The sequence below is a fragment of the Dendrobates tinctorius genome, unplaced genomic scaffold, assembly GCF_039654945.1.
Source record: "Dendrobates tinctorius isolate UK_male_01 unplaced genomic scaffold, ASM3965494v1 ptg000120l, whole genome shotgun sequence".
Lineage (NCBI taxonomy): Eukaryota > Metazoa > Chordata > Amphibia > Anura > Dendrobatidae > Dendrobates > Dendrobates tinctorius.
Window position 1 is genome coordinate 21,533,002 of NW_027361788.1, and position 70,929 is coordinate 21,603,930.

At 47.7% G+C, this 70,929-nt stretch overlaps 4 protein-coding genes across 4 annotated transcripts; all 4 read left to right on the plus strand.

Moving 5' to 3' along the window:
* The first annotated feature begins 9,148 nt into the window (after positions 1–9,148).
* Positions 9,149–16,380, plus strand: HSD17B10 (hydroxysteroid 17-beta dehydrogenase 10). The gene is made up of 6 exons (XM_073590890.1): positions 9,149–9,296; positions 12,179–12,343; positions 13,156–13,320; positions 13,614–13,742; positions 15,488–15,596; positions 15,913–16,380. Exons 1-6 carry the CDS (start codon positions 9,273–9,275, stop codon positions 16,101–16,103), a joined length of 783 nt encoding a protein of 260 aa, XP_073446991.1. The 5' UTR covers positions 9,149–9,272; the 3' UTR covers positions 16,104–16,380.
* A 4,003-nt stretch (positions 16,381–20,383) lies between these two features.
* On the plus strand, positions 20,384–51,208 carry LOC141101660 (ficolin-2-like). Its single transcript, XM_073590892.1, has 8 exons — positions 20,384–20,690; positions 20,989–21,102; positions 21,433–21,486; positions 21,829–21,867; positions 24,236–24,374; positions 24,681–24,799; positions 26,217–26,351; positions 50,684–51,208. Exons 1-8 carry the CDS (start codon positions 20,621–20,623, stop codon positions 50,929–50,931), a joined length of 918 nt encoding a protein of 305 aa, XP_073446993.1. The 5' UTR covers positions 20,384–20,620; the 3' UTR covers positions 50,932–51,208.
* Positions 34,655–47,235, plus strand: LOC141101659 (uncharacterized). The gene is made up of 2 exons (XM_073590891.1): positions 34,655–44,230; positions 46,430–47,235. Exons 1-2 carry the CDS (start codon positions 43,117–43,119, stop codon positions 46,642–46,644), a joined length of 1,329 nt encoding a protein of 442 aa, XP_073446992.1. The 5' UTR covers positions 34,655–43,116; the 3' UTR covers positions 46,645–47,235.
* A 1,715-nt stretch (positions 51,209–52,923) lies between the features above and the next one.
* Positions 52,924–59,690, plus strand: LOC141046769 (ficolin-1-like). Its single transcript, XM_073541405.1, has 8 exons — positions 52,924–52,993; positions 54,931–55,044; positions 55,857–55,910; positions 56,784–56,822; positions 57,401–57,528; positions 57,958–58,087; positions 58,689–58,823; positions 59,109–59,690. The coding sequence occupies exons 1-8, from the start codon at positions 52,924–52,926 to the stop codon at positions 59,354–59,356; spliced, it is 918 nt and encodes a 305-aa protein (XP_073397506.1). The 3' UTR covers positions 59,357–59,690.
* The last annotated feature ends 11,239 nt before the right edge of the window (positions 59,691–70,929 follow it).

The following is a 70,929-nucleotide window of genomic DNA, read 5'->3' on the forward strand; positions in this document are numbered from 1 at the left end:
CCAAAGGGACGACTGGGGCAATAGACTAGAAGGAGGCACTGACGTATCCGTACAGGAGGACACCAGAGAACACAGAGACTTAAGCTGAGCACAGGACCGGAGAGCCAGGGGCGTCCGGGACGGGAGGCTGCAAAAGAGAGGAAGCACAAAGATACACTAGGCAGGAGGGTAGGCAACAACAAGGAAGGTAACAGGGTTGGACGAGAGGCGGCAGGACAGAGACGGAGGGAGAAGCACGGAGGCACGAACAGGCAGAGACAGCGCAGGCAGAGAGCCCCAGAGACACAGCGCAGCGCTGACAGAGGCAAGGGTGAAGGGGCCTGGAAACACAGAGCACGCCGCACGAGACAGCTCTAACGCATTTGATAGACAGGCGTCTTACCTGTCCAGACACCGGACATATGTAGAGGTGGGCACCGCCATGTTGGAGGCGGGGCCAGCGCGTCACGCTACCCAGGAGGCTGCGCGCCGGGAGTCACGCAGTGTGCAGGTGCCCGACGAGAAGGGAACCGGAGGCCGGGCGCGGGGATGCGCCAAGAAGCAGGAGCGCGCCGAGGGGCGCGCGCAGCGCGGTAAGTGGGGGCTGGGGCTGGAGCCGTTACAGCCAGTGACTGACCGCAGTCTCCAACATCATGTCCGCTCTCTATCTGAAACTCAACCTCTCCAAAAATGAACTTCTTTTGCTCCCGCCGTCTACTAACCTCCCTAAATATGACATTTCCCTCTCCGTGGGCAGGGCCGGCCCGAACGTATAGGCGAACTAGGCGGCCGCCTAGGGCGCCGACCCAAAGGGGGCGCCAGAGAAAAAATAGAAAAAATTATAAAAAATCTTTTCAAAAGGCAAAAAGTTTTAGGGATGGAAAGAAAAGTGTACATATTTAAGGGCAAATATGACACAAGAGAGGTTGGTTGGGTTGGCAACAATTTCGATAGAATCTGAAGTTGCTAAACAAATTAATCTCGGTGACTTAGTGTCATCCTTTTAAAAAAAAAAGGCAAGGAAACAAAAATTTTAATTACCTATGGTCGTTTTTGTTTTGTGTTATTGATTACTTTGTATATATTTGTCCTATACAACTTCTCAGAAGATTAAAGAGTTAGGAGAGAGTTAATTAATCATTGTTGTTGTGGTTTATTTTGCTCCTAAATTTATATCCCAAGTTTTCATCTACTGCCAAGAATAGTAGGGGCGCAACAAAATAGTTTTGCCTAGGGCGCTGTAATCTCTCGGGCCGGCCCTGTGCGTGGGTGGTACCACAATAACACCCCGGCAGCAGGCGCGCTGTCTGGGTGTTATGTTTGACACCAATCTCTCCTTCACATCCCATATACAATCTCTTGCCCGCTCTTGCCGCTTACACCTAAAGAACATTCTAGAATCTGCCCTTTTCTCACCATGGAAACAACAAAAACCCTCACTGTAGCATTGATCCACTCCCGCCTGGACTACTGCAATGCTGTATTAATTGGCCTCCCCATTACTCGACTATCCCCTCTCCAGTCCATACTTAATGCAACAGCCAGGGTCATCCATCTGGCTAATCGGTACTCGGACACGTTCACTCTTCACCAGTCCTTACATTAGCTGCCCATTCATCATAGGATCAAATTCAAAGTAGTTGTTCTCACCAGTAGCTTAGCTACCGGGGGGACGGGGGGGGCGGAGGCCCCAGGCCCGCGCTCTGAGGGGGCCCACCGGAGCTACACTACACTACACCACTATTCTGCGGAAGAGCAGGGAGAATCGATATCCTTACTCCTTACTCTGCTGCCCGGCCACTATGGGCCCCTGAGAAGGCGGTGGGGGGCCCCAGTGCAATCAGTGGGCCCCCCACCTCTCAGCCAGCAATGTCGTCCTGGGGTATTCTGTGCGCACAGGACCTGTGATGAGGTCACAGGAGGGGCGTAGTCAGGGGTCACATCAGGGCCGGACTGGGACTAAAATTCAGCCCTTGCATTTGAAGTTACACAGGCCCTAGTCACATGGTGACTATATAATATCTTTGTACACTTGTAGTTTACAAGAAGTGAAAGGAGATTAACACAACTATATAACATGTAGCCACAGCTGTGCCCAGTATTTCAGCTCAGTCCTATTTATTGCTTTTAGGTACAGTACTCCTCCCAAAGCTCTGTCCCCTTTTGTATGCACGGTGACAGAATTCCTGGCAGAACTGCTCTCTATTGGGCAACCAGACCCCCTGGTCATAGCCGCCCCTATCATACCTCCCAACTTTTGAAGAAGGGAAAAATGGACAAAGACTGTGGCGCGCTGCGCGCGCCGCTGCAAATTTTGGCCATGCCCAGCCACACCCATTTCACAACTAGTCACACCCATGTCCACACCAAATCACACCCATTTAGCACTGCTGATCACACTGACTGGTACTGAGGGCACAGTGGCTGGCATTATGGGCACACTGACTGGCACTAAGGAAGAGAGAAAACAGAGAGAGAGAAAAAAGAAAACAGCGAGAAAGAAAGGGGAAAGAAAGAACAGTGAGAGACAAAGAAAGAACAGTGAGAGACAGAGAAAGAACAGAGAGAGAAAGAAAGAGGGGAAAGAAAGAACAGAGAGAGACAGAGAAAGAACAGAGAGAGAGAGAAAGAAAGAAGTAAAGAAAAGAAAGAAAGAACAGAGAAAGAGGGAAGAAAGAACAGAGAGAGAAAAAAGAAAGATTAGAGAGAGAAAGAAAGAACAGAGAGAGAAAGAAAATGAGGGAAAGACAGAACAGAGAATGAAAGAACAGAGAAAGAAAGAAAAAGAGAGAAAGAAATAAAGAAAGATTCTACAAAGATACTATAGCAGCCCGGCTCCCATTGTAGTGCCCACCTGAGCCTCCCGGTGCAGGACCTATCATGATCCGCTCACATGGCCGGCATCCCCGATTCCAAGGCGATCCTGCTGTCTGCGCTGTCGGAGGAGGACACGGTGATGGATCTGAAGCATTCCTGGTTCCGTCACAATCTCCTCAAGAAATTATCTCATTTCCGGTCAGCTTCCAGCACATCACTTCAGGTGGAACGTCATGTGTGTGTTTTAAAATGCTCCTCGGGGCTCCGCCGTGTACTCCTGTGTCCGTGGGAATAGCCCGCTTTCTATGCTTTGTACACACTTGGCTCCGCTCCGTACATCCCGTACACATATGGCTCCACTCCATACGCACACGGCTCCTCTCCGTACACCTCGTACACGCATGGCTCCTCTCCGTACACCTCGTACACGCGCGGCACCTCTCCGTACACGCAGCTCCGCTCCATACACCTCGTACACACACGGCTCCGCTCCGTACACCTCGTACACACGGCTCCGCTCCGTACACCTCATACACACACAGCTCTGCTACATCCACACTGTAAATCCTGACCCCACACATACTTACCTCAACCAGCACCATGACAACAGCAAAGCAGAGTCTTGCAGACGGTAGAGGCAAGGCTGAGCGCACAGGACCTGTGATGAGGTCACAGGAGGGGCGGAGTCAGGGGTGACATGATCGGGGGTCTGGACAAAGGCTCCTGATCATGTGACCCCCTGACTCCTCCCCTCCTGTGACCTCATCACAGGTCCTGAGAACAGAGCGAGCAGGCAAGCGAGTGCGATGCTGTGAGTGGCTGCGGGGGGGAGGGGGTCTCATGCTAAGGCGAGGATGGGGTGCGTGGGGGGGGGGGGGGCGTGGTGGCTTATCTCCCTGCAGTGCGGGAGGAACTTGAAACTATCACCGCCGTGCTGCAGAGGGCCGGCGGCAGGAGCAACAGTGGCCGCAGCAGCTGGCAAGCGGCCAGATGATCGGGCGCTGCCGCCCGCGGCCCACGTGACAGCGGCCCAGCGGGAAAATGCCCGGTTGGTTATATTGCCAATCCGGGCCTGGGTCACATGATCAGGGGCTTCAGTGGCTGCAGGACTCTGCTGTGCTGGTTCTCATGGTGCTGGCTGGATGAGGTGAAGTTTCTGTATGGGGTCAGGAGGGGTTTACAGGGTGGATGTAGCAGAGCTGTGTGTGTATGAGGTGTACAGAGTGGAGCCGTGTGTGTAGAAGGTGTACGGAGCAGAGATATGCATGTATGAGGTGTACGGAGGAGCAGAGCCATGTGTGTAGAAGGTGTACGGAGCAGAGATATGCATGTATGATGTGTACGGTGGAGCGGAGCATGTGTGTACAAGGTGCACGGAGCAGAGCCGTGTGTGTACAAGGTTCACGGAGCAGAGACGCATGTGTACAAGGTGCACAAAGCGGATCTGTTATGAGCTCATTTTCTGCTCCACCAGTTGAGAGTTCTCCTTCCGTTCTCCCTCTGGTGGTGACAGGAGGTAGTGAGGTTGGTTTAATTGGTAGTGATCTGCCACCTGGTGAGGAAGATAACGATTGGATCTCTAGAGTATCAGACTGGATATAAGACAGCCGACGCTTTATCCTGGTGCTGGTGATTCAGTCTGCTTCTCAGGTCTTGGACTCAGCTCTGTTCCAGTCTTCTCAAGTTAAGTTTGTTTTTGCTAATGTTCACACTTGCTCTTGTTGGTCAATTCAGTTTTTTGTGTGGTCAGCCAGCCCGGCTGGGCTGTGCTGAATTTCCACTCTTATTTATCTGTGTTTGCTAAATTGCCTTTTTTTGTCCCTTATTAGATTGGCCTCTTTTTGCTCTGTCTCAGAATATTTCAGAGTGCTCGTATAGTGGGAGAAGTCTAGTGACTTCAGGGTTAATTTTGCTATCAGTTGTGTTGGACATTTTGGTAGGGTTTTTGGCAGATTGCAGACAGTGTCTTTCCTTTCCTGTCCTTTCTAGTTAGTTTGGCCCCATCGTTTGCTCAGCCTATTTTCCTGCCTTTGTTTGTGTTTTCATCGTGTTTCACCGTCAATACATGTGGGGGGCTGTCTTTCCTTTGTGGTCTGCTCTGGGGCAGTTAGTTTTCCTCTTTTCCTGCTTTAGGCTTATTTAGCTCTCCGGTTGTGACGAGGCGTTTAGGACCACCGTAGGAACGCTCCACGACTGCTGCTAGTTGTGTGTTAGGATCAGGGGTCTACAGTCTGCATAGTTACCAACCTCTTTGGTTTTCTGAGACTTAGCTTGGGTTGTTTTTTATTTCCTCCTCGGCGACCCTTTTCATAACACGGATCCATGTGTGTATGGGGTGTACGGAGTGGAGCCGTGTGTGTACGGGGTGTATGGAGCGGAGCCGTATGTGTACAAGGCGCACGGAGCAGAGCGTGTGTGTACAAGGTGCACGGAGCAGAGCCGTGTGTGTACAAGGTGCAGAGAGCAGAGCCCCATGTGTACAAGGTGCAAGGAGCAGAGCTGCGTGTGTACAAGGTGCACAGAGCATAGCCCCGTGTGTACAAGGTGCACAGAGCAGAGTGCGTGTGTACAAGTTGCACGAAGCCGAGCCATGTGTGTATGGGGTGTACGGAGCAGAGCTGTGTGTGTACGGGGTGTACGGAGCAGAGCTGTGTGTGTACGGGGTGTACGTAGCAGAGCCGTGTGTGTACAAGGTGCACAGAGCAGAGCCGTGTGTGTACAAGGTGCACAGAGCAGAGCCGTGTGTGTACAAGGTGCACACGGAGCAGAGCCGTGCTTGTGTACAAGGTGCACAGAGCAGAGCCGTGCTTGTGTACAAGGTGCATGGAGCATAGCCGTGCGTGTGTACAAGGTGCACGGAGCAGAGCCGCATGTGTACAAGGTGCACGGAGCAGAGCTGCGTGTGTATAAGGTGCACGAAGCGGAGCCATGTGTGTACGGGGTGTACGGAGCAGAGCCGTGTATGTACAAGGTGCATGGAGCAGAGCTGTGTATGTACAAGGTGCACGGAGCAGAGCAGTGTGTGTACAAGGTGCATGGAGCAGAGCCGTGTGTGTACAAGGTGCACAGAGCAGAGTGCGTGTGTACAAGTTGCACGAAGCCGAGCCATGTGTGTATGGGGTGTACGGAGCAGAGCTGTGTGTGTACGGGGTGTACGGAGCAGAGCTGTGTGTGTACGGGGTGTACGTAGCAGAGCCGTGTGTGTACAAGGTGCACAGAGCAGAGCCGTGTGTGTACAAGGTGCACAGAGCAGAGCCGTGTGTGTACAAGGTGCACACGGAGCAGAGCCGTGCTTGTGTACAAGGTGCACAGAGCAGAGCCGTGCTTGTGTACAAGGTGCATGGAGCAGAGCCGTGCGTGTGTACAAGGTGCACGGAGCAGAGCCGCATGTGTACAAGGTGCACGGAGCAGAGCTGCGTGTGTATAAGGTGCACGAAGCGGAGCCATGTGTGTACGGGGTGTACGGAGCAGAGCCGTGTATGTACAAGGTGCATGGAGCAGAGCTGTGTATGTACAAGGTGCACGGAGCAGAGCAGTGTGTGTACAAGGTGCATGGAGCAGAGCCGTGTGTGTACAAGGTGCACAGAGCAGAGCAGCGTGTGTACAAGGTGCACGAAGCGGAGCCATGTGTGTATGGGGTGTACGGAGCGGAGCCGTGTGTGTACGGGGTGTACGGAGCGGAGCCATGTGTGTACAAGGTGCATGGAGCAGAGGTGTGTGTATAAGGTGCACGGAGCAGAGCCGTGTGTGTACAAGGTGCACAGAGCAGAGCCCCGTGTGTACAAGGTGCAAGGAGCAGAGCTGCATGTGTACAAGGTGCACAGAGCATAGCCCCGTGTGTACAAGGTGCACAGAGCAGAGTGCGTGTGTACAGGGTGCACGAAGCGGAGCCATGTGTGTATGGGGTGTACGGAGCAGAGCTGTGTGTGTACGGGGTGTATGTAGCAGAGCGTCTGTGTACAAGGTGCACGGAGCAGAGCCGTATGTGTACAAGGTGCACGGAGCAGAGCCGTGTGTGTACAAGGTGCACGGAGCAGAGCCGTGCTTGTGTACAAGGTGCACGGAGCAGAGCCGTGCTTGTGTACAAGGTGCACGGAGCAGAGCCGTGCTTGTGTACAAGGTGCACGGAGCAGAGCCGTGCTTGTGTACAAGGTGCACGGAGCATAGCCGTGCGTGTGTACAAGGTGCACGGAGCAGAGCCGCATGTGTACAAGATGCACGGAGCAGAGCCCCGTGTGTACAAGGTGCACGGAGCAGAGCTGCGTGTGTATAAGGTGCACGAAGCAGAGCCGTGTATGTACAAGGTGCACGGAGCAGAGCCGTGTATGTACAAGGTGCACGGAGCAGAGCCGTGTATGTACAAGGTGCACGGAGCAGAGCAGTGTGTACAAGGTGCATGGAGCAGAGCTGTGTGTGTACAAGGTGCACAGAGCAGAGCAGCGTGTGTACAGGGTGTACGGAGCGGAGCCATGTGTGTACAAGGTGCACGGAGCAGAGGTGTGTGTACAAGGTGCACGGAGCAGAGCCATGTGTGTACAAGTGCACGGAGCAGAGCTGTGTGTGTACAAGGTGCACAGAGCAGAGCCATGTGTGTACAGAGATGCACAAATAATACTGCCACATGGTGTATAGATAATATTATTTATTATTATAGCACTATTTTTTTCCATGGTGCTTTAAATGTGAAAAGGGGTATACATAATAAAAACAAGTACAGTAATCTTAAACAATACAAGTCACGACTCGTACAGGATGAGAAAGGACCCTGCCCGCGAGGGCTCACAATCTACAACGGGATGGGTGAGGATACAATAGGTGAGGGTAGAGCTGGTCATGCAGCGGTTTGGTGGATCAGTGGTTACTGCAGGTTGTAGGCTTGTCGGAAGAGGTAGGTCTTCAGGTTCTTTTTGAAGGTTTCCATGGTAGGCAAGAACTTGATATGTTGTGGTAGAGAGTTCCAGAGTAGGGGGGATGCGCGGGAGAAGTCTTGTATGCGATTGTGGGAAGAGGAGCTAAGAGGGTAGTACAGAAGGAGATCTTGTGAGGATCGGAGGTTTCGTGCAGGTAAGTACCGGGAGATGAGGTCACAGATGTATGGAGGACTCAGGTTGTGGATGGCTTTGTATGTCATGGTTAGGGTTTTGAACTGGAGTCTTTGGGTAATGGGGAGCCAGTGCAGGGATTGACAGAGGGGAGAGGCCGGGGAATAGCGGGGGGACAGGTGGATTAGTCGGGCAGCAGAGTTTAGAATAGATTGAAGGGGTGCAAGAGTGTTAGAGGGGAGGCAACAGAGCAGGAGGTTGCAGTAGTCAAGGCGGGAGATGATGAGGGCATGGACTAGGGTTTTTGCAGATTCTTGGTTGAGGAATGTACGGATCCGTGAAATATTTTTGAGTTGAAGTCGGCAGGAAGTGGAAAGGGCTTGGATATGTGGTTTGAAGGAGAGCTCAGCGTCAAGGATTACCCCGAGGCAGCGAGCTTGTGGGACTGGAGAGAGTGGGCAGCCATTTACTGTAATGGATTGGTCCGTTGGGGGGGTCATGTGAGATGGGGAAAGATGATTAATTCTGTTTTGTCCATATTAAGTTTTAGAAATCTAGCGGAGAAGAAGGCTGAAATAGCAGACAGACATTTTGGGATTCTGGTTAGTAGGGAGGTGATATCTGGTCCAGAGATGTAGATCTGTGTGTCATCAGCATAGAGGTGATACTGAAAGCCATGAGATTCTATGAGCTGTCCCAGGCCAAAGGTGTAAATGGAGAGGAGCAGGGGCCCTAGAATTGAATCTTGAGGGACACCGACAGCTAGGGGGTGAGGTGAGGAGGTGCTGAACTTACCAGGCTGAAGGTTTAGATGGAGATATGGTGCCAATATAATACTGTCACTTAGTGTATAGGTATTAGTGGGTACATGCCACGCCCAAATAACACCAACACATGGGTTATATCACCGCCATATAGTGTCCAGATTATACCGCCACTTATTGCATCGGTATTGGTGTTATACACTGCCAAAATAATAATGCACTGGTTGTATAGGTACCATACCATGCCCAGAGAATACCACCGCGTTATTAGCGCCACACAGTGGCCAAGTGATATCATGGAGATGAATCCAAACTGCTGCACAGTAAAGTGTGGCAGTGTTGGCAGCTCAGACGCATATCCCGTTCCCTTTTGCTCTGTAGCCTGAGCTGCACTGCGCATGCACCGTGTAGTCAGAGCTCTTCTCCATTACATCCGCTTTGCCTTTAAGACCGTACAAGTTTAATAACTCGCCTAAAAGGTAATGTTATGCCTTTAACGGTTCGCTGCAGGAGAGCTTCCCTGCTATTGGCTGACTTCCTACTACACCGCCGATATCACTGGATGAGAAGTTCACGCCCTCTGTGTAACTCGCCATTCTGATTGGTGAAGTTTTACAGTCTGCTGATAGGTGATTGGCTGAGTGCTGACTGCTCAGGGTTTCGGGGCATCATGGCGAATTTGAGGAGCTTGAAGGTGGGTCAGTGGCAGGTGGAAGGTGACGGGTGAGATAGCGTGCACAGGCACGACTACAACTCCCAGCATGCACCGAGCCACAGGCTGCAGACCGATGCTGTGCAGCACGTGTGGCCGGGTCATAGGTGCACAGGCTGAGCTGCAGCAGGCAGAGGCCATAGCTACCGTGTAGGTAATAGGTGGTGATGGAGCCAGGAGCCTCCAGACCTAGTGCTCTGCCCTCCATAGGTCACCTGCCCCCAATCTGGCAGCATTGCCCTCTGAGTGCCCCCTTTAATAACATATTAATAGTCCCTTAGATAATGCTGAACCCTCCAAAAGTCATAGTGCCCCCTGCAGACAGTAAAGGTAATAGCTAATCTGAGGGACTGTCCTCTCCTCCCCCTGTAGGGGTGTCATTGTGCTGCCTGCATCGGACGGGGACATCTTGGCTCCCGTTCTGCCACAGGATACCCCGGTATTGGCGTTATACTGACACGTGTCGCTCACCCGAGGATCCAGGGCATCCGGCTAATGGGTTCACTAACATATTTTTATTACCTTTTGTATCCTAAAAATTGTAATTCCTGGGCAATCTTCCCTGTGCCCACGTAACACCACTGCCCCCCAATGTGCTGAGATTACGTCCCATCAGTAAAGCCAGACAGGGACCACAGAGGATCACATCGCGTCCTCCAAAGCAGGTGGTCTTACTGCCCATAATAGGTGGGGTGTGTGGACTTGAGTTGGCCTTAGTGAAAAACCCCTTTAATGCTACATCACACTATTAGAGGTAACATCTAAGGGGTTAGATAACTAACCCAATTGAGGGTCTGTGTCAACCGTGTAAGGAGGCTGTGTACCCCACCTGTCAGGTCACATTGCTGCCCCTTGGGGTTGGGGGATCACTGGGTACTAGACGCTGCCTCCCTCCGTAGGGCGCCCTCTGCAGAGAGGATGTAGTGGCCTCTACTACTGTGTAGGCATCGGTATCTCCATAGCTGGGGGGAGGAAGCTGGGGGGGGAGGCTAGTGAAGGAAGCTATGGGGGGAGGCTAGTGAAGGAAGCTATGGGGGGAGGCTAGTGAAGGAAGCTGGGGGGGAGGCTAGTGAAGGAAGCTATGGGGGGAGGCTAGTGAAGGAAGCTATGGGGGGAGGCTAGTGAAGGAAGCTATGGGGGGAGGCTAGTGAAGGAAGCTATGGGGGGAGGCTAGTGAAGGAAGCTATGGGGGGGAGGCTAGTGAAGGAAGCTATGGGGGGGAGGCTAGTGAAGGAAGCTATGGGGGGGAGGCTAGTGAAGGAAGCTATGGGGGGAGGCTAGTGAAGGAAGCTATGGGGGGAAGCCAGTGAAGGAAGCTATGGGGGGAAGCCAGTGAAGGAAGCTATGGGGGGAGGCTAGTGAAGGAAGCTATGGGGGGAGGCTAGTGAAGGAAGCTATGGGGGGAAGCCAGTGAAGGAAGCTATGGGGGGGAGGCTAGTGAAGGAAGCTATGGGGGGGAGGCTAGTGAAGGAAGCTATGGGGGGGAGGCTAGTGAAGGAAGCTATGGGAGGGAGGCTAGTGAAGGAAGCTATGGGGGGGAGGCTAGTGAAGGAAGCTATGGGGGGGAGGCTAGTGAAGGAAGCTATGGGGGGGGAGGCTAGTGAAGGAAGCTATGGGGGGGGAGGCTAGTGAAGGAAGCTATGGGGGGGGAGGCTAGTGAAGGAAGCTATGGGGGGGAGGCTAGTGAAGGAAGCTATGGGGGGGAGGCTAGTGAAGGGAGCTATGGGGGGAGGGCAGTGAAGGAAGCTATGGTGGCTCAGTGGTTAGCACTGCAGCCTTGCAGCACTGGGGTCTTGGGTTCGAATCCCATCAAGGACAACATCTGCAAGGAGTTTGTATGTTCTCCCCGTGTTTGCGTGGGTTTCCTCCGGGCACTCCGGTTTCCTACCACATTCTAAACACATACTAATAGGGAATTTAGATTGTGAGCCCCATCGGGGACAGTGATGATGATGTGTGCAAACTGTAAAGCGCTGCGGAATATGTTAGCGCTATATAAAAATAAAGATTTATTTATTTATGGGGGGGGAGGCTAGTGAAGGAAGCTATGGGGGGAGGCTAGTGAAGGAAGCTATGGGGGGAGGCTAGTGAAGGAAGCTATGGTGGGGGAGGCTCGTGAAGGAAGCTATGGGGGGAGGCTCGTGAAGGAAGCTATGGGGGGAGGCTAGTGAAGGAAGCTGTGGGGGAGGCTAGTGAAGGAAGCTGTGGGAGGCTAGTGAAGGAAGCTGTGGGGGGGAGGCTATTGAAGGAAGCTGGGGGGAGGCTATTGAAGGAAGCTGGGGGGAGGCTATTGAAGGAAGCTGGGGGGGAGGCTATTGAAGGAAGCTGGGGGGGAGGCTATTGAAGGAAGCTGGGGGGGAGGCTATTGAAGGAAGCTGGGGGGGAGGCTATTGAAGGAAGCTGGGGGGGAGGCTAGTGAAGGAGGCTGGGGGGGGTTAGTGAAGGAAGCTGGGGGGGAGGCTAGTGAAGGAAGCTGGGGGGGAGGCTAGTGAAGGAAGCTGGGGGGGAGGCTAGTGAAGGAAGCTGGGGGGGAGGCTAGTGAAGGAGGCTGGGGGGGGTTAGTGAAGGAAGCTGGGGGGGTATTGAAGGAGCACCATACAGATCCTTCACAATTGTCAAACATGACTGACTTTGCCAACTGTCAAGGCTAACATTTACTGAAAACATGACCTGTAACATTGTTTTAGATGCCATAATGCTCTTGGGGACATTTATGGCATTGGTGGGATATTACTTTTCATCACTCAGACCCCTATCTATCTTGATAACAGGACTCTGATTCCTGCGCTTTCTATTCATTTCTATGAAAACACCAAAAATTAAGTGAACAACCCCTTTAAGTACTTATTTTTCCTCCCATACAGGGTCTGGTTGGCGTTGTCACCGGTGGAGCCTCGGGTCTTGGCCGGGCCACGGTGGAACGGTTAATCCGACAAGGAGCCAGTGCCGTCATTCTAGATTTACCCACCTCTGATGGGAAAAACGTTGCCCAGTCTCTTGGAGAGAAGTGTGACTTTGCTCCTACAGATGTAAGTGGGTCTGGATAACAATGATCCCCCTGCACTCCGCACCGTCCAGCTCAGATCCACACCGTCACTGCTATAGGTCTGTGCTGGAGGTCTCTGCAGGTGATAAATGGGGTCTGGATCCTTCATTCTAGGAACAGGTGGGGATCTGGTCCTGGAACCACGACCTTGGGCAATATCAAAGGGAGGTGGCTCCTATCCCATCCTCCAAGTCACGCTTACCAGGACCCCTCCAATCTACAGGTCATCAGGTGTCGCCTGGCATAGAGTTATGTCCTATACAGGTTTCTGGGCAGGTGACGCTGCTGTGAGCAGGATGACGAGTGACAGGCAACAGGACCCCCTATACTTTTATAGCTGTGGCAATATTGAATATTATTTTTATTTTATTTTTGAATTTATTTATTTTTGGCGTGGAAAAGGGGGTGAATTGAACATTTGTTTACTGGTTACTATTTTTTTTTTTGTCCCCCTGGGGTCTTGAAGCTGTGATGGTTTTATTACTGCAGTATATTGTCCTAGTACCGATCTCCTAAAAACACGGCCTAGGCTACTAATATGGCAGCAATGGGGGTGTCTTATGCAGGCGAAAATAACCCATCAGTTATCTAGTTCGCCCCTGAAGCCTTCTATCCGAATACTGTGGCTAATTTTTGGACCCTCCTTGCTAATACTCCTCCTCACTCTTCCCCCAGCTCACAGCTCTGCTGATAACGATCAGGGGGGCAAGTGTTGCTCTTCTTCCCTAGAAGTGGCTGAGAACAGTAAATTACATCCTGCACTCTCCTGACTGTTTCCTTCATGGTTGAACGTAGGTGACCTCCGAGGCGGACGTGAACAACGCCCTGGAATTGGCGCGCTCAAAGTTTGGCGGAGTCAATGTCGTGGTGAACTGTGCCGGGATCGCCGTCGCTATGAAAACCTACAACAAAAGTAAACAGAAGCCGCACAACCTGGAGGAGTTCCAGAAAGTCATCAATGTAAGCCAAGAATAATAGCCTGAAAAACTACAACTCCCAGCCTGCCCTGGTCTGTGTGCATTAAGTGGATCCCTCTTTGATTTCTATCTGTAATGCTATCTCTCCCCTGTGGGGGTGCTGCAGGATCTATAAACACTTGATGTTAAGTTTTCCCACAGATTACACCTGATCCATTGAAGTCACAGCAGTGGAATCTCCACTGATCAGCTTTTTTTTGGAGGGGACCCACTAATAAAAAACAAAAACAAAACAGCTTTATTTATAAAATGATAGTCTGCATTTCTCTGTCTCAGGTGAACATCGCCGGCACGTTCAATGTTATTCGTCTGGCGACAGGAGAAATGATGAAGAACGAGCCAGACAAGGATGGGCACAGAGGAGTCATAGTGAACACAGCCAGCATTGCCGCGTTTGATGGGCAGGTCAGGACCCTAATCAGAAAATGTTAGCGCCTCCATGCATTAGGCTTTCATACACAATATAAAGTTTTGGGGGTTTGGGGGGGTCTGTATACTTTTGCAACCAATCTTTATAACGCCAATGCATCTAACATAACTGAAGCAACTTTGCTATCAGTCCTGATGTTTAAAGGGAATCTGTCACCTACTTTTGGCGGGCTATTTAAATGAGGTTGGTCCGGTCCGATGGGCGGTGTTTCCGATCTTTGCCGCCTCCCCATCCTTGGCCACCGTCCGCAGTTTTTCCATGAATAGGAGTAGGTGTCCGCCATCTTTCACGCGTGCGCTAAGGATTCTTGGATCGCGCACGCGCAGTATGGTTTACCCAACTGCGGGCAAAGCCGAAAAGCCTTACTGTGCATGTGCCGGTTAACTAAGCCCCGGAAGTATTTTGCTGTGCTCCGGGGCCTAGTTAACCGGCGCATGCGAAGTAAGGCTTTTCAGCTTTGCCCGCAGTTGGGCAAAGCATACTGCGCGTGCACGAGCCAAGAATGCTTAGCGCACGCGCGAAAGATAGCGGACACCTACTCCTATTCATGAAAAAACTGCGGACGGCAGCCAAGGATGGGGAGGCGGCAAAGATCGGAAACATCGGACCGGACAGACCTCATTTAAATAGCCCGCCAAAAGTAGGTGACGGATTCCCTTTAAAGTCAACCTTTTTACATACAACCAGTAGAAGCGCACGGTCTTGTTGCCCCGGTATCTTACAAGTTCAAATAGCTTTAGGTGCACCTGCCAGTCTAATATGTACAGAATATGTGCTGATTCTTATGATCGGTAACTTGCTGTCCACTCATTTTCAGTAAGTGGTTTATCTTATTAGTGCTCCTCATTCTGTCAGCACTATAGGTGCTGGAACTTCCATTCCCTCAGTTCCCTGCACACTATACTCCTACTATTCTCCAATGACTTACCTGCCTTGAATTGAATGCCCACCTCTCTTCTTCCTGTATGCAGTCTGATAGGAGTGCAGAGACAAAGCCCTGCCCCCACTTCCCATCATCCATTTTAGTGCTTTCTGCTGCCACCTAGTGATATTTCAGGTGTAAAGGCCCTTTTACATTTAGCGATGCACCAGCGATCCGACCAGTGATCCGACCCGGTCAGGATCGCTGGTGCATCTCTAAATGATCGCTAGTGAGCTTTCACACAGGCAGATCTCACAGCGATGCAGCAGCGACGCAGCGCACGATACTCACCTTTCACACACAGCGATCCTGACATCCTCCCGCCCGCGTCCACGCGTCGCTCGTCGTCACAGCAGGAAGCCCAGCAGGAAGCAGACGACGAGAAATGGAGCCGGCCGATCTCGGGCGATGAGTGATGTACAGCGGGGGAGCCGGTCGTTGGTAAGTATCACACATAGCGATATCGCTAGCAATATCGCTATAATGTCACAAAACCGGTGACGTTTTAGCGATATTGCTAGCGATATCACTTAGTGTAAAACCCCCTTTAGACAACATAATTTTTAAATGCACAATTTGCAAATAACTCTCTATATTATATATATTAAATGCTTAATATATCACATTACCTATTGAATGAGACATTGTCTGCAAGTACAGAGACCATGATATTGTCTGTACAGCGCTGTAGCATACGACAGTGCTATATAAGTAAGCAAAATAAATACAGTTTTATTTATACCGATTCTATGTAGATAAATGTGTTGTCTAATTATATATTTCTTTTTTCATTCCTAGGTTGGACAAGCGGCGTACTCTGCTTCCAAAGGAGGAATCGTAGGAATGACTCTCCCCATCGCTCGAGATCTGGCGCCGCTTGGGATCAGAGTGGTGACCATTGCCCCTGGTACCTTCCTTATTAATCTCCTGTCTCTAGGGGGTAGTTACACGTCATATATCCCGGTGTATTCTTCTATGACTCCCATCTCCCCAGGCTGCCATTGCACACCAGTCCTCTCTACCCTTCCTTGCACTGAAGTTTCCACGCTGCCTGTGACACGCACGCCCCTGCACAGGCGCAGCCTGTCGCCTCTCTTGGTGTCTGCAGCATATTTTGACCGGTGTTCTATTATGTCCTTAGACACTGATAATAGTGTGATGGTCTCCTACTGACAATCAGTGACAATGCACAATAACCTGAATCTGTTCCTTTTTTTTTTTAGGCTTGTTTGCCACCCCTCTCCTCCTCGGGCTTCCTGAAAAGGCAAGAGAATTCCTGGCTAAGCAAGTGCCTTTCCCAAGCAGGCTGGGTGACCCTGATGAGTATGCCCACCTGGTACAGAGCATTGTAGAGAACCCCATGCTGAATGGAGAAGTGGTACGTCTGGATGGTGCCCTCCGTATGCAGCCTTGATGACGTGGGCACCATGCAGGAGAAGACTTAGCTCCTAACCCCGTCCTTACCGTGCGCCGTCAGTGCTTCGGTTACACAGGAGCAGCGGGGGGATGTCCTAATAGACTGCAGTAATGCCCCCGAGCGGTCTGTGATGCCAGGAACGTGTCCAGGATGTTCTTCTAAAGACCTGGAAGAAGATCTGTCCGTGATTGTAGCCTGAGATTGTACATGAAGGACAAGGCAAAAAATACAGTTTCGTGTTTAAAAAAAATAAATGAATACATTTGACTTTGAATTATTGGAATTTGTTAACGTTGTATTATTGGGCCAGAACCAAATAATTAGGTGGCATTTTAACCATTTTACAGCCAACACAGGCCCAAGTGGGTATGATCTGAACCCGCAGACACTCAACATGCACCCCCTTATACCTCCATAGCACAGAATGCGATGGAACATCACACAATTGGTGTGTTTTTTTTTTTGTTTTTTTCCCTTCCTGATTGCATATGAATGAGTGACCACCTCTGTATACCCGATTGCGTATGAATGAGTGACCACCTCTGTACACCCCAAAGGTGATATCCAACGTTCTTAGGCTAGTTTCACACTAGCGTTTAAACGACGCGCGCACGGCGCCGCTAAGCCACGCCCCCTGCCGGCTCCCTGCCCGCCCCTTCCTGTTATCGCCTCCTCCGAGCGCAGAGGGCTGCATGCGTTATGCGCACCCTATCTTTAGCATAGGGTGCGCAGGCCGTGCGCAACTATGAATATAGCGTGCGCTGCGCATTTTTGAATGTGCGCCGTGCGCGCCAAAATGCAACATGCTGCGTTCGGCACGCACGGCGCACCTCCAAAAATGCGCAGCGCACACTATATTCATAGTTGCGCACGGCCTAGATAGGGTGCGCATAATGCATGCAGCCCTCTTAAGGTGCAGGCTTTATTTTCAAGTGTAGGGGTGTGCAGTATGAGGTTCTGCAGCAGCTGAGGTGTACAGTATGAGATTCTGCCCCCCCCAGGTTTGATCCTGGCTACGCCCATAGTGTGAATGTAGCCTGAGGATCTAGGCTTTATCTTAGCCGAGATAAGTCATAGTGTGTGTGTATGTGTGTGTGTGTGTGTATATATATATATATATATATACACAGTACAGACCAAAAGTTTGGACACACCTCAATCAAAGCGTTTTCCTTATTTTCAGGACTATGAAAATTGTAGATTCACTCTGAAGGCATCAAAACTATGAATTAACATGTGGAATCATATAATTAACAAAAAAGTGTGAAACAACTGAAAATACTGTATGTCTTATATTCTAGGTTCTTCAAAGTTAGCCACCTTTTGCTTTGATTTCTGCTTTGCACACTCTTGGCATTCTCTTGATGAGCTTCAAGAGGTAGTCACCGGAAATGGTTTTCACTTCACAGGTGTGCCCTGTCAGGTTTAATAAGTGGGATTTCTTGCCTTATAAATGAGGTTGGGACCATCAGTTGTGTTGTGCAGAAGTCTGGTGGATACACAGCTGATAGTCCTACTGAATAGACTGTTAGAATTTGTATTATGGCAAGAAAAAAGCAGCTGAGTAAAGAAAAACGAGTGGCCATCATTACTTTAGGAAATGAAGGTCAGTCAGTCCGAAAAATTGGGAAAACTTTGAAAGTGTCCCCAAGTGCATTGGCAAAAACCATCAAGCGCTACAAAGAAACTGGCTCACATGAGGACCGCCCCAGGAAAGGACCAAGAGTCACCTCTGCTGCGGAGGATAAGTTCATCCGAGTCACCAGCCTCAGAAATCGCAGGTTAACAGCAGCTCAGATTAGAGACCAGGTCAATGCCACACAGAGTTCTAGCAGCAGACACATCTCTACAACAACTGTTAAGAGGAGACTTTGTGCAGCAGGACTTCATGGTAAAATAGCTGCTAGGAAACCACTGCTAAGGACAGGCAACAAGCAGAAGAGACTTGTTTGGGCTAAAGAACACAAGGAATGGACATTAGACCAGTGGAAATCTGTGCTTTGGTCTGATGAGTCCAAATTTGAGATCTTTGGTTCCAACCACCGTGTCTTTGTGCGATGCAGAAAAGGTGAATGGATGGACTCTACATGCCTGGTTCCCACTGTGAAGCATGGAGGAGGAGGTGTGATGGTGTGGGGATGCTTTGCTGGTGACACTGTTGGGGATTTATTCAAAATTGCAGGCATACTGAACCAGCATGGCGACCATAGCATCTTGCAGCGGCATGCTATTCCATCCGGTTTGCGTTTAGTTGGCCATCAGTTATTTTTCAACAGGACAATGACCTCAAACACACGTCCAGGTTGTGTAAGGGCTATTTGACCAAGAAGGAGAGTGATGAGGTGCTACGCCAGATGACCTGGCCTCCACAGTCACCAGACCTGAACCCAATCGAGATGGTTTGGGGTGAGCTGGACCGCAGAGTGAAGGCAAAAGGGCCAACAAGTGCTAAGCATCTCTGGGAACTCCTTCAAGACTGTTGGAAGACCATTTCCAGTGACTGCCTCTTGAAGCTCATCAAGAGAATGCTAAGAGTGTGCAAAGCAGTAATCAAAGCAAAAGGTGGTTACTTTGAAGAACCTAGAATATAAGACATAGTTTCAGTTGTTTCACACTTTAATTATATAATTCCACATGTGTTAATTCATAGTTTTGATGCCTTCAGAATGAATCTACAATTTTCATAGTCATGAAAATAAAGAAAACTCTTTGAATGAGAAGGTGTGTCCAAACTTTTGGTCTGTACTGTATATATGTAATCGATATTACATAGTGTATTACATATTTACAATTTATTACAGTTTGTGTTCTAAAGTTGTATTCCAATAAATAGATATTATGTTCTATCTAAATATCTTGATTATTGATCATAGAAATGATTAAATGTCTGATGTTCACATTGTACTACAATAAATTTTTCACTTAAATATAAGCAATATATGTGGGAGTCGGAGTCGTGGAGTCGGTGTAAGGGAAATTGAGGAGTCGGAGTCGCAGGTTTGGCTTACCAACTCCACAGCCCTGGTTTCTCCTTAAATTATTTTTAGGGCCTTATGGGCTCAGGATGCCCCTCCAATACTCCAATCCAGGAGCAGACATGGGTGACACCACCAACAGCAGGCATGCACTGCTCCAGGGGATGGCACCCGCCAGGATGCATAGGAGGAATGGAGGGTCTTGGGAGAAAGAACGGCCGTAGATTCTGAGCGTTGGTCAACAGGCAGGAAACAAGAAAGAAACAGCCCTTTAATAGTTTCTTGGGGTCCTGGTTATTGAAGTTTCTTAGTTCTGTGGATGTACAATCTGAACAAAGGAAGCAGATATATTTTCCCAAAAGAAAAATAATTCTGTGTCTAACATTTGTTCATATGTTATATGGAAGAAGTTTCTGAATTATTCAGCAATCCGGGTCATGGAAAGAATTTGGACTATTTTTCCATGATGACATAAAAAAGCCCAAAATAGCAACAAGAGAGAAATCTGCCAATAGTTTCCCGCTACTAGAATAAAAAAGAAGCCAAAATTAGAGCAAAACCAAAGTACAAGAGAAAGCCAGTGCAGAAGTGTGAACAGGTACTTCAAGCAGCAGAGGACCAAGACTCTAGTTGGCTGTTTTAAAGGCAATCCGTCAGCAGTTTTTTCTATGTAACATGACAGCAGAATGATGTAGAGGCAGAGACCCTGATTCCAGAGATGTGTCACTTAGTTTATACTGGGTGCAGCAGTTGTGATACAATCACAGTTCTCTGCTGCAGATCTAGCAGAGCTCAGAATGCTGAGTTCTGTATAACCCCACCCACACCACTGATTGGGAGCTTTCTGTGCAAAACCCCAATCACACCACTGATAGGCTGCTTTCTGTGTACACTGTATAGGAACTGAGCTGCTCCTCAGTGGTGGAGGCTGGGTTGGACCAGGACTTATGAGACACCTAGTCTGGCAGTGATCATCTCCAGCTGATAAAACACTAATTTTATTGAAACATCAAAACACAGCCAGTAAGGGACACCTAACTGGAATCAGGATCTCTGACCCCTACATCATGCTGCTCTTGGATTACATAACAAAAAACCTGCCAACAGATTTCCTTTAAAGGGAAAAACCACTTAATAATCTATCTAAAATATTCCGACATCCACCAATTTACTAAATTATGAGACTACCAAATCTATATACTCAGGGCCCAGAGATATCACCAGCATTACAGACTCCACCAATGTGACCACGTGAAAATGCTTTTGGTTAGACTTGTTTCTGTGATCCTGGTATGTGGTCAAGAATTTCTACTAAAATAATCATTGGAGGGTGTGCGTTAGATTTATCATGTAAGGACTGAGGCTCGTGTACCATATTTGGGAAATATTTCATAAGGACACAGCTGGGAGAGTACATCTCCCTGGGGAAGAGCATGAGGGGTCAGACGAAATATATAAAAGTGAAGGGTCTTGGCTACAAATTTATTCTGAAAGTTTTGGTGGAGTTCTGGAAGACGGATCTAACCTCTTGAGGCCGTCATGTGTGTCTCGGTACTACTTTTGCTTGGAATAGTTTCGGGGCTCTGTAGCAGCGATCAGTCCTGTCCGGGTGAGATTTTTATATTTATATATATTTATATTTTTTATTTTTATTTTATTTTTTTTAATGACCATAGGTTTTATTTTATCATTACTTTTAATGCCGTATCTACACATTATAATTGTATGATATTTGGGAAATAAATCATTCCAAAATGGTTAAAAGAAAAAAATGCAGCACTTTTTGCCAAATCATAGAAGAAAAACTGCAAACAGAACACAGCTGTAACCTCACGCATAACATGTCTATTACATATTTGCATTACTATTGTCTATATATCTTTTGTAACAAAAATTTTTTCTAACAGAAGTGAAAGTTTTAGGGATTGGTGAGTTGGATAAGTTGTCAATTCTTCGAGGTTGCCATGGTCATCCTGGTCTTCCGGGTCAGAAAGGAGATGTTGGGACACCAGGAGAAAAAGGTTGGTACATAGAGAATTACTATTACAGTTTATGGGTTGTGTAGGTTAGTCCTTACATTGTAGTTTCCAATGAATATCTATTGAATATTTCCAAATGTTTGATCATTCAAGACCCTTTAAATTTACTATATATGTGCATACCTGCCATTGAGAGAGTCCATGTGGCTTCCACCGGGCCCGAGATTGGTCTTCTCCCCTTTTTAATGACGGGCTAGACCCTTCACAGGGATGTGATGCCGTCATGCAAAAACTATAAATGGGCTAAAATTTAATCTTGGCTATGGGGACCTGCTTCACAGTGTAGAAATCTATTGTTTTTTTATTTTCCAGGACAAATGGGACCTCAAGGGACACCAGGAATCGTTGGACTTCCAGGAAAAACAGGTGAGTCAAGAACTCTGTGCCTCCATACCGCATTGGTACATGTCTCTGTTGGGTACATGAGGCCTAATAAAAGACTACCAGGAAAAAAAAGGGAAGGAACAATTAGAGAATCAGCATTGCGATGAAGCCTGGGTGACTGTGACAAAATCATGACCCCATAGCTGCTAACATGGCTGCCCTCATGTGGACATAGTCAATAAAGGATGAAGGATGGTGCACAGAGATATTTCAGCAAACATCTAATTTATAGGCACTGTTGTAGCAAACCTCTAAAGCTGTTGGGGATGTAGCAAAAAACTGCTCTTATAAAGTTTCTTATGCATTTATATATTTTTCTTTTAGGAGAGAAAGGGGAAAGTGGTGTTATTGAGCCAGTATACAGTAAGTTAAATGTCTAAATGAGAACGGAAAGTCTTCTGCTGCTCCACAATCTGTTCTAGATCTAAATTGTCCAAAATACTAGTCACTAAGCAACAACAGAATAAAACAATAAAACCATTAAAAGGAACAACAAAAGACAAAATCCTCTCTTTAGCCCCATAGTGCCACGAGAGGTGGCGAGTTCTCCTTCAATGGAAATCTTCAAACATAAGCTGGACAGACATCTGTCTGGGATGATTTAGTGACTCCTGCATTGGACACGATGCCCCTGGAGGTCCCTTCCAACTCTAAAGGTACTGTCACACTTAGAGATGTACCAGCGATCCCGACCAGCGATATGACGCGGTCAGGATCGCTGGTGCATCGCTAAGTGGTCACTAGTGAGCTGCCACACAGGCAGATCTCACTAGCGACATCGCTGGGGACGGGGATCGCTACTTACCTGTCAGACCAGGCGATCCTGTGTCCTCCCGCCCGGCTCCACGCGTCGCTCGTCCTCACAGCAGGAAGCGCCACAGGAAGCTGACGATGAGAAACAGCCCAGGACGTTCTCGCGCGATCAGCGATAACCAGCGGGGGAGTCGGTCGGAGGTAAGTATCAGACACAGCGATATCGCTAGCAATATCGCTATAACGTCACAAGTTATAGCGATATTGCTAGCGATATCTCTTAGTGTGACAGGCCCTTAACATTGTAGGATTCCCCAAGTTGACCATATATTAGTGCCTCAAAATTTAGGGTATGAGCACACAACATCTTTTTTTTTTAGGCAGATCCCTCCTGGAGCCCAACTGAAAAAGAGCTAAAAATATGTAGAAAAAAGAATAAACACATGCACATCAATGTCAAAAAGGACCTACTGTACACATGTTCCTTCTTTTGTCACTTCGTTTAACTGTTTTAGGCTTCAAAAGCTGTGAAGCAACTAACATAAATCACTGGTCTATTCTTCACAAAGTTAAGGGCCTGTCACACTAAGCGATATCGCTAGCAATATCGCTATAACTTGTGACGTTATAGCGATATTGCTAGCGATATCGCTGTGTCTGATACTTACCTACGACCGGCTCCCCCGCTGATTATCGCTGATCGCGCGAGAACGTCCAGGACTGTTTCTCGTCGTCAGCTTCCTGCGGCGCTTCCTGTGGAGAGACGAGCGACACGTGGAGCCGGGCGGGAGGACGCAGGATCGCAGCGTCTGACAGGTAAGTAGCGATCCCCGTCCCCAGCGATGTCGCTGGTGAGATCTGCCTGTGTGGCAGCTCACTAGCGACCACTTAGCGATGTACCAGCGATCCTGACCGCGTCATATCGCTGGTCGGGATCGCTGGTACATCGCTAAGTGTGAAAGTACCTTTATACATGGAATTTAAAAAAAAAAAATTGTCTGCTGGTCCTGATCTCTGGGGCTGTCTATGTGACAGCGATCCCATCATGTCGGATCGTTGGTGGGATCAATGTGACATCGTTATGTGTGATGGGGTCTTAGGGCCCCGTCACACATAGCGACTCACCAGCGATCCCGACGATATCAACGTGTCAGGATCGCTGGTGAGTCGCTACATGATCGCTGGTGAGCTGTCAAACAGACAGCTTCACCAGCGATCAGCACCAGTGACGCCGAGCGCGCGGCGTCGCTGTGTACGTTAGTTACCAGCGCGCTGATGCAGGGAGCTGGTAACTAAGGTACACATCGGGTTTCTAAGCGACGTGCGTCACTTAGAAACCCGATGTGTACCTTGGCTACCAGCTCCCTGCATCAGCGCGCTGGTAACTAAGGTACACATCGTGCTTCTAAGCACCGCCCAGTGCTTAGAAACCCTGCGTTTACCTTAGTTACCAGCGCGCTGATCGCTGGTCTCCCGCCTGTCACATGCAGCGATGCGTACTGGCCAGCGGGAGACCAGCGATCAAAAAAATGTTCCTGGCTATTCCAGGACGATCAGCAATACCCGGCAGTGGGGCTGGTCGCTGGTCAGTGTCACACACAGCGATCTTGCTGGTGAGATCGCTGTTGCGTCACAAAACTTGTGGTCTGCTAGCGAGATCGCTATGTGTGACGGGGGCTTTAAGTTGATCACACAGCAAAGAAATCTCTCAGCATGTGTTCTACTCCCCCCCACAGGGGAATTGAAGTACTGCACTCAGGGCTTATTTTATTTTATCCTTTGTCTGTGTGTTCACAGATGTGGGGTCCTCCTGAGTATTATTTGTACCCTTTTTTTTTTCTCTTTGACTTATAGACAATCCGGCATTCAGAACCCTAACCCTCTATTAACTCAAAATGCCCTAAAGATTGTTGGAAAATAATTTTCTAAACCAGACAGCACCTTTAAATGAAGTTTTATTGTTATATATGTTTCATAGCTGCCAGGAACTGCAAAGAAGTACAGAATCAGGAAGCAGAGTTCAGCGACTGGTACACCATATACCCAGATGGCAGCCAGCCTCTGAAGGTCCTGTGCGATATGGACACAGATGGAGGAGGATGGATTGTAAGTATACGGCATCGCAATGAGAAGGTTTTTCCGGAAACTTTGGACCCATCTCAATAGTATCCTTTCCTATTGAATGGTAGCAGGGGTGTAGCTATATTGGGTGCAGAAGTAGCAGTTATACCCAGGCCCTTGCAGCTCTATGTTTTCCTTTGTGTCGGAGAATATGTTTTTGTTATAGGGCCCTGTTTAGTTTTTAGGATAGTGGCAGCCTTTTTATGGACTTTATAGTCTAGACAAGGTCTGTTCCTACTTGCCCCCAATAAGTTTGCATGACTCAAACATTTCTGTTCTTTTTACTGTTTTAGGTGATAGAGACGTTGGGATGGATCAGTGGATTTTTTCCGCACATGGGATGATTATAAAAAAGGGTTTGGAAATCGATTGAATGAATTTTGGCTGGGAAATGAAAATATTCATCAAATAACTTCCTCAAGTAATGATGATTTCTTGGTTATTGCCTGAACTGTTTTGTGCATCTAAAGTGAAAGGGTCCGTAAGAGGCTGGACTAGTTTATCTGGTCCTCTGTTATTTATGGATAGTGCTCTATCATCTGTCCATGCTTCGTTGAATGGGAAAGTAGAGCTTAAACCTAACTAGTAACTCTTCGATTTTATTGATTCATCGATCAGCCCTTGCAAAGTTATGATTTTTTGTAATATACTCCCTTACCTTATTTTGCTTCCCTCACTCTCAAACTTGATGATGAAAGTGCTATATTAACTGCCTTCTTCATGCTCTTGAAGACGCCACTCAAACACTCTTTACTAACACTCTCCCTTCGCAGCCTTCTCTGCTCCCCATGCTCAGACATAAAGAGTGTTTGTAGATAATGTTCAAGTGTGAATTCTTGATAGAGCAGCAGTTCAAATCAGCTTCTAAAAAAACATGAACTAGGCAGGTAAAACAGCACTTTTAGCATGGTGTTTGAGAGTGTAGGAAGCAAAATAAGGTAATGGAGTATATTACTCAGATTCACAGCTTTGAAAAGGCTGATCAATCATGGAAAAAAGGTTTAGGTACTCTAAGTTTTAGTTGTCTCTATACACCCAATTTTGGATTTTTGTTATAGACATTCTTTTGTGGAGAGTCACCATCTCTTGTAAGTCAGACCTAATAACTATCTAGTGCAGAAGTGGAACATAGTGTAAGGTGATTGTCGGACACCTAGTGCATGGCAAATAAACCTGAAGTAATGATTTAGTACATATAGGACTAAAAGGGATTAATCTGCCTTGACAGGTTGATTGTGGATAGCTGAAGAGTTGGGAGAAACGGATGCTCACCATCTCTCCACCCTTGGGTGTGGTTTTCTTTGTAAAATGAGACATATTTGTCTCAAAGATGTCAGTGTGTATGGAGGTGTGCAGATCTCCTGGACTGAGTGCCTTTGCTAAAGGACTAAGAAGCTGGACTCTAAGCCAGGCAGGCCAACCAGCACTATTGTATGGACTTGCTACTTTATGTTTCACTTTGTGCTGGACAAAGGCTGTATTTAAGTCTTCCTGTGATGTGGTTTATGAGGACTGAAATAAACCAGTTGGACTTTAAATAGAAATGGTTCCTCTGATATCTCAGATCAAGTGAGTAGCATTGCTACAATACACATAAGATAGCTAATGGCCAAACCCTTTGTCGGGCTGACAGTTATCTGTTTCAACATCTCCTTAAGTTGTGGTATATACTTCTCAAGTCAATTATGGGTCATAAGAAGGAACAGAAGAACTAGCCCAAATGCTGTGACATATGCCCATCTCAAGATACCACTTTTGGACAAGTTTATTGCTAAGAGTTTTTTAGCCATATTACCTTCCATTTTCTAAAGTTCTTGTGTATATCTTACTTTCTAAAGGAACGTGGGAATTACGTGTTGACCTTCAAGATTTTGAAAGTAAAAAGGTGTTTGCCAAGTATGCAAGCTTCAAAGTCTTGGATGAGTCTAAGAAATATGAGTTATTAATTGGAGCCTTTAAGGAAGGAACTGCAGGTGAGAATCAATACGTGCAAAATGTCCTTCATTTTGGTTTAAAGCCCCCGTCACTCACAGCGATCTCGCTAGCGAGATCGCTGCTGAGTCACAAGTTTTGTGACGCAACAGCGATCTCACCAGCGAGATCGCTGTGTGTGATACTTACCAGCGACTGGCCCCCCTGCCCGGGTATCACTGATCGTCCTGGAATGGCCGGGACATTTTTTTGATCGCTGGTCTCCCGCTCATCGCTGCGTGTGACAGGCTGGAGACCAGCAATCAGCGCTTAGAAATCCGATGTGTACCTTAGTTACCAGCGCGCTGGTGCAGGGAGCTGGTAACCAAGGTACACATCGGGTTTCTAAATGTCGCGCGCCGCTTTGAAACCCGATGTGTACCTTGGTTACCAGCTCCCTGCACCAGCGCGTTGGTTACTAAGGTACACAGTGGGTAACTAAGTGACGTGCATCGCTTGTTACCTGCGTGTCGTTGGTGCTGATCGCTGGTGAAGCTGCCTGTTTGGCAGCTCACCAGTAATCATGTAGCGACTCACCAGCGATCCTAACAAGGTCATATCATTGTCGGGATCGCTGGTGCGTCGCTATCTGTGACGGGGCCCTAACTCCAAATCCAAAATTACTTCCAGTATGCTGGCTTTCTGCAAGTAGTATGCATACAGGTGGTGAGGTGAGAACCTGTGCTGGACTCTCCGGAGGAATAACTAGAGAATTGAGATTCATGGAAGGGTGTAGTGGTCTAAATGAAGGAAAAACCTGTGATGACTCCTGGAGTGGACCCTCTGGGTCGTGATACCAACCCACCACTGGCGTAACTACCGGGGTAGCAGCCGAAGCGGTTGCTTTAGGGCCTGGGACCCGACTCCGATCGGCGCTACCCCAGGGGCGGACCTACCCAGGGGAGAGGGGGCTCCTCCAGCACCGCATGGCTAATTATTCAAATTAGCCATGTGGAGCGCCAGGCACAAGGAGGAAAGGAGCCAGCCCTGAGGTGAGATGATATCAGCGTCAGTCACGCTGTGCTGCGCTGCTGCTGTGGGGGAGGAGAGGAGGAGACAGACTGTCTCACTCACTGTACCTGTGGCGCTGGCCGGCCGGTGGCTGCAGCCGCAGGTCAGTCAGTCACTTGTGTGTGTGTGTGTATGATGTATGTCTGTGTGTGTGTGTCTGTGTGTATGTATGTGTGTGTATGTTTGTGTATGTGTGTATGTTTGTATGTGTGTGTATGCATGTGTGTCTGTATGTATGTATGTGTGTCAGTGTGTATGTGTGTATGTCTGTCTGTGTGTGTATGTATGTCTGTGTCTGTATGTCTGTGTGTGTGTGTGTGTATGTATGTTTGTGTATGTGTGTGTACTTTATGTATGTATGTATGTATGTATGTATGTGTGTATGTCTGTGTGTCTATATGTATGTGTGTCTGTGTGTATGTCTGTGCCTGTGTGTATGGGTGTGTGTGTATGTAAGTATGTGTGTGTTTGTGTGTGTATGTATGTCTGTGTGTGTATGTCTGTCTGTGTGTATGTCTGTGTGTGTGTGTATGTATGTATGTCTGTGTATAATATGTATGTGTGTGTGTGTGTCTGTGTGTGCGTGTGTAGGTTAGCCTGGCCCTGGAGGAGATGCGGACATGAGAAGACTGTGATGAGGAGAGAAGGCCATGATGCCCGGGGTGATGGGAGAAGGCCATGAGGGGTAATGGGAGAAGGCCATGGGGGGTGATGGAAAGAAGGCATTGATGGGGAGAAGGCAATGATGGGAGTGATGGAGAGAAGGGGGTGATGGAGCAGGCAATGATGGGAAGAAGGCAATGATGGGAGTAATGGGGTGATGGAGCAGGCAATGATGGAAGTGATGGGGAGTGTTAGGAGTGGCGGAAGGCACTAAAAAAAAAAAATAATTAAAGTGCCTTCGTCACTCGGGGTCCACCGTGCGGCAGGTGATATGACCGCTGCTAGAGAGGCAGAGAGCTATGGCATTAGGCTGTGTGCACACGTAGCGATTTTTAAGCGTTTTTGCCGCGATTTTCGGCGCGAAAACGCTGCAAAAACGCTTAAAAATCGTGTACAGAACGCCCCCATGCATTCCTATGGCATTCCGCACATGCTGTGCTAATGCTGCACTTTTTTCCGCGGCGGAATCGCATCGCGGAAAAAATCGCAGCATGCTCATTCTTTGTGCGGAATCGCAAAGAATTGCCGCGATTCCGCATCCATAGGAATGCACGAGAATCGCTTACTTCCCGCATGTGGCTATGCCCACCATGCGGGAAGTTAAGCGTCTCATGTGCGGTTGGTACCCACGGTGTGGAGGAGAGGAGACTGTCCTCCAGGCCCTGGGTACCATACCCCTGTAAAAAAAAGAATAAAAAATAAAAAATCGGGGTATATTTACCTTCCGGTGTCCCGCGCTGCATTCCCGGCCTAAGCGTTCCCAGTAATGCCTTGCGGCAAGGTCCTGTGATGACGTGGTCTCGCGAGATCGCTATAGCAACGCGAGACTACGTCATCACAGGTCTCGCAAGGCATTACTGGGAACGCTGAGGTCCGGGAATGCAGCGCGGGACGCCGGAAGGTAAATATACCCCGATTTTTTATTTTTTTTAGCATTTTAACATTCTATCTTTTACTATTGATGCTGCATAGGCGGCCTCAATAGTAAAAACCTGGTCACACTCGTCAAACACTATGTTTGACGAGTGTGACCAACCTGTCAATCACTTTCCAAGCGATGCTTCAAATCGCTTGGAAAGTGCTTGAATATCGCACGCGAAAACCGCGGCAAAATCGCGATCATAATCGCGGTAAAATCGCGGTGAAATCGCGGTGAAATCGCGCGGAAAAAAACGCGCGATTTCTGGGAAGGAGTCCGGTTTTTAGTAAGCGTTTTAAAACGCTACGTGTGCACATAGCCTTAATGTGCACGGGGTTAGCTGCACCCAGAGTGCACTGAAGCAAGCTCTGTTAAGGACACAGAGCCACAAACTTAAAGCACACTAAAACGCTGTGTCTGTTTAAGTCACAGAACAACAGCGACACGGTATAAAAGGGTCACAGGAGCAGCCTTCAATGTCAGAACTACTCTGACAAGACCTACCATGAAAAGAGGTGCGAGACGTCGCAACTGCGAACGCTCGAGAAACTGCAGTCGCAGCGCGGTGTGAACGGAGCCTCAGAGGAGACACCGCAATATCGCTGGCGCGGTGCAGGACGCTAGCTGCTGAGACAGGAATAGCTGGAGCGCGCTGGCGCTGCTACTGGCGGCTGCCCAATCACTCACACAATCGTATTATCAGAGGGAAGGGGTTTCTTAATAAGTCAGTCACCAGTCCAAACATCTGTCACCAAACATACAGCAGCAGTATGAAATACTAGCGCATGGCATAGCCGCCATGCGCACTTTTATAGCGTACGGGACCTGCCAGAAATCTCCAGAGCCCTGAGCTAAGCCAATGGAATCAGGAGCAGGACCTGAGCACCTGACTCCTGAACTCCAATGGGAGCTCGTCCCGTGGGCATGCTCAGAAGTTGGAAAAAAAGACAGCCTCTGGAGACAAATGTGAGAATCTGGATTCTTGCATAGGCAGCATAGAACCCAGATTCCTAAACATTACCCCCCCTCCTAGGGCCCCCTCCTCCCTGAACCTTCCGATCAGGGGAGACGAGCTCGCAAGGTCTCAGGAGGAACACCCGGGAGACAATAGGAGTGGGAGTTTTAGGAGGAGGCCGCCGTGTAACGGCGGGCGTAGCCACACTCCGTTCGGGAAGGCTATCCCCGAGCACACAGGGTGCATGCCTGAATAAACTTTTTTACGTTCCAAGCCCTGTGCGGCCACCAATACGAACCGGCCAGAGACTTTGTGGTCTGCATATAGCCACGATGGCCGTCCGCATTGGGCGCGTGTGCCCACGCGTGGACTTTAGACCGCTGGCAAGGAGGAACAAAAGCCACGCCTACCGACTCATGGTCAGACCACTGCGGGGCGCTGTCTTCCGGAGAAGCAGCGGGTGGATGAAAACAACCGCATATGGACTCTTGAGCCGGACATGTCTCAGATATGGCGCGAGACACTTCCATGGGCTTGGGTAGCGGAAGCTCTGGCTCGGGCGGATCCAGAGATTCAAAAAATTTGGGAGCCGGAGTACCTCTCCATTTGGAGTGAACTCGCTCCAAACCACGCTCCGAAAATCGGAGGTCAATCCGCGAGGAGATTGATATTAACTCCTCGAGACTGGTAGGAATTTCTCTTGTGGAGAGAGCATCCTTTACATGCTCCGCTAATCCCTTCCAGAAGACAGGAATCAGAGCCTTGTCGGACCACTCCAACTCGGACGCCAGTGTCCGAAAACGGACGGCATATTGACTGACTGTGATCCTTGAGACAAGGAGAGCAGTTGGAGAGAGGTATCGTGTGTAACCCTCGGACCAAGAAACACCTGCTTGATAGCAGTTAGCAGATTAGTTGCGGTCCGGATATTCGGGTCACCACGCTCCCATAGTGGCGTAGCCCATTCCAGCGCCTTGCCCGACAGTAGGGATATAATAAAGGCTACCTTGGCCCGCTCTGTAGGGAATTGCGCAGCCAGCAGCTCCAGGTGGATCGAGCACTGGCTGATAAAACCTCTACAGGAGGCGCCGCCATCCCCAGAATATTTTTCGGGTAACGGGAGGCGGGTAACTGTCGGCGTAAGGGCGGACATGAACATACACCTTACCGCGTCCGTGAGTGCTTGGACAGCAGCATCTGTGGCCTGCGAAGCTGCGAGAGCTCGTTCAAGGGTAGCCAAGCGAGTCTCAAACTGTCGCACGCACTGCAACAGTTGCTGCTGATCTGCCATCTCCAGCCAGACCCTGGCGCTAGTATTATGTTAGGAGTGGCGGAAGACACTAAAAAAAATAAATAATTAAAGTGCCTTCGCCACTCGGGGTCCACCGTGCGGCAGGTGATATGACCGCTGCTAGAGAGGCAGAGCACTATGGCATTAATGTGCACTGGGTTAGCTGCACCCAGAGTGCACTGAAGCAAGCTCTGTTAAGGACACAGAGCCGCAAACTTAAAGCACACAAAAACGCTGTGTCTGTTTAAGTCACAAAACAACAGCGACACGGTATAAAAGGGTCACAGGAGCAGCCTTAAATGTCAGAACTACTCCGACAAGACTGACCGTGAAAAGTGGTGCGAGACGTCGCAACTGCGAACGCTCGAGAAACTGCAGTCGCAGCGCGGTGTGAACGGAGCCTCAGAGGAGATACCGCAATATCGCTGGCGCGGTGCAGGACGCTAGCTGCTGAGACAGGAATAGCTGGAGCGCTGGCGCTGCTACTGGTGGCTGCCCAATCACTCACACAATCGTATTATCAGAGGGAAGGGGTTTCTTAATAAGTCAGTCACCAGTCCAAACATCCGTCACCATACATACAGCAGCAGTATGAAATACTAGCGCATGGCATTGCGGCCAAGTGCATTTTTTATAGCGTACGGGACCTGCCAGAAATCTCCAGAGCCCTGAACTAAGCCAATGGAATCAGGAGCAAGACCTGAGCACCTGACTCCGGAACTCCAATGGGAGCTCATCCCGTGGGCATGCTCAGAAGTTGGAAAAAAGGACTTAGCCTCTGGAGACAAATGTGAGAATCTGGATTCCCGCATAGGCAGCATAGAACCCAGATTCCTAACAGGGAGAAGGCAATGATAGGAGTGATGGGGAGAAGGCAGTGATGGGGTGATGGAGAAGGCAATGATGGGGGAAGGCAATGATGGGAGTAATGTGGTGATGGAGCAGGCAATGATGGGAGTGATGGGGAGAAGGCAGTGATGGGATGATGGAGAAGGCAATGATGGGAGTGATGGGGAGAAGGCAATGATGGGGGTGATGGAGAGAAGGCAATGATGGGGGTGATTGAGAGGGCAATGATGGGGTGGTGGGGGAAAAAGAAATGATGGGGTGGTGGGGGAGAATGCACTGGTGGTGGTGGAAAGGGCAATAATGGGGGTGATGGAGGAGGAGGAAATGATGGAGGTGGTGGAATGGGCAATGATGGGAGTGGTGGGGGAGAAAGCAAAGATAGGGGTGGGGAGAAGAAAATGATGGAGGTGGTGAAGAGGGCAATGATGGGGTGGGGGAGATGACAATAATGGGATGCGAGGGGAGGACGACAATGAGGGGTGTGGGGGATTGGGATGTTAGGAAGGGGGACTTATAATGGCCTTAGGAACAGGGGGAGGTGGAGAAAGACGTTATCGCTTATTATGTCTAACACAGTCCCTTAGTATATAATGTACTCACTATGTCTAACACAGTCCCTTAGTATATAGTGGACTCACTAATTCTGTATAACACCACCCGTAGTTGCATAGTTTCCTCTTTTGTTATGTATAACACCATCCCTTATTACGTACCATGTTCTCTAGTTATATATGGTGCCGTCCCTTATTATATAGCTTCCTCTGCTGTTATGTATAATGCTGTCTCTTACATAGTGTATTCTTGTTAATTTTGTTATTCACAGCGCCCTCTTTTATTACATAGTCCCCTCTCTTGTTAGATATAAAATGACTGCTGATGGAGCAGACGGTGACCAAACTACCAGTCCATCAGCTCCTCCATTAGAAAGGAAGCTTTCCCATGCTCCATCAGCCATTATTGCATTATACAGCTAACAAGACTGGACGGTATGTAATAAAAAACAGGGCTCTATATAATTCAATATGTAAGGGACGGTACTGTACATAAGAGGGCACTGTGTAAGGGACAGCAATATACATAATAAAGGAGACTATGTAATATATATACATGTATGCGTATGTGGCACTATGTGCACTATGATTTTGCAGCCTACGCTGCATTTCTGTGCCTGCTGTGCGGAGCGAAGCACATATTGGGCCCGCCTCCCTGCCTGCAGCCAGTCACAGAGTGTATTGATTCAGACTAGTTCAGTCCCGCTCCTTCCCTGAGCCCTCGCTGTCTATTAGCTCTCTGCAGTGCTGCCTGCCGCATGGACTTCTGGGAATGTCTTGAAGGGTGTGTGTCTTTGAGGGGGTGTGTCTTTGAGGGGGCCACGTTTAAAAGTTTGCTATGGGGCCCAATCAGTTCTAGTTACGCCCCTGCAACCCACCCAGGGCGAGCTGACCTAGTGGGGACCTGTAACGGTCAACGTGGGACTGGACACAGCGCCTCCAGCAGGGCGAATTTATGACACACGTGACCCTGGATACAGTGCCTCCAGCGGGGCGAATTTAAATAATACCGGGACGTGCAGCCGGATACACCGCCTCCAGCTGGCGAATTTAAAAAGTACACGTAAAACTGGATACCCCGCCTCCAGCTGGCGAATTTAAATAATAAGGGGAAACACAGGAACAATTACAGTGGTGGGCCCTGTAATAGGGAATAGGGACATGGAGACCTCCTGAGCTCCCCTGAGGCAGCGTCCCTGCACTCCTTACGTTCCCTATACAGGCTCCGAACCTGTCGCCGCACGCGAACCTTATGCCCTGACTCGCCCTGAACCTAATCCCTCGCTAGGGCATTGGCCGGTGCGGAAACTAATCCCACCACTGCACTAAATCACACATAAGGAAAGTCACAAACAGGGGAAATAGAACTTAGCTCTCTCTGTGCAAATGCTCCAGCACAGAGTCCAGCAACCGACTGCAGCCTTCCTCCTGAATAGCTGCCACCAAGTTCAGTCAGCGCTGCAAAGAACTCCCTTCTGTGACTCCTTCCACACCAGGACTCAGATTGAGCTGAGCAATCTCTCCAGCTCCTTCCACCACCAAGGTTGGTTGCAAATGAACAACTATCACCAACAATGATTGCATACCCTGAGCACACCTTTATAGGGTGTCACACCTGATCCATAATTAAGTGAACATTAACCTAAACCTAAGGTGCGATACCATTCCCCACCACCGGGCAACTTAGAATGAACGACACCACGTGTGATAATTCTAATGGCCACCGGGGGCTATCACGACACACTTTGGAACCAAAGGAAAAAAAGTTCACTTAATGCATTTAATACCGCCAGATCCAACACTGGATCATGACAGTACCCCCTCCTTAATGAGGGGCCTCTGGACCCTCAAGACAGCCCCTCCTTAGGGAAACCCCTACAGCGGGGACGCCCAGACCCTGAGTTCACCCCACCCTCACCTGAATTCAAATTTATGACAAACACGCAGCTGGTAATTGCAATAAAGTTAATTTTGGAGGCACCACTCATCTTCACAGCGCCGACCTGGGGAACGAGTTTATGTATGTGTATGTTTGTTTGTTATGAGCTGATCAGGCTGCACAACACACTTCCACAAGATGTTTTTTGGTGGCACCCATACACGCTCGTTCACACACAGGTCCGGACCTGAACGTTTATTGCACACATTCGTTTGTCATAAAACTTGGTGAACTCATTCTGGACCTGATAACAGAGGCGTCCCCCTGTGTCACCACACTCACACCCCCGCATTACACCATAGGGTACACCACTCTCCAACCCTTTCCACCACGAGGTCTGCCCCTCACAGGGTTTGCTAGCGGCGAGGGCTGGAACTTGCCCCTACTCCCCCGCCGCACAATCGCTGCTCTCACTGGAGAGGAAGGGGTCCCCTGAAGAGAGACGGCAGAGACAGTGGTCTCAAGGCAGCAGCCCCCACACGACTGCCCCCAGCTGACTACTTCCCTAGCTCGCCAATCTATCCCCGGGTTGTGTTTTTTCAGCCAAGGGAAGCCTAAAACGATAGGTAATGGCATTCCCTCCAAGACGTAGCATGACAAGGACTCCTCATGATGTCCTATACGCAGATGGATGTTTTCTACGACTTGAGTAAGGCTCCCCTGACTCAGTGGAACAGAGTTAATGGCCTGGACGCTTATAGGTTGGGCCAGCGTCCTACACTTCAGGCCATGAGTCTGGACAAAACGAGCATCCACCAGACTGACTCCTGCTCCGCTGTCCACAAGCACCGGTACCACCTCCGGTACCCCGCCAGCTAACACTTCTGCTGACATAATACCTTGGGAGGGCAAAATGGAGGAAATGTACACTCCCTGGTTGCCTCCCTCCAAACGACCAGGGGTCTGCGGCTTCTGAGATGACACAGATATTTTGGCACGTAATGGGCACGCCTTAAGGAAATGACCAGTCTGCCCACAGGAAAAACATGCCAACCCCACTCCCTGAACCATAGGCAGGCCTGAACACAACCCAACACCTCCTACTTGCATAGGTTCGTCCGGAGACTTGGCACGCCCTGGGCAGATTCCCATGAAATGGCCCGGCTTCCCACAGGAAAAGCATACCCCCCCACCACGGCGAACCCCAGGCAACCCCCTATTTGTACCAACAACACCGGGCTGCCTGGGTTCCACCAACCGTACCGGGGGGTCCTCACCCCCGGAGAGGACTACAGGGGGCACATTTTGTGTATGTCTTTCCCTAAGGCGTCTATCCACCCGGATGGCGAGGGACATGGCGGCCTCCAGCGACCTGGGGGCGGCGTACTGCACCAGAGTGTCCTGCAACTTAGGAGACAGACCCTGCACAAATTGACTCCTAAGTGCAGGGTCATTCCACTGAGTGTTAGTGGCCCATCTCCTAAACTCAGAGCAGTACTCCTCAGCAATCCGGGCTCCCTGTTTACACCTACGGAGTCGGGATTCCGCCAGAGAGACGCCATCAGGATCCCCATACACAAGCGCCAAAGCCGCAAAAAACTCGTCCACGGACTCTAAAGATGGTGAATCATCCGGCAGGGAGAAGGCCCAGAATTGGGGATCACCCTTCAAAAGGGACATAATGATTCCCAACCGTTACTCTTCGCTCCCTGAAGAACGAGGGCGCAGCCTGAAATATAATTTACAGGCCTGCTGAAAAACCAAGAATTGATCTCTCCCTCCAGAAAACCGGTCTGGGAGAGATATCTTGGGTTCTGGCTGAGCCTGTGCCTGAATCAAACCTCCAAATCCCACCAACAGCTGCAGTTGCTGCACCATCTCACCGCGCAGCCCCCTAATCTCTTCAGTAAAGGTCTGCAGTACCTGGGTAAAGGTTTGCATTAGGTCCATAGCTCAGCAGAAAAGAAAAAATGTTACGGTTGGTGATAATGTAACGGTCAACGTGGGACTGGACACAGCGCCTCCAGCAGGGTGAATTTATGACACACGTGACCCTGGATACAGCGCCTCCAGCGGGGCGAATTTAAATAATACCGGGACGTGCAGCCGGATACACCGCCTCCAGCTGGCGAATTTAAAAAGTACACGTAAAACTGGATACCCCGCCTCCAGCTGGCAAATTTAAATAATAAGGGGAAACACAGGAAAAATTACAGTGGTGGGCCCTGTAATAGGGAATAGGGACATGGAGACCTCCTGAGCTCCCCTGAGGCAGCGTCCCTGCACTCCTTACGTTCCCTATACAGGCTCCGCACCTGTCGCCGCACGCGAACCTTATGCCCTGACTCAACCTGAACCTAGTCCCTCGCTAGGGCATTGGCCGGTGCGGAAACTAATCCCACCACTGCACTAGATCACACATAAGGAAAGTCACAAACAGGGGAAATAGAACTTAGCTCTCTCTGTGCAAATGCTCCAGCACAGAGTCCAGCAACCGACTGCAGCCTTCCTCCTGAATAGCTGCCACCAAGTTCAGTCAGCGCTGCAAAGAACTCCCTTCCGTGACTCCTTCCACACCAGGACTCAGATTGAGCTGAGCAATCTCTCCAGCTCCTTCCACCACCAAGGTTGGTTGCAAATGAACAACTATCACCAACAATGATTGCATACCCTGAGCACACCTTTATAGGGTGTCACACCTGATCCATAATTAAGTGAACATTAACCTAAACCTAAGGTGCGATACCATTCCCCACCACCGGGCAACTTAGAATGAACGACACCACGTGTGATAATTCTAATGGCCACCGGGAGCTATCACGACACACTTTGGAACCAAAGGAAAAAAAGTTCACTTAATGCATTTAATACCGCCAGATCCAACACTGGATCATGACAGGACCACCCCCTATACAGGTAGCGTCAGTTGGCAGACCCTGGGGGGGTAAGGTACCAAGACTGCTGGAACCAGGTGGCCGGCTCACAGAAGACGCGAGAGAGTGTGTCTAGCAAGGTGCAGGAGGGAACACGCAGGATACAAAAGTGTGCAAAGCGTGGACACAGGGCCACGCTGGGTTCAGGACAATACAGGGTGTGTACGCAGGGGGCACGCTGCGTACTGGACAGTGCAAGGTGAGTACACGAGAGATAAACATGAAGGAAATAGAGGGCACCACTTATGGATCTCAAACAATAGGGCTCACTAAGGGCCTGAAAACAACATGATATAAGAGAGCAAGAAAAAGATCATGCCCATATAACAAGGAGCACCTCAATTATATTCAAAAAATAATAGACACTTTATTGAGCAATGATAGTAGAAACAGCAAAAACACACAATTCACATTAAAAACATTTAAAATAGAAAAAGGACCTATGATAAATCATGCCTTTTTATGAAAGCAATGATTTTCCACACCTAATAGTCTCCCAAAAAAACACAAAATGACACAAAGTGAAATGCATAAAAGCCACCATCAATAGTATTGCACAAACAGACTGAATGTTATAGATAACTTCTACATAGATAGAGAGAGCATATATATATCATACATATGACAACATCAGAAAGTTGATCAATAGCTATAAAGTGCATGTGAATACTGTCATATGAGCCCAGAAAACCACAAGACATGAAGAGGAGAGTGATTAGCCTGTAAAATACAGGTCCCCCATAATGGCTTAGAGTGAGAACTGGAATTGCCCAGGTTTTTAAATTAAGATGACAGATAGCTCAATGGAATGCATAAAAGTAGTACCATATGGGCCCAGAGAAACACACAGAAAGGCAATATGTGAGGGGAAAATAGTAAGCCTGTTAAATACAGGTCCCTCAACAATGGCCAAAGATAAACTGGTAGCGCATAGATTTAAACAAGAACTGTCCTCCCACCTCTCCTCCTGTTCCCTCTTTGACCGGTTACAATCTGGCTTCCGACCGCATCACTCAACTGAAACTGCCCTAGCTAAAGTCACTAACGACTTACTAACCGCCAAGAGCAAGCGACACTACTCTGTCCTCCTTCTCCTGGACCTGTCCTCTGCCTTCGACACCGTAGACCATTCCCTCCTGCTACAGACTCTCTCATCTCTTGGCATCACAGACCTGGCCCTATCGTGGATCTCATCATACCTAACAGACCGAACATTTAGTGTCTCCCTCTCACACACCACCTCCTCACCTCACCCCCTGTCTGTCAGTGTTCCCCAAGGCTCTGTCCTAGGACCCCTACTATTCTCCATCTATACCTTCGGCTTGGGACAGCTCATAGAATCCCACGGTTTGCAGTATCACCTCTATGCCGATGACACGCAGATCTACCTATCTGGACCCGACCTCGCCTCCTTACTGACTGAAATCCCACAATGTCTGTCTGCTATCTCAGCCTTCTTCTCTGCTCGCTTTCTCAAACTGAACATGGACAAAACAGAATTCATCATCTTTCCCCCATCTCACTCTACCCCTCCACCATCAATGTCAACGGCTGCTTTTTTTCCCCAGTCCCGTACGCTCGGTGCCTTGGCGTGATCCTCGACTCTGCGCTCTCTTTCAAACCACATATCCAAGCCCTCGCCTCCTCCTGCCACCTCAAACTCAAAAATATTTCCTGGATCCGCTCATTCCTCAACCACAAAACCACAAAAACACTAGTGCATGCTCTTATCTCCCGCCTCGACTACTGCAACCTCCTACTCTCTGGACTCCCCTCTAGCACTCTGGCTCCGCTTCAGTCCATCCTACACTCTGCTGCCCGACTAATCCACCTGTCTCCCCGCTATTCCCCAGCCTCCCCCTATGCCAGGCCCTTCACTGGCTTCCTATCGCCCAGAGGCTCCAATTCAAAACCCTAACCATGACATACAAAGCCATCCACAACCTGTCTCCTCCATACATCTGTGACATGGTCTCTAGGTACCTGCCCGCACGCAACCTTCGATCATCTCAAGATCTCCTTCTCTACTCCCCCATTATCTCTTCTTCCCACAACCGCATACAAGACTTCTCCCGTGCTTCCCCCATACTCTGGAACTCTCTGCTGCAACACATCAGACTCTCACCATCAACAGAAACCTTCAAGAAGAACCTGAAGACCCACCTGTTCTGACAAGCCTACAGCCTGCAATGATCCTCGGTCTACTGAACCACCGCATGACCTGCTCTACCCTCTCCTACTGTATCTTCACCCATCCCTGTAGACTGTGAGCCCTCGCGGGCAGGGTCCCCTCTCCTTATGTACTTGTGTGTCCCTTGTCTTACACATGTTTACTATACTTGTCTATATTTCCCCTTTTCACATGTAAAGCGCAACGGAATAAATGGCGCTATATAAATGCATAATAATAATAATAATAACAACAAACGCATTCCCAGGCTGAAGTGCGCTTCACACATCAAGGTAAATGTGGAACCCAGAATCTAAGCCAGAGAAAGAAGGTGTGGGATAGGTTCCCACGCGTATCGCCACAATTGTGGCTTCCTCATGGAAAAAATAGCATGCTCTTCTTAGCGTTTGTGAAGTACAGTATATATACACACATGTATAATTAGAATATGTTATTCACTTGTACAAATGGAGACCACGAGACGCCGCAAGGAGAGGTATGGACGCGGCCATCTTGTCAATGTCTATGCATAAAGTGAATAAAGTTCGATTGAAAATGTGTTCTGCGCATGCGCAGAATGTCAAGGACATAGTGAACGTTTCAGAGACCAAATGCAGACACAATCAGCTGTGCATGCGCTGGACATGACGTATTTGTAGACACCTCCCTATTAGATACCCAATAACTGTATATATACACGCGTTTATAGTAAACATTACAGATACAAGGTGCAGTTAGAGAGAGCTGCGTACATGTAGACATGAGGTAATAATGTAGGTGCGTCAAAATCATTTGTTACAGATTATAAATGAATCATTCAAGGATTCAAAAATTTCACTATTGCGCATGTGTGGGATATAACCAGGCGGTACAATGCATTGAGAGCTGTCTGTGAGAACAGAGAAGCCCCTGCGCATGAGTAAATGACAGATGGACTCATCTGGTCATATTAAATACCAATGAACAAATATGCGCACGTCATTCATTCATAAGATATGCACGCCTAGTATCCTTATGACGCATAGAAATGCTGCAGCGCACGTGCACTCAAGTTGAACATGAACTCTCTAAAAAGAGTAAAAAAATGCACATAGCCATATTTATTTCTCTCATTACACAAGAGTAGAGGCATAGAAAATGCCGCACTATTCTTAATGAGTATGTCACACATGGAACAAGCAGGATATATTTATAAAATATTAGACACTTACTACATATATATATATATCTTCGAATAAAGCATACCCGTGTGCAAGGCATGAAACATGCGATACACAATTTTAAATTGGGGTAAGCTGTGTTTGATAAATTCATTACCACGCATATGTTTAACGTGGGAAAAATAACGCAAGTATGTTAGAGATGTCTAGTCACAAAAGCAGGACAAAAAATATAGATCACTAGTATGCTCACATGGTGCAAGTGGAAGTGAAAGATTGCGAACACAATGTCCCATTATGAGATATATACTCGATAAACCCAGGAACCACAGATACTGTATATACACATGTGTAACGCAAAAACTACCATTCCTACAACAAAAGATAATAAAATTTTAAAAAGGAGAAAACGGAGTGACGGATCCAAAATATATGCAAAAGTATAAATTTTATTAGTACTCACATCAAGTGCTGACAAGTATACAAGTTGACTAAAATAGGGGGGATAAGCCCCAATGATACAACAATCAGGACAGACAAGGACAGGGTAAATAAAATGATACCAGTGCTCGAAATCTACATGGCACAACGTTCAGTCAGCCCATGGGCATTGCACATAACAGACATATGTCTAATGGTAAAAGATAGTCAAATATGGCATACTCAATTAAATGTGTATTGTACATAGTTTTATTTTTTAGGCCCTATCAACGTTCGGTTTGTATGATTTTAACTTTTTGTCTTTTTATATTTTTTTTAGTTTCCCTGTGTTTTCTGTGTTGGCTACATGTGGACTCACTGGTACCATTGTGTGGTGTGGACCCCTCTATTCTGGATGTCCGTACCCACGCCTGCGTTTATTATCTGTTGGATCTGGAAAGAATATCTACCTTCATCATCGTTTCACAGCATATTGATATTATGGAGAATGCGGACACTCCATCGTGTTCGGGTCACTCATCTATTACTATATAAAAAAAAAAAAGTTTCTCTGGACTGTTGCATCAATCTTATTGTGTGCCTTTACAATCCTTACTGGTGCTCTGGATTTTTGGTAGCACACACTATCATATAATGTGTTTATATTGTTTGCCCCAATTATGATTGATGTCACTATCTTTACTGTATTTCCTCCATGGTCTGTCTTCGTGACCTTGGTTTATTATTTATTTTTTATTTATTTTATTTTTTTAAAAATTTTTTTTTTTTTTTTATATTTTTTTTTTTATTTTTTAATTTTCTTCTCCTGATTCTTTATGCTGTGACCTTAGTGCGCATACCTGCGCTCACCCGTTGCTCCGATATGGGTTTGGGCGTCTGCCCGCCTCAGGTTATACACGGGGTCAATTTCCCTCTGTGTTTTCCCTGACGCGTGACGCCTGCCCCATTTCCTGGAGGACTGAGGTGTTGCACTGAGTAGGCGCCGCTATTATGGTCTGATTACATCTTTATCATTCATTGAGCTCTGACACTTTTTGTCAACGCAATACACTGCGCAGGCGTCTAGGGTAACGATGCTATCTAGTTTTTCATATGAGTGCGGTTTTGTCCCGCCTTTTTTTTTTTTTTTTGTGACCATACTATTGATCACTTCCTGGTTTGAGTGAGCTGCACTGCGCATGCTCTGTCCGCTGCCTTTGGTTGGTAGACCTGCCCCATGTGACCGCTTTCAAGTGGGAGGTCTTTCTGCATAAAAACATGGTGGTTCACCTCAGTCAACACTCCCTTGATAAAGCGCCTGTGGCGGGCGCGAAACGTACGTCGGGGGTCGTTGCATGGGCCTTCACCTCCTCTGCTCCCCGGTAAGCAGCCTGCCTTTACTTGTTTCCACACTTCGGTCATTTGGACCGCTGGGCGGGTCGTCTCCCGGGTTCTCTCTGGCACAATTGCGCAGTTTTTGATATGCTGATACATATGTTATTAACTATTTAAGAATCCTTTCACATGTCATTGATTCATTTATGTTCAGTGTCGATTGGACTTGCACATTGACCCCTCTGGATGTTTTTTTTTTTTTTTGTTTTGTTTTTTTTTGGCGCTCTAGACATGTACAACTATGTACAATACACATTTAATTGAGTATGCCATATTTGACTATCTTTTACCATTAGACATATGTCTGTTATGTGCAATGCCCATGGGCTGACTGAACGTTGTGCCATGTAGATTTCGAGCACTGGTTATTTACCCTGTCCTTGTCTGTCCTGATTGTTGTATCATTGGGGCTTATCCCCCCTATTTTAGTCAACTTGTATACTTGTCAGCACTTGATGTGAGTACTAATAAAATTTATACTTTTGCATATATTTTGTATCCGTTACTCCGTTTTCTCCTTTTTAAGATTAGCATATGGAGTGGTAATCCATGCACAAGGCGTTTTTGGACCATGGTCACCGCCTTGTCTCGTTCTCTGATACTGGGCATTATCATATATGTATTGATTGTATCTGTGTTTTTCACAGAATTTTCCTGCCCAAATATGGATTTTCGTGCACGCGACACGACGTGGCGTGCGCAGCTTAATGATGCTTTCCAGGACAGTAGTGGCGGGGACACTGGTGGTTGCAGCGGTGATATGCAAGCAGCTATGTTAAAATTCAGAGATCTGCTCAGGAAACGCACACGCATATGGTGGAACCATGAATTTCTTGACAAATATATTCAGAATAATCTTATCCCTAGGGGTCTGCGTATCCAGGTCTTCCCCTCTTTCCCCATTCAGGATGATGATTTCAAAGCCAAGTGGGAGGAGTTGGCCAATGTATGTTCTATGGGTTTTTTGGACCTATTGAAAACACAAAATAAAAAAACGCTTACTCTTCTTGAGAGTGAGATCGAAATTATTCAATTGGATTTACAAAAAGGCTTAACTGGGGAATCACTCAAAAAGTTTAACGATGAACTTGATGTTGACCTCCAAAAATGGGCCCAAGAAACACAAGCAACCAAGACGAAGAAACTCAAACGAGATATACAGGATAAATTAACGCCCCATGTGTACAGATGGCGCCATCCTCCTGATAGATCCAGACAGTTACATAGGAGTATGTCACGTTCTCGATCTAGATCTACATCTATTAAATCCACTGTTTCTGTTGACGACGAGGCATCGGTGCAGCTGTCTCATCCAGGTGGTACCCTCAGCTCCAGCTCTGACCCCGTAACTAAACGTGTGGTTACACGGCAATCTGCCAGAAAGAAGACATACACCGGACGCAATTTTACTGATTACTCAGCTGGTGGCCTTCAGGTAGTTAACCTCTCAACACATGCTCTTACACAACCCCAGTTGGAGGTTTTGAGTCGTGGACTGACTTTCTCCCCCACTAATCCTTTTAACTTTTTTGTAGCACTGAAGGATCTTCACCTGTTCTCCAGAAAGCTACTATTACGCAAGCTACACCATAAGAATATCTCTCAGGAGTCGTTGACGGAGAGTGAGATGGAGGCACTTCGAGTTTTGGAGGATCTTCTCGATGAGCAGACACCACCAAGTAGGAGTAAGTTTCCTCCACACGTTTTGCCGAAATCCACGAGATTCCCCCCCCTGTCTCTCAGTCCCGCCATCGACATTTTCACAAAACTAGTCGCAGAGGATTTCAGAAAATTACCATCTAGACGTAAATTTGACAACCTCACATGGAGACAGCGGAACGCTATCTCCGAATTACAATCACTTTCGGGGGTGGTTTTCAAACCTGCTGACAAGGGGGGGAATGTCGTGGTATGGCCTACACATATGTATGAACGTGAGGCACATAGGCAATTGAGAAACCGTAATACTTACGAAAGGTTATCCTATAACCCGACTGCCTCCTTCTCACTCTCCCTTCAGCGTATTCTTGTTCGAGCTTTGGAGGGGGGTATTATAACCAAAACGGTCTTTGAGGGGCTGATGGTCCGAACCCCAAAGACACCCACCTTCTATCTCTTGCCTAAGATCCACAAGGACGCCGTCGAGCCGCCTGGCCGTCCGATTGTGTCTGGTATTGAAGGGCTCTGTGACCCAGTATGTAAATTTCTTGACTTCTACCTCAAACCACTGGTTGAATTATTACCATCTTACATTAAAGACACAACGGACGTCCTCACGCGGGTTGACGGCGTCCTTGTGGACGGTCATACCTTTTTGGTGACCGCGGACGTAGAGTCCCTTTATACATGTATTGACCATACCCTCGGTTTGGATGCGGTCCGCCTCTTCATGGGGATGTCCGACCTGGACGGCCCGATGTGTGGACTACTCCTTGAGCTGCTGCAGTTTGTCCTTACCCACAATTTTTTTGTATTCAAAGATCAATTCTATCTTCAGCGGTGCGGCACGGCGATGGGCGCGGCCTGTGCGCCCTCGTACGCTAATCTCTTCTTGGGTACCTGGGAGAGATCCATCTTTGGCGATGAGGGCGTGCCGGCCGCTTCCCATGTGCTGTGCTGGCACCGCTATATCGATGATGTTTTATTTTTTTGGGACGGGACGCTGCAGCAGCTCGGGGACTTCATGGCATGGCTCAATGTTAATACTTTTAACATTAGATTGACATTTAAATATGATCTTAAAACTATTGACTTCCTGGACGTCACACTGGAGATCGACGATACACGCCGGATCCAGACTGACGTGTACAGGAAGCCCACTTCTGTCAACTCTTTACTCCATGCCGAGTCCGCACATAACACCTCTACCATCAGGGCCGTTCCTGTCGGTCAGTTCCTCAGGATGAGGCGGATCTGCTCCACCGAGGATGGTTTTGAAAGGCAAGCTAGGGACCTACAGACTCGTTTTCGCAACCGGGGATATAGTAACAGGAGCATACGAAAGGGTTACAGTAGAGCCAGGGCTACTGCCCGTAGGGACTTGTTTTATCCGAGGCGTGATAATACTGGGAGATCTGCTAAGTCAGGTGGATCTGCCCCAATACGTTTCATCTCTACCTTCAATCATGAATGGGAACACATGAGGAGCATTTTGGCCAAACACTGGGCAATTCTTGGCTCGGAGCCATCTTTGGGCCAGGTTATCGGTGATCGTCCTCTGATGACTTCAAGAAGATGTAGAAACTTGAGGGATTTTTTGGTCAAGAGCCATTACATCGCGACGACAACGAACCCCTTTGGATCTACTGGTCCAACTCGGGGGTGTTTTCCCTGCGGCCACTGGGTTGCCTGCCCGAATGTCCTTCGCTGCTCCTCCTTTCAGTCCTCCGATGGTGAAAAAGATTTTCACATCAAACAACACATTTCCTGCAGTAGTACTAATGTCATATACTACGCGACATGTGGGTGCCCACTGATATATGTGGGCCTCACATCAAGAGAATTACGTGTGAGAGTTCGTGAGCATGTTAGGGACATTCGGGCGGCCAAGACAGTGGTCGATCCTACTACCCTTAAGACCATCCCACGTCACTTCAGATCCTCCCATGATTGTGACCCGGGGTCCTTCATGGTAAGAGGTATTGAATGTGTACACTTGGGAATCCGAGCTGGAAATTACAAAAAGGCGTTGGCCCAGAGAGAGGCTAAGTGGATCGTCGCTCTGGATACCATGACCCCCAAAGGACTTAACGAATCTCTGAGTTTCTCCTCATTTTTGTAGCTTCTGCTGTCTCCGCTGCACTCACCACTGTTTTATTTTTTAGGCCCTATCAACGTTCGGTTTGTATGATTTTAACTTTTTGTCTTTTAATATTTTTTTTTAGTTTCCCTGTGTTTTCTGTGTTGGCTACATGTGGACTCACTGGTACCATTGTGTGGTGTGGACCCCTCTATTCTGGATGTCCGTACCCACGCCTGCGTTTATTATCTGTTGGATCTGGAAAGAATATCTACCTTCATCATCGTTTCACGGCATATTGATATTATGGAGAATGCGGACACTCCATCGTGTTCGGGTCACTCATCTATTACTATATAAAAAAAAAAAAAAAAGTTTCTCTGGACTGTTGCATCAATCTTATTGTGTGCCTTTACAATCCTTACTGGTGCTCTGGATTTTTGGTAGCACACACTATCATATAATGTGTTTATATTGTTTGCCCCAATTATGATTGATGTCACTATCTTTACTGTATTTCCTCCATGGTCTGTCTTCGTGACCTTGGTTTATTATTTATTTTTTATTTTTTATTTATTTTATTTTTTTTAAATTTTTTAATTTTCTTCTCCTGATTCTTTATGCTGTGACCTTAGTGCGCATACCTGCGCTCACCCGTTGCTCCGATATGGGTTTGGGCGTCTGCCCGCCTCAGGTTATACACGGGGTCAATTTCCCTCTGTGTTTTCCCTGACGCGTGACGCCTGCCCCATTTCCTGGAGGACTGAGGTGTTGCACTGAGTAGGCGCCGCTATTATGGTCTGATTACATCTTTATCATTCATTGAGCTCTGACACTTTTTGTCAACGCAATACACTGCGCAGGCGTCTAGGGTAACGATGCTATCTAGTTTTTCATATGAGTGCGGTTTTGTCCCGCCTTTTTTTTTTTTTTTTTTGTGACCATACTATTGATCACTTCCTGGTTTGAGTGAGCTGCACTGCGCATGCTCTGTCCGCTGCCTTTGGTTGGTAGACCTGCCCCATGTGACCGCTTTCAAGTGGGAGGTCTTTCTGCATAAAAACATGGTGGTTCACCTCAGTCAACACTCCCTTGATAAAGCGCCTGTGGCGGGCGCGAAACGTACGTCGGGGGTCGTTGCATGGGCCTTCACCTCCTCTGCTCCCCGGTAAGCAGCCTGCCTTTACTTGTTTCCACACTTCGGTCATTTGGACCGCTGGGCGGGTCGTCTCCCGGGTTCTCTCTGGCACAATTGCGCAGTTTTGATATGCTGATACATATGTTATTAACTATTTAAGAATCCTTTCACATGTCATTGATTCATTTATGTTCAGTGTCCATTGGACTTGCACATTGACCCCTCTGGATGGTTTTTTTTTTTTTTTTTTTTTTTGGCGCTCTAGACATGTACACCTTTGGCCTGGGACAGCTCATAGAATCTCATGGCTTTCAGTATCATCTTTATGCTGATGACACACAGATCTACATCTCTGGACCAGATATCACCTCCCTACTAACCAGAATCCCTCAATGTCTGTCCACTATTTCATCCTTCTTCTCCACTAGATATCTGAAACTCAACATGGACAAAACAGAATTCATCATCTTTCCCCCATCTCACGTGACCCCCCCTACGAACCTATCAATTACAGTAAATGACTGCCCACTCTCCCCAGTCCCACAAGCTCGCTGCCTCGGAGTAATCCTTGATGCTGATCTCTCCTTCAAACCACATATCCAAACCCTTTCCACTTCCTGCCGACTTCAACTCAAAAATATTTCACGCATCCGTTCATTCCTCACCCAAGAATCTGCAAAAACCCTAGTCCATGCCCTCATCATCTCTCGCCTTGACTACTGCAACCTCATGCTCTGCGGCCTCCCCTCAAACACTCTCGCACCCCTCCAATCTATTCTAAACTCTGCTGCCCGACTAATCCACCTGTCCCCCCGCTATTCCCCAGCTTCTCCCCTCTGTCAATCCCTTCACTGGCTCCCAATTGCCCAGAGACTCCATTACAAAACCCTAACCATGACATAGAAAGCCATCCACAACTTGTCTCCTCCATACATCTGTGACCTCGTCTCCCGGTACTTTCCTGCACGCAACCTCCGATCCTCACAAGATCTCCTTCTCTACTCCCCTCTTATCTCCTCTTCCCACAATCGCATACAAGATTTCTCTCGCGCATCACCCCTACTCTGGAACTCTCTACCACAACATATCAGACTCTCACCTACCATCGAAACCTTCAAAAAGAGCCTGAAGACCCACCTCTTCCGACAAGCCTATAACCTGCAGTAACCACCGATCGACCAAACCGCTGCACGACCAGCTCTACCCTCGCCTACTGTATTATCACCCATCCCTTGAAGATTGTGAGCCCTCGCGGGCAGGGTCCTCTCTCCTCCTGTACCAGTTATGACTTGTATTGTTTAAGATTATTGTACTTGTTTTTATGTATACCCCCCTCACATGTAAAGCGCCATGGAATAAATGGCGCTATAACAATAAATAATAATAATAATAATAATAATAATAACTATGTACAATACACATTTAATTGAGTATGCCATATTTGACTATCTTTTACCATTAGACATATGTCTGTTATGTGCAATGCCCATGGGCTGACTGAACGTTGTGCCATGTAGATTTCGAGCACTGGTATCATTTTATTTACCCTGTCCTTGTCTGTCCTGATTGTTGTATCATTGGGGCTTATCCCCCCTATTTTAGTCAACTTGTATACTTGTCAGCACTTGATGTGAGTACTAATAAAATTTATACTTTTGCATATATTTTGGATCCGTTACTCCGTTTTCTCCTTTTTAAGATTAGCATATGGAGTGGTAATCCATGCACAAGGCGTTTTTGGACCATGGTCACCGCCTTGTCTCGTTCTCTGATACTGGGCATTATCATATATGTAAAAGATGATAAAAGTATAGAAACATAATAAACTGGCTATTTTCTAAGTGTCTAGATATACAGGATATATATATATTTCCCTCATAGCGCAGAGGTAAGTATGTCCAAACTGTCCATGATATGCCCAAAAGAGAGTATATCATCTATGGAACAGATAAAATATCCAAGGTCCCATGTTAAACTCAAGTTAAGGAAGTTAAAATTAAAGACAACAAATTCCCAAGGAACCCCCAACACAGACGTTCCTGGGGAAAGTGGTTATGGACACAAGGTTCATGATGTTCAAAAATACCCAAGCTGGAGGATGTTCCCAGGAAAAAGTACAATATGTGACACTGTCACAAATAGAAATGTAATCATTAGAAAATACTTTAATTTTATCTTTATCTGTATTGGTTATCAAGAACAAAAATTATCAATAGAAAACTCTCACATGAGAGAACGTGAGTACACGGGAGCACGCTGGGTACAGGAGCGCGTGTGGCGTGCACTGACAAGCTTGCCCGGGTACGGGCAAACCAGAGCGCATGCAGGTTAGCACACCTGAGTACAAGGCTAGGCAGAGTGCATGCTGGGAAGCACACCCGAGTACAGGGCTAGGCAGGGCGTATGCTGGGAAGCATGCCTGGATGCAAAGCAGAGGGTGTGCTAAGAAGCATGGCAGAGCATAGGGCAGGAGCGGAGCATGTGCTAAGAAGCACGACAGGATACAGTGCTAAAGCAGAGCGTGTGCAAAGAAGCACGACAGTACACAGTGCAAGGGCAGAACGTGTGCTAAGAAGCACGACAGAACACAGTGCAAGAGCAGAGCATATGCTAAGAAGCACGGCGGTGCACAGGACAGAAGCAGAGCGTGTGCTAGGAAGCACGGCAGAGCACAAGGCAGAAGCAGAGCGTGTGCTAGGAAGCACAACAGAGCACAGTACAGGAACAGAGCGTGTGCTAGGAAGCACGGCAGAGCACAGTGCAGGGGACCTGAGTACGGAGGGCGCCCAAGCCGGTCTGGCAAGGAAGCACAATAATAATCAGGCGCCTCCCATAGGAAGAGGCAGCCTGATATAGGGCAAGAGCGCTGAGACTTCCGGGTTAGTCCTCCAGGACCATAGCGATGGCGTGGCTACAGTCAGGGCAGAGAGGAGCCCGCATGCGCGCTTAGCAACGCTGTGCAGCCATAGGATTAAGTGCGAGAGGTGCGCGTGCGCACCCGACGAGGTCCCCGGAGCGGCCGCGGCACCGGAAGTGGTGACGTCAGGTGCAGAGTCCCAGCACCGAGTGACAAAACCCTTATGTTATTGATGGCAAAACCATAATTAGGGAATAGGGGACATTTTGACTTTTGTTATGGGTCCCTCTTTCTTCTATGTAGGTCACTAACTGTATATAGTAAAGTTTCCATAGTAGAAAGTCAGTAGCTGTAAAACCTGAGTAATTAGCGTATAACAAGCCAATGTCTCTGTTGTTTTGCAGGTGATTCAATGGGAGATCTAAACAACATGAAGTTCAGTACTAAAGATCAAGACAATGACATTTATGGGATCAGTTGTTCTGAACTCTTTAAAGGTGGCTGGTGGTATAACAACTGTCACAATGCAAACCTTAATGGGTTATACCACATAGGAGCACAGACATCCAATGCGATGGGTATTATCTGGACTACTGCAAGAGGATCTAAGTACTCCTTCAAGCATTCAGAAATGAAGATCAGGGCAATTTGAAAGAATCACTGAGGTTCTGACCCTAAAATTTGTGAATTTCCAAATATTTGTATGGATTTTTTAAAAGTTTAGATAGGTACCAAAACACATAGCAAAGGTAATGTAAATGTGAGCAATCCCTCAACCATCTCTGTATACTCATCTTGGTTTTTAGGGATATATTAAAAATCCAATCGCAGGTCCCAATCCCGCTTCTTTATAGCATATATACTTTTTATCCTTCACTAAACTTGCATGTTGTTCTTAATTATAGGAATAAAAGTTATATTTTATAGGATTTTTCTGCTTTGCTTTCTTAATTTATGTAGAATCATTTCTTGCTTGTGTATCTGACGTTCATTAGCAAATCTAGTCCCTTCTCCTAGCTGTCTCCTTCAAGAACATCATTGACGGAGAATAGGAGGAAGCGCTCTGTCTGTCTTGGAATGAAAGAGTAAGTGATGCTTAATGAGGGAATCTGACATTGAGCCTGTTGCAAATTTCTGCTTTCAGCAGAATCATCAGCACTCAGACATTCTGGGAGAAACCAAGGTAAACCATTACCTGCACCATCACAACATGGAAGATTACAGGAAGAGCAAGACTAAACAAACCAGAGAGGTCATACAATATAGTTAAGAACATATCTTTTTAGCTTTCAGCAGAATCATCAGCATTCTGACATTGTGGGAGAGTGAACTGTTTTATTTGGCACATAGAGTGAACATGATCTTCATCGATGCAACATGGAGGATTACAGGAGAAAGAAGACAAAACAAAGCAGAGAGATCATGGACTGTAGTCTGGAACACAACCTGTTCCATATTTTCAGCTTTACAGAATTTTCTGACTACTGATGATTCTGCTGAAAGCTGTCAATCTGCAAGACAACATGGTATAATATGCAAAATTATTAGATTAGTAATTTTTGTTATTTCAAATTAATTTTCTATTTGTATGTTGCTAAATAACCCTTTAGGTATGGGTGTGGTAGACCAGCAGAGTATGGTATATTGGTTTCTGGCAATAGGCTTTCCTTCATTTGGGACAAAAATATTAGTTTTTCTGCTCCAGCCCTGTATCTAAATACCCTGGTTAAAGCAGAGTGGCTTATTGGCACTTCCTGGCATCCAGTGCCTGGTGTCCCACCAGAAGGCCCATAGTAACACCCTTGACATAGACCTTCTGTTTGTAGTCCTTGTAAATAGTGGCCTATGCATTTGGTTCTCCTAGACATAGCTTGCCAGAGACCTTTTGATGCAACCACAGTGGCCCAGCATTCATGCGGACCTTAATCTGATTGAAAATTTAAAATATTGGTTCATAACAATGCTCCATCCTACAAAGCTGATGCAGAATATTGCTTATCATTAGACTGGGATCACACCACTGTGTTTCTCACATCCGAGAGAGTTGGGTTCATTATGCAAATTGCGCTGTGATCAAACTCTGATCAGAGTGTGCTCTGATATTCTTTTGACAAGAAGATGGAGAAAAAAATGTCTCTATCTTCTCCCGTGTGTAAGTCCGTGGAAATCAGACCGAACTCAGATGTATTCTGAGTGCAGTCCAATGATTTACACGGACTCACAGACTTGCATGGCCAAGTGCGATCTTTATGTCGTATCGAACTGGTTGACGTTTGTCTGAGTGCAATCTTATGTTTTGTTGGATTGCACTTGGGGCCAATTTTTCCTAAAATTATAGGATAGTCACCACCATTCAGCCTCCACTGTGATCACAAGATGTTTTTGTTTGGACTTACCCTGCTGATTGCTGTAAATTATCAACTAATTCTGCTTGAACACTCAACTACTGGAGAGAATGAGTTAATTTGTTAAGTAAATAATTAAGGCCCATCCAGTCTCTAAGGAAATATTTAACAGGTCCAGTACAGCTCCCTTAGAATTAACAGTAGGGGTCACGAGGTATGTGTATAAACATGATGTCTACAAATTTATTTAGAAGTACCTGTGCCATCCAGAAGACCAGTGTACACTTCTTGAATCAGTCATGTGTATGGCAGTACTGCTTTTGCTTGGACTCTTTTTTGAAATCTGTAGGAGTGATCAGACGTGTCCTGGTGAGTACTGTACTTCTTATACATTTATATATATTTTTAGCTGACAGTGATAATGAACAGTTCATCATTGCTGCTTAGGCTGTGTTCATCATTTTTACTTCGGCTGTGTTCAACATTTTTCCTCAAGCTGTGTTCATCATTACTCCTTAGGGTCCCGTCACACACAGCGATCTCGCTAGTGAGAGCGCTCATTTTGTGACACATCAGCGATCTCGCCAGCGAGATCGCTGTGTGTTACGGGGATCAGCGACCGGCCCACCTGCCGGTTATCGCTGATCGTGCTCGAGCGCCCTGGGCCGTTTTTCGATTGCTGGTCTCCCGCTGCCCAGCACGCATCGCTGCGTGTGGCAACGAGAAACCAGCAATCAGCGATGCTGGACGCTGGTTTCTAATGTAAACGTCGGGTATCCAGGAGCAGGGCAGCTCCTGGATACCCGCTGTTTACCTTGGAAACCGGCGTACACGCTGGTTTCCAAGGTAAATGTCGGGTATCCAGGAGTCGCGCGGCTCCTAGATACCCGATGTTTACCTTGGAAACCAGCGTGTACGCCGGTTTCCAAGGTAAACAGCGGGTATCCAGGAGTCGCGCTGCTCCTGGATACCCAATGTTTTACATTAGAAACCAGCGTCCATCGTCACTGGTCCTGATCGCTGGGGCTGTCTATGTGACAGCTCTCCAGCGATCAGCCTAACAATGTCCCAGCGATCCCATCATGTCGGATCGTTGATGGGATCGCTGGGACATCATTTAGTGTAACGGGGGCTTTAGGTTGTGTTCATCATTACTACTTAGCCAGTGTCCGTCATTACTCCTTAGGCTGTGTTCATCATTACTCCTTAGACTGTGTTCATCATATCTCCTTAGGCTGTGTTCATCATTTCTCCTTAGGCTGTGTTCAGAAGAATATTTAGAATTGAGAGTTCTCAGTGGTTGATACCTTTTAATGGCTAACTGAAAAGATGGTAACAAATTACAATCTTTTGGGACTACTCAGGTCTCTTGATCAGGCTAAACTTAAGGTACTGTCACACTAAGTGATATCGCTAGCAATATCGCTATAACTAGTGACGTTATAGCGATATTGCTAGCGATATTGCTGTGTGTGATACTTACCTACAACCCGCTCCCCCGCTGCTTATCGCTGATCGCGCGAGAACGTCCTGGGCTGTTTCTCTTCGTCAGCTTCCTGCGGCGCTTGCTGCTGTGATGACGAGCGACGAGTGGAGCCAGGCGGGAGGACGCAGGATCGCCTAGTGTGACAGGTAAGTAGCGACCCCCATCCCCAGCGATGTCGCTGGTGAGATCTGCCTGTGTGTCAGCTCACTAGCGACCACTTAGCGATGCACCAGCGATCCTGACCGCGTCATATCGCTGGTCGGGATCGCTGGTACATCGCTAAGTGTGACAGTACCTTTATTCTTCTATCTACTGGCTAACACGGTACATAGATATATATCTTTCCTATAGGCTGTGTTCATCATTTCTCCTTAGGCTGTGTTCATCATTACTCCTTAGGCAGTTGGGTGGTTCCTGGTCATTAATAATAATCTTTATTTAATAATCTTTATTTTTATATAGCGCTAACATATTCCGCAGCGCTTTACAGTTTGCACACATTTCATCACTGTCCCCGATGGGGCTCACAATCTGAATTCCCTATCAGTATGTCTTTGGAGTGTGGGAGGAAACCGGAGTGCCCGGAGGAAACCCACACAAACACGGGGAGAACATACAAACTCCTTGCAGATGTTGTCCTTGGTGGGATTCGAACCCAGGACCCCAGCGCTGCAAGGTTGCAGCGCTAACCACTGAGCCACCGTGCATTGACTTGCATGGATGATTGGTCTTCATTTTATATATGTTCCCATGACTATTACATGTAAGCATTGTTTAGTTTAATAATATACATTTATGTAACGTGTTTTTTTACCGACAGAAGTGAAAATTTTAGGGTTTGGGGATTCGGATAAATTGTCAATTCTTCGAGGCTGCCCTGGTCATCCTGGACTTCCAGGTCAAAAAGGAGATGTTGGGGCACCAGGAGAGAAAGGTTAGTGCAAAGCGAATATCGATGAAAGTCTATGGGTTATACAGGGTAGACCGACGGAGAGGACACACCATTGGTGAAACCTATGCAGTCGCACAGGGTCCCAAGAGGTAAGGGGGCCACTTCCACCTCCACAGCATTAAGCAACTTTTGTCAATGACACAAAGAGGGTCTTATATACTGTTCTAGCACAAGAGCATTCTTCTGCCTATGTCTGCCACTGGTAGGCCCTATATTGTAGCCTCCAGTAAGTATTAATAAAATATTGGCATTTGTTTGATCATGAATCAATGAAAGCATTCAACTACGTTTACAATAAATGAACATATGTATTTTAGAGGTAGCCATTGTGGGTTCTATTGGGATTAAAAGGTTATTCAAAATTTGGCAAGTTTTACTTTCATAGCAGAGGTCATAACTTCTTGATCCCTGGGATTTCGAACACTGGGACCAAAGTCCCGAGAATAGAGCTATAAAATGTCCTGTTAGAATGAAGCAGTGGACCAGCATGCATGGTACCAGTTCATTCATTTTTATAGGACTTCCCAAGACAGCAGGGTACAGTGCTTGGCTATCTCTGTCCAGTCCCATAGAGAATGAATAATGCGCTGATGATGCATGTGTGATCACCATTACATTCTAATAGGGCATTCAGAGCACATTTCTTGGAGGCGGTGAGGGACCTGGCAGTTGGACCCATAGCGATCAGCAGTTTATCAAGCAGAATGGTGCTGGTGGTGTCAAGTAGAACCTAAAAGAGGCCCTTGATCTCCATGTACATCAGGCTATATTAATGTTTTGCTATTTGTCTCCAGGACAAAAAGGATTTGCAGGCGGATCAGGGAAGGTTGGACCTCAAGGCCAAAAGGGTTAGTAAAGAACTTATGATGTATGTAAGAACAAAAGTGTGAATAATGCAATGTGGAATTCAGAGAATCCATCCTGTTTGGGTAATTTGGAGCATGACATGGGTCACATTTTAATTCCACTGATCAATTTCAAGGACTTCTCACCATGGATTCTTAATCTTGGTAATGCGGTTTTACCCAAGCATCAGACCACTTTGTTCCAATTTATGTGGCATTTTTGAAGGAGGCTTAGCTGTGAGTAGCTGTTTGGTATGGCCCATGGGTAGTTGATGCAGCTCTTTATTTTAAGGAGTCCATGACATCTCCACATATCCCAGCTTCTAATATAAAAAATTGAGTCATTGGAGACTGATTTACATCAGTCAGAACTTGTATTGACCTTTTATACGTTGTCCGCAAAGAGGGTCTACAGTTCTGAAATAGTCCTCATGTGCTCCTTGGGCACCATACAGCATCAGCACATGGCTCTGCAGAGTACATGATGCATAACAAAATAAGAAGGAAAGCGCAGAGAAACAGCATTTCTATGAAGCCTGGTGACTCTGTGACAAAATGATGACCCCAAAGCTGCTAATATGGCTGCTGTAGAAGGCAATATCATGGAATCAATCACAAAAGGAGGAAGGAAGAGTGGTGCATAGTAATAGAACAAGTGGCTTTGATATTTCAATACATATCTAACTTTGGGCAATGTTTTAGTAGGTCTTGAAAAATCTTCAATTATGTAAAAATGTACATGATTTTTTTCCAGGGGGTATTTTCAATCCTCTAGAACATCTACACAAAGTTTAGGAAAAGTATATTTTATGCTCTGGCAAATGGGTCCTGTGGGGGATGCAGTGACAGCTGCTCTGATATATATTTTTCTTATAGGAGAGAAAGGAGAAAGTGGTGTTGCTGAACCAATATACGGTGAGTTAGATGTCTGAGCGAGAACTTAACTTCTACTTCACCCCCATCAGTCTAAAGTCTGTAGTTTCCAAAATGCTAGTCCGCAAATTAAACAATCAAATTACATCAATAAGAACAAGAAAATTCTAAAGTATAGTCTTCGAGAGATTGTAGTAATGGGCAAGCTACCCTCATCTGTGGATATGTCTGTCCTGAAAATAATCCTTTAATTACTAAACCACATCAGGCTGATTTGGTGTTGTGACAATGATTTCTAGGATTAAAAAGTATTGTCTGTTTTAGGTTGATCACAAAGCAATTTGTGATGGAACCTTTCAGCAAGTGTGCAGTTTTTCTACAGCACCCCGCAGGGAAAATGAAGTATTACACATGTCCCAAAAACTCATGTTTGCTTATGTGCATGGACACCCAGGGTCCTCCCAAGTGCACTTTATAACACTTTATTTAGACTAACAGATGATGATTCATAATTAACTCTAGTACTTCCATAACTCAAAATGCCCTAAAGGGGTGTTTGAAGAGGATTTTACTAAACACCTTTGAATTAAGTTGTATTTTTATTTATATGTGTCTTGCAGCTGCCAGAAGCTGCAAAGAAGTGCAGAATCAGGGGGCAGTACTCAGTGATTGGTACACCATATACCCAGATGGCAGCCAGCCTCTGAAGGTCCTGTGCGATATGGACACAGATGAAGGGGGATGGATTGTAAGTATTTACAGCGTTAATGGAAGCCACAATCAGAAGGTTTTTCTGGAAAATCCAGATCCATTGTAAACATATCCTTTCCTTTAGTTGGAATATTATGGATTCAGTCAAACATTGGTCCTTAAGTCTAAAAGAACCAAAAGTGCCCTCTACCATATAAGAAGACAACAGTATAATAAATGGTTTAGGACAAGTGGCGACCCTGTTACAAGTTTTGCATTAGGCCCCAAGAGCTTGAAGTTACTCCACTCAATTGACGCCTTTGTAATTCTCCTATAGGAGATTTTTTTTGGCGGGCAAGGATCCTTGTTTCTAAAAAAAAGTATAGCCTTTTGTAAACTATATTGTCTAGACTAGATGTATTATGATCTATAATATGTCCGGAAACAGAAGTCCTGGCCGAATAATTTGGTCTTTTTCTTGCTTCAGGTCATACAAAGACGTTGGGATGGATCGGTGGACTTCTTCCGTACTTGGGATGCTTATAAGAAAGGGTTTGGAAGCCGGCTGAATGAATTTTGGCTTGGGAATGAAAATATTCATCATGTAACCTCAACAGGTAACGAGAAACCTGTGGATCATCTCCTTATTGATTTTTCGACTAGTACTGTGCATTGAAGGTTAAAGGGTCTATAAGTGATTGATAATGGTTTGTCATGAACTAGTTGGCCTGGTCCTTCTTTATTTGAAAGCAGTGCTCCATCATCTGTCCCTGATTCTAAGAAAAAACTTTAAGGAAAAAAGCTAGAGAAGAGTCTTGGTGGTCAACATCCAGCCAAAGTTGGACTTATTATAAAATCACCTCACTATTCTGAAGATCCCTCGCCACCTCTTCTAGGTCACATTTAAAAACTATGAAGGCCTAAGAGTTCCATGCACAGCTTTTGCTGCACCACTAAATTATATTACCTTTGACCCCCCTCCTGTGATGTAAATCTTTCAGGTCAATTCTAGTCCTAAGACCAGAAACAGATAGGCTGACCTGAGTATAGGTACCTATTCTTATGAAGACACCAGATCTCTGCTCCTGGTAACGTTGCCTAGAATGGTTCACTTTTTATGGTCTCCTCTGCATTTTCTGAATGGGTTTGGTATTGGACAATTTCTTCATTGCTTTGTATTTTTAGCTTCCAGTTTCTAAAGTATCTTTCTCTATAAAGGAACATGGGAATTACGCGTTGATCTACAAGATTTTGAAGGCAAAAAGGTGTTTGCCAAGTATGCAAGCTTCAAAGTTTTGGATGAATCTAAAAAATATGAGTTATTAATTGGAGCCTTTAAGGAAGGAACTGCAGGTGAGAAGCAATTTGGCCAAAATGTCCTTTATGAAAATTGGTTTAACTCCATGTAAAACTGAACTTTCCAAAGGAATTAATAAATTGGCGGGTTGAGAATTGTACTGCAGGTGTGATGGACCAAGCAAAAGAAAAGTCCTTCTGTCCTTAGGGCAGGTGGGACATTTTGACTTTTGCTATGGAGTCCTCACACTTCCATGAATGTCACTGCTTGTATAAGGATGATCGTTTAGTATATGACAAGCCATTCTAATATTTGACATGTTGGTCTCTGCCATTTTGCAGGAGATTCCTTCGGAGGTCTAAGCAACATCAAGTTTAGTACTAAAGATGAGGACAACGACATTTATGAGGGTAGTTGTTCACTACTCTATAAAGGGGGCTGGTGGTATAGCAACTGTCACGGGGCAAACCTCAATGGATTATATCACCTAGGAGCACACACTTCTAATGCGGATGGCATCAACTGGTTTACTGCAAAAGGGCATAACTACTCATACAAGCATGTAGAAATGAAGATTCGAGCGGTTTAGAAAAATATTGACGAACGAGCATGGAAATTGTGTGTATTTACAAAAATTTGAATACATTTCTTGTCTTGATTGATATCAGATTACAAAGTTTGGGTACATATGATGGACATCATACTGGAAGTTAAAACATACTTAGCAACACTTTAAAGCACACAATAGGTATATTTAAGCCTCACCTGTGGGAATGTCCCCAAAGTGTCAGGCAATATCGGGATATTTGGCAAGTAGGGTAAGGTTTTGGTGATTTAAGTTGAGTGTATTGGTTGCAGCAATGCTGAGTGGCTTGTTAGCACTTAGTCCTCCTCTTCCATAGCTAGTTATTGTATATACTGTACAGTATAGCCGGATACGTTTGGTTCTAGAGGTTAGAAGAGAGGAGAAAAGTCGACATATCGGGACCTGGTGAAAAAGCATTGCCAGGAGCCACCAATTAATTACCAGTGATACCACATGCCACCGTTTCCAATACTGACGTACATTTAATATAGTATGCAAATGAATAAATCTGTATAATTTCTATATTTTCATTGACCTGTTTCATTTGTATAATAAGTTGAGTTATAATCTTTATATCTAGCGTTTCTTTTCACTTTTATATCACTATTGAATTTATTAATATTTGGTTATCCTGCACCCATTATGTGCCATTGATGGTGGATTAAAGGACTTTTACTGCAATATGATCTGGGTCATGAGATCAAGATGTAGTTTCTGGCCACATCTTTACCTGGGCCCACGCTTACTAAGTACTACACTACTGGGGTCTTCTTATGATACGACCATGTACGACACATGACTGTGGTGGTCAGTGATTGGTAAGTGATGTGTGCAGGACTGGCAGGGATCACCGGAGAGGATTCAAAACGTGAGTTCTGTCTATTTCTCCTTCGTCTCATTGGGGGACACAGGTACTGTGGGTGTATGCTACTGCCATCTGGAGGCTGACACTAAGTATACAAAAAAAAGTTAGCTCCTCCTCCGCCGCATACACCCTTGCCCCGATTACGGGCGGAAACCAGTTTTTTGCTTATTGTCTTTGGAGGCACACATGTCTGGGTTTCTCTAGACTGTTTTTTTTTTGTTTGTTTCCCATGAAGATAAGACAGGGGCGACGGACCCTATTGAAACGGTCCGATCTCCCCAAACCATCAACGGGCGAGCACGCGTTGAGTATCGTCTCCGCGTATCCTTTCCCACACCGAGGGACATCTCTGGGACTTTTCCCCGGACATCTATCTTATTTAATGAAGATAAGACAGGGGCAACGCATCCTATTGAAAGGATCCGATTTCCCCAAACCATCAACGGGCGAGCACGTGCGAGTGTCCCTCCACGTATCCTTTCCCGCACCGTGGGACATTATGCCAGACTTAGCCCTGTCCACCCCTAGGTATTGAAACCATGGGCTTGCACAGAGGCACAAGACTAGTCTGTGCGGCCCCCACTGCTCCACCAACGCAAGACGGAGGTGCTGCATGGCGGCGGACGGTCCCTCTCCTCGGGACTGAGCAAGGCGGACGGAGCTAGGGTGCCTGCACTGTCCAAAATGGATTACCTCATGGCTCTACTGAATGGAGCAGGTATGGATGGCTGGGGAGGGCCCTGGGCAGGAGAGGCTCCAGGTCAGCGACAAGGATTGTCAGGACTCTACTCGGGCAGTAGTTTTTTTGGGGGCTAGGGCTGTAATCCAGCAGTCTCCATTCCACTCCCTCCCCTCTTCTCCCCCCTCCCCCTCCTCTTCTCCTCCCCATCCTCTTCTCCTCCCTCCCTATACCTGTACACGGAGGCCGCGGATGGGAAAGACACCCAGCGCTGGTGAAGGAGAGCGGCAGGGAGGTGCCGGCGGGATCGCCGGGATAACGGCCGCCAGTGCACAGGCGGGCAGTGTCTAATCTAGCCCGCGGCTTCAGCTAGGCTGCAGGTGGAAGTTCCACCCCCCGGCGTGACGTCACATCCAGCGCCGCCCCCCGTGGCTAGGGCGGGCACCGGACAAATTGAGGCCCTGGCTTCAGTAAGGGGTAGGCCGCGACCAGGAGAGCATCATCGCCGCCTACCCAGAGGTGAAGGAGCGCAGCAGAGGCAGGGCAGAAGCACGGGAGGGACGCAGGAGCAGGGTAAGTGCGACCCCGTCCCTGGTGCCACGCTACGTGCAATAAAAGGTTACCCTCCTCCTCCTTTCCCCTCAGAATCTCATAGATTGGGCCCAAGCAGCAATATGTCCGGGAAAGTAAAGACGCACACATTCCTTTATGCCGCATGCGTCTCCTGTGGGGTTATGTTCCCACGAGCGCAGACTGTTAAGTTATGTGAAGCCTGTGACTCCGAACGCGCCCAGGAGACCTCCCCTGCGACAGAGCCCAGGAGTCTGGACCCCCCGGAATGGGCGTTATCACTCTCGCGGTCCATGGCTTCGCTTACGAAGGCGATCGAGACCCTTCAGGCCCCGGATAGGGGCAGAGACGACGGCTCGCCTGTCTGGGAGGGTTCATCCGCCTCACAAGAGCCTCCGGCCTGCAGGGGCCGCACTCTCTCTAGGCAGACACATAGGAAGAGAGCCCACACTGCGTCTCCAGGCCCCTCCGGTGCTTCGGCATCCGTGAGTGCGACGTCTCGTTCACCGTCACCATTTTCCGGGAGTGAGCAGAGTTCAGATTATGACGTGGAGGAATACCTGGACCTGGATAGCCCGGGGTGCCTGGAGACTGTAGACAGTCTCACTGAAGCTGGTAATCAGACTTTGGGTATTGAGGAGGACATCTCTCTAAGCTCAGGTCATAAAGTATCCTTTAAGAAGGCCAGGCGACCGCATAGAGTGTTTGGCACTCACCCAGAGATCGAGGACATAGTGCAGCGTCACAGGGAACGTCCAGACAAGCGTTTTTCGGGCCAGAAAACGCTAGAAACGAGATATCCGTTTGCACCAGAGCTCTGTAAGAGATGGGCGGAATCTCCGGTTGTGGATCCCCCAGTGTCACGCCTGGCTTCAAAGACTGTTATCAGTGCCTAGTGTTTCTTCCATTAAGGACCCCACGGATCGCCTCATAGAGAGCTTGGCCCTCTCGGTATATGAAGCATCAGGATCAGCACTCTCTCCTTCTTTTGCGGCATCATGGGTAGCCAAGGCCATGATGTCATGGTCATATTCTTTAAATAAGGTCCTGCAGGATAGAGACCTGCCGACGGAAGTGTCTGAAATAGCAGGTCAGATCGCAATGGCGGGTGACTATTTAATCAATGCATCCTTAGATGCGGCTAATTGCGCAGCACTAGCAGCGGCGAATGCAATCGCCATTAGGAGAGCCCTGTGGTTAAGGCTATGGCGGGCTGAGTCGATTTCCAAGAAATCCTTCACTTCCCTGCCTTATCAGGGTAGCCGCCTATTTGGGGAGAAGTTAGACAAGCTCATCTCAGATGCTACAGGGGAAAAAGCAGTTTTCTCCCACAGCAGAAAGTTAAGCTGCCATTTCGTCAGCCTCAGGCACGCTTTTGGGCATTTCGCAGCCCCGGGTGGATGGCAGCGGCCAGTTCTTCTGCCCCAGCTCGCTACAACCAAGACAAGGATCGTCAGGTCACGTATAGAGCCAACTCGCTGGGCAGAATGCGAGGCCGCCTGCCCAGGTCAAGGGGGGCCAGGTCCCAGAAACCCTCAGCTAAATGACTCGGGGCATCCGTTACCCGAAGACGGCAGAGTGGGCGGCCGTCTACTCCAGTTCTGCCACGTCTGAGTCGCGGTAGCACGCGACGCATGGGTGGCGGAATTAGTGTCGTCCGGGTACAAAATAGAATTCGTCAGTTATCCTCCAAGACGATTTTTTCTTTCCCGGCTTCCCAAAGCGGAATTCCGGGCAGAGGCATTGCTAGGGGCCATCGAGGTACTTCAGCGCAATGGGGTCATTGTCCCTGTACCAGAGTGCGAGAGAACTCAGGGTTTTTATTCCAACCTGTTCGCGGTCCTCCAAGAAGGACGGGACAGTAAGGCCGGTTTTGGACCTAAAGCTCCTGAACAGGCTCATCAGAATCAGACACTTTCGAATGGAATCCCTCCGTTCAGTTACATTGGCCATGGAGCAGGGAGAATACTTGGCTTCGATCGACGTCCAGGATGCTTACCTGCACGTCCCTATTTTTCCTCCGCATCAGAGGTTCCTGCGGTTCGCAATCGATGGTCGGCATTTCCAATTTGCAGCTCTGCCTTTCGGGTTGGCCACTGTCCCCAGAGTGTTCACAAAGGTAATGGCGGTCGTCATGGCCATTCTACACTCTCGGGGCATAGTGGTCTTGCCGTACTTAGACGACCTTTTGGTGAAAGGTCCGTCTTTTCGGGCATGCGAGGAAAATGTCAACATCACGCTGGATACCCCATCCCGCCTAGGTTGGTTGGTCAACGGGAAGAAGTCATCCATTGTCCCAACTCAGAGGATTTTGTTCCTAGGGATGATTTTTGATACCTCCCGAGGGTTGGTAGTTCTCCCTCAGGACAAGGCCCTAGCGCTTAGAGGAGTTCGGAAACTTCAACAACCAGGCCATCACACCATTCGGTTCGGGATGAGGGTCCTAGGGAGGATGGTGGCGGCAATGAAAGCAATTTCATCTTTGTCCCCTGCAGCATGCTCTCTTGGCATCCTGGGACAAGAGTCCATTCACGCTCGAGCATCAGTGCAGGTTGTCCTCTCAAGTCAAACGGTCACTACAGTGGTGGACGCGCGACTCCTCTCTTCTTCAGGGCAAGCCCTTTCCCCCAGATCAATGGTTGGTGATCACAACCGATGCGAGCCTCCTCGGTTGGGGGGCGGTTTTCCGCCATCACACGACTCAGGGGCGGTGGTCGCAACAGGAGGCATGCCTCCCGATCAACTTGTTGGAGATTCGAGTGGTTGGCACTGCAACATTTCCAGCACTTTCTAGCAGGACAACCATGCGCGAGATAGAGCATGTACTACGTTCGGCCGAGGGGAACCACTCGGTGATTTCGGCAGTCCACATACCAGGCGTGGAAAATTTGGGCGGCGGACTTCCTAAGCCGGCAGGGTGTCATGTCCGGGGAATGGTCCCTGCACCCCGAGGTCTTCCAGCAGATTTGCCAACGGTGGGGGACACCGGACATGGTTCTGATGGCCTCCAGGGTAAACGCCAAAGTGGCCGTGTTTGTCGCTCGGTCTCAAGACCCGCGAGCGATTGCAGTGGATGCGTTGGTTCTACCATGGAACCAGTTCCGCCTCCCATACCTGTTTCCCCCGCTGCCACTGCTTCCGAGGGTCATTAGGAAGATCAAAACAGAGGGGGTTCCGGCAATTCTGCTGGCCCCAGACTGGTCCCGTCGGGTATGGTACGCGGATCTAGTGCAGCTCCTCGCGGACGTTCCTTAGCGGCTGCCAGAACGACCAGACTTACTGTCTCAGGGGCCGATCTGCCACCCGAACTCAGGGGCCCTGTGTTTGACGGCATGGCCATTGAATCTTGGATCCTGACCCAAGCGGGGTTTGGGCGTGAAGTGGTTGCTACAATGGTTAGCGCCCGGAAGCCTACCTCGGCGAGAATTTACCATCACACTTGGAAGGTTTTCTTTGGTTGGTGTCGAGAGCACGAGGTTGCTCCACTGTCTTTTTCGATTACCAACATCCTGGCTTTTCTTCAGTCAGGCCTAGACTCAGGGCTAGCCCCGAACTCCCTTAAGAGACAGATATTGGCCCTGTCTGTCCTTTTCCAGCGAAGAATCGCTACCAACATGCAGGTCAAGACATTCATTCAAGAGGTCTCACATTTAGTACCCCCCTATAGAGTGCCCCTGGACTCCTGGGACCTTAACCTGGTCCTAAGTGTCCTGCAGGAAGCTCCTTTTGAGCCGTTACGAGAAATTTCGTTGTCGTACCTTTCGAGGAAAGTCGTATTCTTGGTAGCCATAACTTCCATTAGGCGGGTCTCGGAGTTGGCAGCCCTATCTTGTAGAGAACCGTTTCTTACCTTCTACAAGGATAAGGTAGTTCTTAGACCAGCTCCCCCCTTTCTGTCGAAGGTCGTGTCCTCTTTTCACATTAATGAGGACATTGCCCTGCCTTCATTTTGTCCAGCGCCAGTACATCAGGTAGAAAAGGCGCTCCACACATTGGACCTAGTGAGAGCGCTCAGAAGGTATGTGTCACGGACGGCACCATTTCGCCAGACAGACTCTTTGTTTGTTATCCCCGAAGTGCTCAGGAAGGGACTCGCAGCCTCAAAATCGACCATAGCCAGATGGATCCGTCTAACTATTCAAGAGGCTTACCGGATTAGAGGCGCACCAATTCCGGCAGGGATAAGAGCACACTCTACTCTGGCAGTAGGCGCGTCTTGGGCGCTTCGGCACCAGGCTTCGGCAGAGCAGGTATGCAAAGCAGCAACCTGGTCCAGCCTGCACACTTTTTCTAAGCATTACAATGTGCATACTCAGGCTTCGTCAGATGCGAGCCTGGGTAGAAGAATTCTCCAAGATGGATTTTTGTGAGTACTCACCGTAAAATCCTTTTCTCCGAGACGCTCATTGGGGGACACAGCACCCACCCTGATAGCCAGTTGGCTCTTGTTTATTTAATTAATATGTTTCCTTTTTAAAATTAGGGTGGTCCTTTTTCAAACATATGGTATTCTGCTTGAAGGCTAGATTGCTTTTTGTGTTCTCCTACTGCTATTGCACTAAACTGGTTTCCACCCGCAATCGGGGCGAGGGTGTATGCGGCGGAGAAGCTAACTTTTTTTTGTATACTTAGTGTCAGCCTCCAGACGGCAGTAGCATACACCCACAGTACCTTTGTCCCCCAATGAGCGTTTCGGAGAAAAGGATTTTACGGTGAGTACTCACAAAAATCCATGTTTTATAACTCTGGCATATTGGCAGATTTCAGAAAATTTCTTCAAACCTCCTTGAGATCACAACTAGGGATGAGCGAATTGTTTTAATGCGAATTGAATTTGTGTAGAATGTTGGTAAATTCGCCAAATTTGCGATTCAACAAAAATGCCCGATGTAGAGGATTGCTTCAGCAAGAGAAGGTTCACATGACTGAGGGCTCAGCTGGGTGAGCTTTCCCATAATCCCTTGCAGCTATCTAATCATGGTTTGGGAGACCCCACCCCTCTCCTGTGTGACATGCACATAAATGAGCTGTCTTACACCACAAGCCCATATACTAGGAGGCCCCTGTCTGTATCCTGTTCATTTAGACACTGTTCACATGTTCAGGTTTTAAATACATTAGATAGGGACTGCTTCGTGAAGGGTTACCGTGACGTGGTGAAGCGACTTGGTATACATTTTTTGCAAAAAACGTATTGACTAAATACCCTGTATTTGTTATACAGCACTTGCTGATTACTGTCATGTTTTTTACTGCAGAGTATTTTTGCAAATTTGTCATTTTGTGTTCTCTTGTGTTTCAGCCATTGGGTGGTGTGAGCATTGTCTGACCGACTTGTTCACACTTGTGCATGTCACATATGTTTTTAATCTGTTTTTTCCTTGCTCAGCATGGTTTGGGAGACCCCACCCCTCTCCTGTGTGACATGCACATAAATGAGCTGTCTTACACCACAAACCCATATAATAGGAGGCCCCTGTCTGTATCCTGTTCATTTAGACACTGTTCACATGTTCAGGTTTTAAATACATTAGATAGGGACTGCTTCGTGAAGGGTTACCGTGATGTGGTGAAGCGGCTTGGTATACATTTTTTGCAAAAAACGTATTGACTAAATAGCCTGTATTTGTTATACAGCACTTGCTGATTCCTGTCATGTTTTTTACTGCAGAGTATTTTTGCAAATTTGTCATTTTGTGTTCTCTTGTTGTGTTTCAGCTATCTAATCATATAGTATAGCACAGCCTATCATAGCCTATATAAAAGCTGGAGGCAGGGAATGCAGCGCTGCAATCTGTTTAGTAAGAGAACATAATGGACTTAGCAATAGAAATAGGAAAAAAACTTGAAAATACTGTATTGATATTGTATGTCTGATAAAACAGAGCTGCATACAGTAGGTGGAGGTTACTTTGATTTTACTGAGACTGTGTTTGCATTAAAGAGCTTGAAATGGGTTGGAAACAGTCCTAGAGGATCTCAGAGTGTTAAGCTGGAGTCACACATAGCGACTTACCAGCGATCCCGACAACGATATCAACGTGTCAGGATCGCTGGTAAGTCGCTATGTGATCGCTGGTGAGCTGTCAAATAGACAGCTTCACCAGCGATTAGCACAGCGATGCCGAGCGCCCGGCATCGCTGTGTTCGTTAGTGCTGATGCCATCCCTGTAAAAAAATAGAATTAAAATTATTATTATTATTATTATTATTTATTGTTATAGCGCCATTTATTCCATGGCGCTTTACATGTAGGGAGGGGTATACATAAAAACAAGTACAATAATGTTGAACAATACAAGTCATAACTGGTACAGGAGGAGAGAGGACCCTGCCCGCGAAGGCTCACAATCTACAAGGGATGGGTGAAAATACAGTAGGCGAGGGTAGAGCTGGTCATGCAGCGGTTTGGTCGATCGGTGGTTACTGCAGGTTATAGGCTTGTCGGAAGGGGTGGGTCTTCAGGCTCTTTTTGAAGGTTTCGATGGTAGGTGAGAGTCTGATGTGTTGTGGTAGAGAGTTCCAGAGTAGGGGTGATGCGTGAGAGAAATCTTGTATGCGATTGTGGGAAGAGGAGATAAGAGGGGAGTAGAGAAGGAGATCTTGTGAGGATCGGAGGTTGCGTGCAGGAAAGTACCGGGAGACAAGGTCACAGATGTATGGAGGAGACAGGTTGTGGATGGCTTTGTATGTCATGGTTAGGGTTTTGTACTGGAGTCTCTGGGCAATGGGGAGCCAGTGAAGGGATTGACAGAGGGGAGAAGCTGGGGAATAGCGGGGGGACAGGTGTATTAGTCAGGCAGCGGAGTTTAGAATAGATTGGAGGGGTGCGAGAGTGTTCGAGGGGAGGCCACTGAGCAGGAGGTTGCAGTAGTCAAGGCGAGAGATAATGAGGGCATGGACTAGGGTTTTTGCAGATTCTTGGTTGAGGAATGAACGGATTCGTGAAATATTTTTGAGTTGAAGTCGGCAGGAAGTGGAAAGGGCTTGGATATGTGGTTTGAAGGAGAGATCAGCATCAAGGATTACCCCGAGGCAGCGGGCTTGTGGGACTGGGGAGAGTGGGCAGTCATTTACTGTAATGGATAGGTTCGTTGGGGGGTCACGTGAGATGGGGGAAAGATGATGAATTCTGTTTTGTCCATGTTAAGTTTCAGAAATCTGGTAGAGAAGAAGGATGAAATAGTGGACAGACATTGAGGGATTCTGGTTAGCAGGGAGGTGATATCTGGTCCAGAGATGTAGATCTGTGTGTCATCAGCATAGAGATGATACTGGAAGCCATGAGATTCTATAAGCTGTCCCAGGCCAAAGGTGTAAATGGAGAAGAGCAGGGGTCCTAGGACTGAACCTTGTGGGACTCCGACAGATAGGGGGTGAGGTGAGGAGGTGGTGTGTGAGTGGGAGACGCTGAATGTCCGGTCTGTTAGGTATGATGAGATCCAGGACAAGGCCAAGTCTGTGATGCCAAGGCATGAGAGGGTCTGTAATAGTAGGGAATGGTCCACTGTGTCAAAGGCAGCCAACAGGTCCAGGAGGAGGAGGACAGAGTAGTGTTGCTTGCTCTTGGCGGTTAAGAGGTCATTGGTGACCTTAGTAAGGGCAGTTTCGGTGGAGTGGTGTGACCGGAAGCCAGATTGTAAGCGGTCGAAGAGGGAGCAAGAAGAGAGATGGGAGGACAGTTCAAGGTAGACGTGTTGTTCCAGTAGCTTGGAGGCATAGGGGAGAAGTGATATAGGGCGATAGCTAGATACAGAGGATGGGTCAAGAGAGGGCTTTTTGAGGATAGGTGTGATTGAGGCATGTTTAAAGCTTGAGGGGAAAACACCAGTTGTTAGTGATAGGTTGAAGAGATGGGTTAGGGTTGGGATGAAGACTGTGGTGAGGTTTGGGATGAAGTGGGAAGGGATCGGGTCAAGTGCACAAGTGGTGAGATGTGATCTTGAGAGTAGAGTGGAGAGTCGATCTTCTGTAATGGTGGAGAAGTTGGTTTTGGAGGTGGAGGGCTGGGAAGTCGGGAGAAGGGGCTCTGGCGGTTGTTGACCAAAACTGTCTCTGATGTTATCAATCTTCTGCTTGAAAAATGAGGCAAAGTCTTCAGCTGAGATGAGTCGGGAGGGAGGAGGTGCTGGGGGACGGAGGAGAGAATTGAAGGTGTTGAATAACTGTTTAGGGTTGTGAGACAGGGCGGATATGAGCGATGAGAAGTAGGTTTGTTTTGCTGTGGCGAGTGTGGTCTTGAAAGTAGTGAGAGACTGTTTGAATGTGATGAAGTGCTCGTTGGAGTGGGATCTTTTCCATCTGCGCTCAGCAGCCCTGGAAGCTCGCCTCAGTTCTTTGGTCAGGCTGGTGTGCCAGGGCTGTCTGTTGATTTTGCGAGCTTTGGTATGTGTAAGTGGGGCAGCAGATTCCAAAGCTACAGCTATTGTGGTGTTATATAGAGCAGCAGCGTCATCCGCATTGTGTAAGGAACTTATATCTGTGAGAGGGAGGAGGGATTCAGAGAATGAGTGTAGGTCAAGGTGTTTAAGATTTCTGCGAGGGTGTGAAAGTTTGTGGGGTGGGGATTGTAGACATGGAGTGGAGAGGGAAGAGAATGTGAGAAGGTTGTGGTCAGAGAGAGGAAGAGGTGAGTTAGAGAGGTTAGATAGGGAGCAGAGGCGGGTGAAGATGAGGTCCAGTGTGTGGCCATCTTTGTGGGTGGCTGTAGAAGACCATTGAGTGAGGCCGAAGGAGGAAGTGAGAGATAGAAGTTTAGTGGAAGCTGAGAGGGAAGTGTCAATGGTGATGTTGAAGTCGCCCATGATGATAGTAGGGATGTCCGCGGAAAGGAAATGAAGTAGCCAGGTGGTGAAGTGGTCAAAGAAGGTGGAGGCAGGCCCTGGGGGCCGGTAGATGACAGCCAGTTGGAGGTTGGAGGGGGAGTACATGCGCACAGAGTGCACCTCAAAGGGAGGGAGGGTAACAGAGGGTGGCAGTGGGATTGGGGTGAAGGAGCAGGTATCTGACAGGAGAAGACCAACTCCTCCGCCATGTTTGCTGGTGGGGCGGGGGGTGTGAGAAAGGTGGAAGCCACCATATGAGAGTGCAGCAGGAGAGGCTGTGTCAGAAGGGGTGAGCCAGGTTTCGGTGATGGCGAGGAAGGAAAGTTTGGTAGTAACAAAAAGATCATGGATGTAGGAGAGCTTGTTGCAGACAGAGCGAGCGTTCCACAGAGCTCCTGTTAGTGGGACTGGGGAAGCGGGGGCTGGGTGAATGGGTATAAGGTTGGAGTGGTTACGGAAGGTTGTGATAGAGCGTGGATGGGAGGTAGAAATGACTGTGGGAATGTGGTGAGGAGGACCAGGATTTGGAGAGATATCACCAGCAGTGAGAAGGAGCAGAGAAAGTGTTAGCAGGTGGGAGCAGGAGAGGGCATGAGGGGGCTGTCTGTGTTTGGAGACAGAGGATTGTATGTTAAGG

Bases quoted from the DNA above. Each gene is read 5' to 3' on its own strand.
- HSD17B10 (XM_073590890.1), top strand. From the start codon at position 9,273: ATGGCGAATTTGAGGAGCTTGAAG. The intron at 13,321-13,613 runs GTAAGCCAAGAA...TCTCTGTCTCAG, and splicing joins AGTTCCAGAAAGTCATCAAT to GTGAACATCGCCGGCACGTT. The intron at 13,743-15,487 runs GTCAGGACCCTA...TTTCATTCCTAG, and splicing joins TTGCCGCGTTTGATGGGCAG to GTTGGACAAGCGGCGTACTC.
- LOC141101660 (XM_073590892.1), top strand. From the start codon at position 20,621: ATGTGTGTCTCGGTACTACTTTTGCTTGGAATAGTTTCGGGGCTCTGT. The intron at 21,103-21,432 runs GTTGGTACATAG...TTTATTTTCCAG, and splicing joins TGGGACACCAGGAGAAAAAG to GACAAATGGGACCTCAAGGG. The intron at 24,375-24,680 runs GCATCGCAATGA...TAGGTGATAGAG, and splicing joins GGATGGATTGTAAGTATACG to ACGTTGGGATGGATCAGTGG.
- LOC141101659 (XM_073590891.1), top strand. From the start codon at position 43,117: ATGGTCACCGCCTTGTCTCGTTCTCTGATACTGGGCATTATCATATAT. The intron at 44,231-46,429 runs GTAAGTTTCCTC...ATTTTTTTTTAG, and splicing joins GCAGACACCACCAAGTAGGA to TTTCCCTGTGTTTTCTGTGT.
- LOC141046769 (XM_073541405.1), top strand. From the start codon at position 52,924: ATGTGTATGGCAGTACTGCTTTTGCTTGGACTCTTTTTTGAAATCTGT. The intron at 57,529-57,957 runs GTAAGTATTTAC...TTCTTGCTTCAG, and splicing joins CAGATGAAGGGGGATGGATT to GTCATACAAAGACGTTGGGA. The intron at 58,088-58,688 runs GTAACGAGAAAC...TTCTCTATAAAG, and splicing joins TCATCATGTAACCTCAACAG to GAACATGGGAATTACGCGTT.